Below are 60,990 nucleotides of genomic sequence, written 5' to 3'. Positions count from 1 at the left end.
TTCCATTCTAAATGGGAATGACATGTATTAATAATGTTTTTAATTAAAGATTCTGAACTTTAATTAAATTCATTATGAACATTACTTTTTGATTATTATCCTTAAACATTATCCTCTTGTATATAACACTTATATACAATGTTTAAGGTTACATAAATAATCATGGAATTTTTATTGATATTTATAAAATATTCATAAATATATGCACATAAAATAATGAATAAACTCTTTTATTAAATAAATAATAAATATCCTATTACATCTCATGCTTCTAAGACACTATTTCCAACAGATATATCATGATTTAAAATAATATGATGTGTATAATAAAATATGTGTTGGAGCACAATATAAAACAATAAATAAAATACGCTATTTTTATACTTTTTGTGTCAAATATACCATCACATTGGTATATATATATATTGAAAAGCGGAATAAGTAATTAAAAAAAAAAGTTGAAAATAAAATGCCAGTTTTCCTCTATTATAATTTGTTTCTAGGTACTGAATCCATCATTCATTTATGGTAGTTCATTTAGTTGATGTATTTGGATATATAACATGCTTTTGTCGTATGTTCTCAATAAAACGAGAAAAGCTTAATTCCGCATAATATCTACTGGATCTTTATCAAAAGTACTTCTGGATGCATTATTCTGAATGGAAAACGAGAATTTCAAGACAAATCCAATTTATTCGTATTTTATTCCTTACCTTGTTGGTCTATTCTTGTTTGTTTATTGATGTTCTTGTTGATTTGGTTGGTAACCGTTGGTTGGTATAAATTGTCTCCCATTTTTTCTATATGAAAAAAGAACAAAATAACCCATAATCCGAATAGGGAAACTAAAATATGGATAAAACAGTTTGGATAGAGAGGCTTAGTGTAAATCATACGTTTGAAAGATGTGAATCCTTGAAGAACGGACATTCTTGAAGTTCAAGCTTTGTAGTTACAATTTCTTTTTATGTCAATGGGGCTGCTTTGACACTTTAATCAAAAAATAGGAACCAATGCAATTGCCTTGCAATGCCAATGATTTCAAAAGAAGGGTTTTTTTTTTTTTTTTTTTTTTTTTTTTTTTTTTTTCAATGCCAATCATATCTCTTCCAATAAAAAAATAAATGTACAAAATTGCACATGCCACCCCACTAGTACAAGACTCATGGCGTTAGACTAGAGCCTAGCCACCTGTAAACTTGCATCTAATACGTTATGTTGTACATTGTTTGTACACTTTTTTTTTTTTTGGCTAATCGTACAATTTACATTGTGACTATATGTAGACACCGTCTTTATCCCCAATAGGTCCAAGCTAAATATGTTCCTTATTCTTCTTCATAAGGTAAAAACAAATGTCAAATGAAAACAAATAATTAGATAATAAACCTTGTTTGTGCAATGTCACGTTGTGAAAATATTGTGCCTGGGACACTAGTATATGGAAACAAACGTGCAATACATACACACATGCTAATGAGGCTCATATGTCAATATTATTCTCATTTTCAATGGACAAAAGCTCATTTTTGGGTCGCTCTCATTCATTGGTTATTTATGAAATCCACAATTCTTGTAATTACATTTTCTTTTTGTCAGGTTCTTTGATCTTAACATACATCCATTATGGTGGTGGTGTGGACCATAATATTCGTAATTAAATCCCTTCTTCCTATCAAATAGTTTTTTTTCTTCGTCTGAGAATCCAAACCAGTAACTCGCCAGAAAGATTATCCGTGGCCGAATAGAATGTGTTGTAGATACATATTATTAAAATTCGGCACGCAAACAAAATTATATTTAAATAACTTTGGAGAATATTTAACAACTTCCGTTGTCGTCCAGCGGTTAGGATATCTGGCTTTCACCCAGGAGACCCGGGTTCGATTCCCGGCAACGGAAAAAATAATTTTGTTCCTTTTTTTAAAAAAAAGTAAAATTGAATATTTAATCACTTCACCCACTAAACAATTGCCACATCAATAAAAAAAGATGGCAAAAAACTTGGCAAACACGTGGCGGATTAGCTTTAAAAAGGATGAGGCATTGTCAAATCAATCGGATCGCTCGCCGCATAATAGAAGCAGTGTCGACTAGTGTGACGAAAAAGCTAAAGCGGTGCACCACAATATATTTTTATACAACACGATTTTCTTCATCCTTTCACGTGTGATTCCCCTTTTCCCTTGTACACATCCACTACGTGTTTCCCCCCACTTGCTTATAGTTTTTACCTTTTTATGTCTATTTATCCTCCTTGAAAATCCCACAAAAACAAAAAGCGTTAGATTTTATTTCTATTACTCAACGTGTCTCTGATCTGTCTCAAGATACGTCCTTTTTTTAGTCGATCAAAATATCCAAGAAAATGAGAAAAAAGAAAAGCGTAGTTTCTAGTAACGCCGTCTGTGGGAATCGAACCCACGACCACGTGGTTAAAAGCCACGCGCTCTACCGGCTGAGCTAAGACGGCCTATTTAACTCTTTGGTTAAAAACATTTTTAATAAATTAATAAAGAGATCTGATGTACATTGTTATAGCCTCGTGCTACAGTCTACTTGAGTTCGGGAGTTTTTTTGAACCTTACACCTCTCTACTCTCTGGCCACCTCTAAAATAGAGACCAGGTCTTCCATGTTAAGCACCCCTGAAAATAATACAAACATTATCAGTGTTCAACACTAGTGTTAACAAAATGTGAGTTGTGACTCGGGAGACTTATCATCGACTAGAGACAAAACCACACTTTTTTGAGAATAGGCGGTCACTTAATTTAAAATTAGAATTTTCCTTTCATTTATATATATATATTATGGCTCGTTTAGTTCGTTGATTCGAGTTTTTAATACGATTTGAGATGTGACTTTACGTGAGAGATTTTTATTGTAGCAAAAAAATTAAATATGATTGTTTCTGAGAACTTTTTACTGTAAAAAAACTCGAATTCTAAACTATAATCGGTAAAATGAATGAGATTTAATTTATCCCTTTTAAAAATCTAAAATTATATATATATATATGTGATTTCTCAAAATCTAAAATTATATATCCGTCTATTCTCATTTAATTTTTTGGCTTTACCCCATTACAATGTGTTGAACACTACTAGAGTGTTCTTCAAAAAAAACCCTTCAATTACTCGAGCATTACATATATTTTTCTTATAGGCTATTATTCTCGAGTATATATATCCATGCATTTTTTCTCTCTATTTTGTTATTGACACACGGTTGAAGAAAATTCACGAGGGTGTGTGAGTAGTCTTTTGCTCAAAAGAAAACCAAGGGGAAAGATGTTTATAATGGGACAACCTCATAGCCCTCTAGCTAATACAGTCGACAGAAAGGAGAAGAAAACGTATCACCAATTTTGCTGCAGCCTCAGTTGTAGCATTTATGACTCGTTTAGTTTGCGCGTTTAAGTCAGTGATTTTGATTTTAAATTTAAATTTTGTGAGAAAACTTATTGACGGAAACTATTTTTATTTTAATTTTTTATGAGAGAAAAGTATTATAATAAAATTAGAATTATAAGTTTAAACGCGTAAAATAAATAAGGCGTTAAGATATTTTTATTCCATCAGCTCTTCAGTTATCTTAGAGTTTCTTAACAATTGTGCAGTTCTACATGACACATAAAAATATAGCACTTTAAAAATAAAAATTAAAGATGTTAAAATTAAAACTAAATACTGATTGTTGAAAAAAAAAAATGTAAGAATGTAATGAAATACTTTAAACTTGGTAAAACGTAAATTAATCATCTATATACAGATTTTCTATATGCTAACTTGATGGAAAATACAGACGGCTGAGACTAAATTAAGCTCAAAAGCAAAAATCTACTTCTCTTGAGCTCAATATGAACAGTGATGGAGTTGCTCACCACTGTCAGCCTTCGAAAAGTGAGCAATTACGGATTGTTTTTTCCGCAACAAAACTCAAAAAAAATTTAAACTCAAATTATAACTTTATTTAAATTTTATATTTTTTTATAAAATTTGAGTTTGAACTCGAGTTTGAGAGTAAACTCGAGTTCAAGTTTCATCTTCAACTCGAGTTTATAAACTCGAACTCAAGTTAATGAATAATATTTTTTCTATTTTTAAAAATATCATAACTTTGTCGTTTTAATTCTGATTGAGATGATTTTTTTTCTATGCATTCACAACGAAAAGACGAATAAAACCCCACCCATATACCCTATTAAAATTTTTCATCACCATTGAGTTTTTATTAAAATACTATCTAAGTACAAATTTAAGTTTTGACCTGCCAAACACAAACTTAAAAAGATTCTCAATTCAAATCATAACTCAAATGTGCACACATCCAAAAACAAACTCAAATTACAATTTTAACTCAAACTTAACTCAAAATTATCACTCAAATCATCATAATTCAAAAATATAAGATAACAATTCATAGGGCTTGTTCTTTTAAGTGAAAAACTCAAAAAAAGGCAACTCGAGTTACAACGTTATTCGAGTTCATATTCTTTTAAGTTTAAACTCGAGTTTAAACTCGAGTTCAAACTCGAGTTTAGAACTAAAACTCGAGTTCAAGTTTTCCCTTCAACTCGAGTTCAGAAACTTGAACTCAAATTAATGAACAATATTTTTTATATTCTTCAAAATGCTATAAATTTTTCGTTTTAATTCTGATTGAGATGATTTTTTTTCTATGCGTTGACAACGAAAAGACGAATAAAAGCCGACCCATATACCCTATTAAAATTTTTCATCAACATTGAGTTTTTATTAAAATACTATCTAAATACAAATTCAAGTTTTGACTCATTCAAACACAAATTCAAAAAGATTCTTATTTCAAACCATAACTCAAATGTACACAACCAAACACAAACTCAAGTTACAAGTTCAACTCAAATTATAACTCAAATTTAATTTAAAAATTATACTCAAGTTAAATTCTGAAAATATAAGATAACAATTCCTAGAATTTTGAAACAGTGAATCCAATGAAGGAGTCACATCAAAGTGTTCTTTCAACTTCTCATCACATCTTAAGCTCCTTCATTATTGGAAGTAGCGTACGATTTTTATCTTTAGATTTAGTTAATAGAAAAAATCACATCGAAATAAAAAATATAACGAAAAGATGATTAATAATATAAAATTAACAGTTAAAAAATAAAAATAATTCGTGTTTTTAAGCTCTACTAAAGAAATCAACCGCGTATTATAAAAAAAATGTTACCTGTACTGAATCTTGATGCCATAAAACCCACATTTTATTAGTACGTCATGTTTACCACCACAATTGCCTTCTATCATTGTTCTATATATTCTACTCTAATGGACAGATATGGGATATTTTATGATAAATCCAAAAACATTAGTTTGTAATAATGTTAAAGATTCACCAAATGGGGACAGATATAGAGCCCATAAATAGGCTACTAGACCAATTTCTAGATTACATAAAATTTCCCCAAACAAATAAAGTATTATGGCTGTTCTTTTACCTTTTTTGAGTTAGGTAATTTGAGTATAGATTTTGAGTTGAGTTTAAGTTATAATTTAAGTTAAAATTGTAACTTGAGTTTGTGTTTGGTTGTGTATATTTGAGTTATGGTTTGAGATAAGAATCTTTTTGAGTTTGTGTCTGAGTGAGTCAAAACTTGAATTTGTATTTAGATAGTATTTTAATAAAAACTCAATGCTGATGGAAAATTTTAATAGGGTATATGGGTGTGGTTTTATTCGTCTTTTCGTTGTCAACGCATAGAAAAAACAATCATCTCAATCATAATTAAAACGAAAAAGTTATAACATTTTTAAGAATAGAAAAAATATTGTTCATTAATTTGAGTTTGAGTTTCTGAACTCGAGTTGAAGGGGAAACTTGAACTCGAGTTTTAGTCCCAAACTCGAGTTCAAACTTAAAAGAACATGAACTTGAATAAAGTTGTAACTCAAGTTACTTTTTTTGAGTTTTTAACTCAAAAAAGTGGCTGACAAACAACCCCTTAAGGTTTGTTTGGTATGAGGATTTAAATCAGAGTGATTCTAATCATGATTCTAGAATCAGAATTATGATTCATGATTTTATGTTCAAATCATGATTCTGAAATCATGATTCTAAAATCATGATTCAGAATCAAGGGTTTGAATCACCTTGAATCAAGAGGGGTGGTTTTAGAATCATGAGTGATTCTGGTTTAAAACATCACATCAGATTTTGAATCATCCAAACTAAACATTGATTCAGAATTATGATTTGATTCTGAACTAGGATCCAGAATCATGATTCTGAATCCATCTACCAAACGAACTCTAAAAATATTCCACAAAAGGTCTTAACAATGAAAGTACACTATAAGAGCAACTCTAATAATGCTACATATTTCATGTTTGTAGTTAAAATAATTAATGATTTAGCTTTTTTTTTTCTTTTAGCTTTTCACTACTCTAGACGTTAGATAAATAGTTAACTATTTTAGAGAATAACTTCCATATTAATTAAATATAACTAACACGAAAAAACTAGTTATTTTATTTTTTATATTATTTTATTCTTAAAATTATAATAAATACAAAGATTCTTTTGTAATATCAATAAAATTATTAATATTTTAAATTCAATACGTATTAAAATAATCTATATATAAATTGAAATATGGAGTATGATTAGAGTGATTTATAAAAAATTACTAGCTAAAATAATTTTTTAATTATTTTAATTAGAATTTAATTAAAATTTATTTGACTAAAATTTAGAGATTTCCATTTGCATATGCTCGCTCAAAGGGACTAGTATTTTAGAGGGCCATTCCCAGTAGCCAACCAATAAAATCACTATTTAGCAAAATAAATAAATAAATAAATAAAAGCAGTAATGGAATATATATAACCAGCTCTGCCATACCTGAAAGGTTCTTTTGTTTTTTGCGATCCCACATTCTCTTTGTAACTTCATGAAATAGAAAAACATGTCACAGTCTGGTAAGAAAATCACAAGTTCAGTCTACAAGAGCCGAAAAAAAAAAACAAACTTTCACTTCAATTCCAGATGAGATATCACAAGGTTTTTTTTTTTTTTTTTTTTTTTTTTTTCCTGGCAGAATAAGATATCACAAGTTGGATAGTAACAACTCATGCACATTTAGTCCTGGCCATTTCAGACAGGCCAATGAAATCCTGAAGCCGTGGAGAAGGCTTTATGTATTCTAATTGAAAGAACTACAATTGTTGCACTTTTTGTTGCAACAAATACTGAAATAATTCCTGTTATATTAATTTACCAAATATATGTTATTTATTTAACCATATTAATCGGAAGCAGTAATAAACTGAACACACAGAATTTTTACTTGGTTCGATAAAACACTACATTCGTGAGGCCACACAATTATTGAACAATCCACTATAAGTTATTAAGATTACAGACACTAATTGAACTTAAACAACTAAAGATTCACTCTTTATAATTGTCATTGTTGTGTAGAATTTGTTGGATCTATTCGGTGAGCATCTCTCATTTTAAATGTCCTTATTGTCTGTAGATTGTCTTCTTCTGAAAACTAAAAATTCTTCTTCCGAAGAATGATGATTGATTGAACACTCTTACCCCACGTTATATGCGTGAATGCGCCCTCTTCATGACCGTCAAGTGTGAACATATCAAATTACATGTAAACCCCTGAGAGCCGTCAATTGCATCTGATTTCATGATTATATAGAGCAACATGAAATTCTAGCTCAAAGTTCGATAAGGATCTCAAAACTTGAATGTTGCAGAAACTGTTAGACAATTTGTTGCGATATTACCTGTTCTTTAATTTCAAATCCGATTTTTAGATAAACAAGTATATATCCTTCTCCATTATTATTATTATTATTATTATTATTTTGCTATTTTCTTCCAAAAACCTCCAGCCAAATATGTTCTATTGAAATCGCAGTTACTTGGATTAGGGTTATCTTTTCCAAATCTTTGTCAGCTTGTGCATAATCTCCAATGCTTATCCAGATGATAATTCGAGTTTATCTTTCTAATCAATTCGAATTGCTCTAAGATTCTCCTTTTGGAAAACACGATTGTCATGTTTTTGAACTCTCCATCATTATCTTTTTAACATTCGAACTTCATCTCTTTTGTATTTTAGATGTCGGAGTTATCTGAATGTAACTGAAGCGTTATCTACTCGCAAAACTCGCGTAACTTATTTGAAATTTTGCAGTTCTTCCAGATCTATTCGCAGTTTTGCAACTTCAGTTGCAACAAATGTTGCAACAACAACCTTAAAAACCGAACATAATCCTCATTGCGACACATGCCAATAACAATACGTACCTAACACTAATAAATTTATAAGTTATGTTTTTATAACTAATATAAATGCCAGAATTGCGAAACTTGGAAACCAAAAGATTAACTCAAAAGACGAAGATAAGATAAATGAAAAAGAGGAGGAAAAAGACGGTTTCATTCGGGAAAAAAAAACAATAATGAAGAAAGGCTCAGTTATGCAAAACTTCCAGGTATATGATAAAGGAAAAGTTTATTTAGTAAATAATAAGGTAAATAATTTGAGAAACCTAATTAAGTTAGACGGGATTTGAGGTGAAACTTGAACAAAATAATTAAAAAATTAAAATAGGTTATTGTTATTTAGCAAAATGCGTTCTTTCTAAAATCTGGTAACGATGGCATTCCACAGCAGTGATAGACACTGGATTTCCTTGAAGTGCTGTTTAGAATGAAACAATTTTCTCAGTGCAATATTACTTCGAAATATGTCGCGTCATATGTGAAAATTAAACTAATAGCACAACGTAATTTGTAAAGCAAACCTCTTTAGCATTTTTCTCAGTTGGATGAAGCGAAGAATAACTTCTATGCACGCCATCTTATAAAGCTTCCAAGCACATTATATTAAGCATCAAATTTTAACCCCGAAGATAATATATATATATATATATATATGCGTCTATGTATTACTACAAATTGCTCAACTCCCAAATTTTAGTTTAACGACAATGCATGCACAAATCAACAAATGTCGATGAAGAGTAAAAGAGAAAAAGGTGGCAGTCTAAAATCGACATTTTAGTAAGGATTAAATTGCATTGTTGCTCTTCAAACTATTTGTTTTTTCTTCATGGATTTCAAATTTTTAATTTTGATAATTTGTATCCTAAATTTTAAAATCGCTTACAGTTGAAATTGACAGTTCGAAACATAAAATTTGCACGTGTTACGGTTTTAAAGAATGATAATATTTTATCTTTCATGTATAGATCTCGTATTTTAAATCGTCTATTTAATGACGTTAATTAGCTATTACACTTCAATTGTAACTAATTTTAAAATTTACGGTGCGATTTGTCAAAATTGAAAGTCTTGGGTCTATCATGTAAAAAATGAATAACTTGGGGACATCAATGTAATTTACTCTTTTAGTAAGTAAAATATTAGTTGAGGTAAAATAAATAGCCAAAAAATCTCACCCTTCGACCTACTTGTTGGATTGATCTTACTTTTATAATGATATTTTCTCACCCTTGGAGCACAATTATAGTTGTGAGTGTCCAAAGATCACTTAACACAATTTTTATTTGTTAAGCAAAGGATAAAAAGGTCATTTCCAGGCCTAAATGTAGTTGGGATTATTTTTTGATGTAGGGAGGAGTATTTCATCATTTGGAAAAGATTTAATGGTCAAACTACTTTTTATGTTACGCTTGACTAGGGGTGTCTTTGTAATTTTATCTGAAAACTCGGGAGTATCATTTAAAATAATTCAGTCAAGAGAGTGTGCTAACGGACCATAAGTTCATTGCACCTTTAACTCTAGGCATTTATAGCATGTTTACATATGCGTAAACGAAATGGCCATGAATTGAAAATTGGTAGGATTGAGGGTGGGTAAGATTCAGAGTGAGAAATCAGAGTTAAAATAAACTGTTTACTTGGTGAGAGCATTAAGAATCGGAGTCAGTCTAAATTACATTCACGTGTTTACTTATCTCAGAATCATAATAAACTGATGTAAAAGTACTAATATACCCTTCAAGTAAATTTTGTAATTTTAATTTATAAAAGAAATTGTGTGCTCATTGATATTAATCATGATCAAAATATCTATTATAATTATATAGTAGTAGAATAATATATATACATTGTAAAATTATTTAAAATATCAAAATAAATGGTCAAAATTGAATAAAATAAAAAAAATAAAATCATTTTGGTACCATGTGTTATATCGAAATATGCTCTGGGTACGTTGTGTTTTTTTATAATATTAAAATAATATCTTGACTTTTTTAAAAACATTTTTTCCGTACCCTGAAGTTAATTTTTGAGACATGTAATGTCTAAACTACCATTCTTATCAGTTAAATAGAAATTAATTTTTTTAAATCTGAAAATATTTTAAAACATTAAAATATTTAAAAGAAAATAACTGAATAAAAAGTTCATGATTTTTTTCCTAGATCCATTAGTTTTTTATTAATTGAGTAAAAGGATAGTAAGGTCATTTTACATCTCAAATATCAACTTCAACGTGCCAAAAAGATTTTTTTAAAAACGTCAAGGTACTCAAAAAGACATGACACCAAGAGCATGTTTCACTATAACACAAGGTACCAAAATGATTTTATAAAAATTAAAAATAAAGTGTTAAAATTAAAAATTATTATTATTATTATTATTATACAAAATAAAGTACATATTTATTATATTAAAGTTGATGATAATTAGGATAATATTATTAAGCAAATAAAATAATAAATATAGGTTGTAATTATTTTTTTTTAAGTTTTATTTTTAATTTTATATTAATTTACTTAGGTTGTAATTATTATTTTTTTAAGTTTTATTTTTAATTTTATATTTATAAGTAAATTAGGAGTAAAATAGTAATTTAATATCACTATTAGGAATGAGAGTTTAAATTCAGAAAGGACTCAAGGGAGGCATATGATTGCCATCCTCTTGTGATCAATTTTAAATTGGAGTGTGGCTCACTAATTTCACTCTCATTTTAGGATAAAAAAAGCAAAAATGAGATAAAAAAAGCAAGTAAATATGAGATTGACTTCTAATCCCACTCTAATTTCTCAATCTTAGTAAGTAAGCATGTCAATAAAGTCTTCAATCACCAGCTGTTACACTCTTTAGTGACACTTGAGCTTCCATCCTTCGGCCGAGCACGGGCTCAGGAAGTTGTGGCCAAGTATGAGCTCGAGAGGTTGGCTTTGGTTGAGAATAGAGTCAGGTTGGACCTTACTCCAGCATGGTGTCACAGTCTGATCACGTGACCGTACGACACTTAGAACTTTCTCAATACTAAGTCAGCCTTACAAGACATTTAAGCAAATGGATAGGAAAAGAGCAAGAGTACAAAGAATGAAAGATTTGATGGAAGAAAACTCTACTGACTCAAAAAAAAGGACTACAAATGAGGAAATTGTCTTGGATGGATCCATGGGGTTTCCACCTATAGAAGTTAATCTTAAATGAGGACCCTTCCTCCTATATATAGGTCAAGAGGCCTCATAATGAATTATCTAGATCTTTATATAATTTTACAAGTCTAGAAACTTCTACAAACTACTAGTATGCTACATTCATCTAAAGGCTTCTAGAAAGTTTCAGTAATTTTCTGTATCTACTAAAGAGTTATAGAGACTTTCACAGAATTCTAAATGTTTCTAGATTCTTTTAGAGTCTTCCAATCTTGACATAATCTTTCAAAATACTAGGAAACCTTTTAAAAAAAACTTGGTTTCTCTAAGATGTTCTAGAATATTCTACTTAATTCCAACCCTTAAAGAATACTCTACAGAATCTTAAAGCCTTGAAATGAGCCACTTACGTTATAGTGGGGTAAAAATGTGTTGTCCGTGAAGAAATGACTATGATGAAGAAACCAAAAGGAAGTAAAGGCATGAAGTGCATGAGTGCAAGCAGTGAAAATTGAGGCGTCCGCCATGGAGATCAAGGACACGTTAGAATGTGAATCGCTATGATTACATATTAAAAATTAACGGAAATATGAAAGGGAGAAGGGGACACAGAGTAAAATGGTTGGATAATATAACTACATATACTAATTAAGAAAGAAGAGAAAATTCACTAGTGAAGAAGTAATATGAATGAGCTCAATATAAATATAAATTAAAGCAAATTACACGGTTGTCTCCTGTACTTTAAGCCGTGTTACAAAATTTTTAATGAATTTTAATTTGTAACATCTGTTTTCCTTAAATTTTAAAATTCTTGCGACTTTTCTCTTTTTTATTAAATTGTTAATAGAAAATGACATGCGGCGTTTGTTCGCAGCATGAGTTAGGGTATTAAATATGCAATTACAATGTTGCCCTTGAATAAGGTACTATTGGAATTAAGTTGTCGTTTTTTCCTTTTTGGAAGGAAAGTTGTCGTTTTTTTCGATTTCTCCTTCGCGTGACCTATGGAAGTTTGGTGGTTATCAATGGCGGCTCACTGAGTGTCATCGTTTCCGACCTTGTCTCCGGAGTTTGGAGATGGTGACAGTCGACTAACCTTCTATTCTTGTTCAACTTCTTACATGGTTTTTCTGATCTCATAGAAGAAGATTATAATTGTTGTTTAGGCGTGCTTGGATTTTGGGAATTATTTAGATTGCCCACCATATGTTCGTTAAAATGGCTTCTCAGATAATTTTTTTTCCACTGGCTTTTCCTCAAGCTTTAAACCCTCAAATGGAGCTCTCCAATGCAGTCTTGGTTAAAATATGTCAGAGGTTTAAAAAATAAAACGAGAATTTCGGTAAGAAAAAGAAATTTGATCAGAAGAAAAAGAGAGCTTAATTAAGGGAGAGAAATTTGTTTAGAAAATGGCTGAGAATGTCTAAAAGACTTTCTAATAATCGGTGTTAGTGTCCCGTTCATTTCGCTGGTTCGAGTTTATAATTTGAGTTTTACTACAGTAAAAAGCTCTCATAACAATCACATTTAACTTTTTTAATGCAGTAAAAAGTTCTCACATAAAATTACATCTCAACTTGAATTAAAAACTCGAATCAGTGAACTAAACGAAAGTGTGTTTAAATTCATTTTCAATTTCGTAATTTTAAGTTTTTGACTTTGTTTTGGTATATGTAACTGAGGTCAGTAGGAATTATAAGGGGAAAATATATATTGTTCAATCAATTATAAAAAGAATCTTTTAAAAAGAAAAACCAATTGATTAGTCAAAAAAAGGAAAAATCAATTATAAAAGGAATTGATAAAAAAAAGGGCACTCTTTAAAAAAAACCTAAATATTGTGTAAATTCACTACTCTTACTAAAATATCCTCAATTCCGTCAAAAATTTAACAAGAGAAAAGTTACAAAAGTTCTAAAATTCTGGAGAAATGGATGTTACAAATTAAAATTCAAAGAATATTTTGTAATACGGCTTAAAATTTAAGAGACAATCATGTAATTTTGCATGTAAATTACAATCAAGCATTATAGTAAGTTATCTAAATATTACAAATCTTTTAAAATTAAGAGATTACTTAACTTGAAAATAACTACAAATAAAATCAAATTTACTAATATAAAAGTAACAATATATATATATATAAGTATGTTAAATTAAATTAAAACCCAGAGGTATATAAGTAGCCTTTTCCACTGAAAAAGATAACCCTTTAAGCGCAAGTTGTGTACGTGTTTTACGAATTTGAATGATTAATTACTGTTATGTATAATTGTACGAAACATATATAAAATGTTTTTCTGATGTATAATCTAGAAAACACGAATCTCAGAATCTGAATGTTTATATATATAGTGGTAAGATCCGTGTTTTTCTAAAATGAAAAACACAAAGAATGAGAGAAACACGGCACAAAGAATGAGAGAAACACGGCAAAAAGTGAACAATAAAATGGTGTTAATTATCCGATTAGCAAAAATAGTAATAATTATCCTTAAGAGAATCGTGTCCTTTCTTTATTATGATTTTTTTTTTTATTTTCAAAAGGGTATAAACTAGGTATTATCTGCAAAGTAGTCATATAGTCCTCGCCCGGTTTTTATTCTTATTCTTTTTTTTTTTTTTTTCCTTTTTAAGATATGTTTATTCTTATTCTTTTTTTTTATAACTATTTTCCAGATGAAACTGTTGCAACATATCTACATGCAAAAGCAATTAACCAAAGTTTGTAAACAAAATAATATAATTAGAAGGAAAGATGTAACTGAAATCACTTTTAGACACTACACAAGCATCGGATACTATTTGAGTTGGTAAAATCTTTTAACAACAATAATTTAAATCTCTTCTTTCCCCGTGTCAGGAAAAGTCCTTCCCCCTTTCTCATAAACTGTCAATTAAAGAAAAATAAAAAAGTTAAGAGAATGTTCTTTATTAATATGTGTGTGTGATATATATATATATATATATATATATATATATATATATAATAACTGAGTTTTTGACCTAACATTAGAATGTCTTTTTCTTTCTAAGTAAGATTTGAGCCTAAAACCAAATAAAAGTATAACCCTTTTATTACATTGCAAAATAAGAAAGCAACTTTGTATATAATTATTTTCAGTAGAGAAGGCAAGTGCATGCACTTAACAAACCACGAATGCCTCAAAAGGGCCAGTCCTGTTGCTTGTTTCAATACTGGTATGGGTCAAATTGACGCAACGGAATGAAAAAGAACGAGATTTTATTGGCTTAATCTGGATGGAGAATTTTTGAATCCATCTAAAAGCAACCCCATAAGAAGAAAATTCTCAATTTGGAGAGAAAACACAAGTTTAATATTATTCATTTGTCAAAATATTCTAGTCTCTTAATACAATAGCTAAATGACTATTTATAGTCCACTCACAATTGAAGTTCTCTTCCGGACAACTGTCCACCCAGTCAAGTGCAAAAAACACAGTAGAATCACGCAATGCACGCTACTGGTGTGCTTCCTGCCCGCGAGAAAAAAAAGAAGAGTGACAAGGTTTAGTTCAGATTTGACTGTTTGCAGTATGGGAGCGGATTACCCAAAAAATTCTTGGGAACAATGAAAAAAAAAGATATCTCAGTAACGAAAATTATAGGAGGCTGTATTGGCAAGATCTAACGGTGAATAACTGTCCAAAAAAACCGCCTAAAAATAACAAAATATAAACTAACATAAACAATAAACTAATAATAAAATTAAGCTATAATAAAAAATTATAACAAACGATAATAAAATATAAAAAATGACTATTATTCACAAATCAAGACAAATATTCTTAGAAAAGAAAAAAAAAAAAAAAAAAAAAAGCACATAGAAGTTTGACGTGCACGCGTCAAGGTGTGTAATCTGGTTTTTAGGTAAAATACTTATTTTTAAACCACACGCGTCGGATTGATTACTTGCATTGATTACTTATTTCTTTCTCTTTCTTACCTCCTGTACCGATAAATTTATTGAATTTTCCTCTTCGCGTTTGCTCTCGTATTGTTCCGATTCACCTTCTTCATATGCCCTAGTTTTAGTTGTCCCGATCTCGTCATATTGTTGAATACCATTTTCGAGAATATTTGACAACCAGAAGTAATTCGTTGAAGGATGGAGAGGAAAGAGCAAAATGAAGGTACAAATAAAATCTTTAATTAACTGAATATTTACTTTTGATCATAGCATTTCCCAGTCTCTCTGATCTCTCTTGAGGAATTATAATTTTGTATGTTCATATCTTGCATTTCTCCTGTTGGTGATGTTGATGCTAAGTTATGCTAAGTTTCTTAGTACGTGACTGAAAAGACTTGTGGACTTATTTATGATGTATTTGAAGTCATATTTTGCATATCTCATAATTAATCATTCTGGTATATTCTTATGGTTTCTGGTAAGAATTTTAACATAGAGAAACTAATTCAAAGTTTAGAGTAGTGAGGTGAAGAGTTTTTAAAAAACTAGGGAAAATATGAGAACAAGTGTAAAGTTTGAATGCAAAATAGAACTAATTTTTAAGTTAGTATTTCAACTCAAAAAGGGAAAAATCCGATTGCAACAAAATCAGAAGGATATCAATTTATGGATTTCTCTAATGTCAAATTATAGTAATACATATCGTTATTTAATCAAATCTAATTTCGAAAGACAAATCTATTCTATTACAAAAAAAAAAAAAAAAAAAAAAATCGAATATTTAAATGTCGAAACATTTCGGAAGATTACTGTTGTGTGGGAAAATGTGGCGGACGCGTGGGCAAAGTATACCGCGACACGTGGCCTTGATTAATCCCCACCGAGCAAGGAACCCTCGACGCTTGCAGATTCCTCATATTCTGCTGCGAAGGCCCCAGGACGAAGTCCAAGTTAAGACGACGATCCTTTGTGGCGTCGACCAATTGCACCGTCGACGCTAAAGGATGAAGATCTCTCGACCGCAGAAAGGGCCATCAAAGAAGGCGGTTGGGCTAAGAAGTGCTGACGATGAGGGGAACGTCCTTTAGAGGACATAACGGGTTACGTGCAGAAGTGGAGGTGGTCTGCAAGCATTAATTGCGAGTTGTCAGACCGCTCCCACAGGGGACATGAAAGTATTACGGAGAAGCACAGAGCCGTAATAGAAGACTAATCAGCTGAGTGAACAGTGCTAATTAGTGGGCTACGTCTGGGCCTACCGAAGGAGAACACTTGAGTGCTTATAGCTGTGAGGGAAACCCCCTGGGTGAAGAAAGCCCAAATATAAAAGGGAAAAGACCCCCAGCAAGGAAGGGGTTGAAAAAAAAACTCTAAGCAGAGAACAATTATTGTAAATTGTAAGCCTACCCAAAAACAAAGAAATACAAGAATACAATGGATGTAGCTCTGAATTTCATAGAGTGAACCACTATAAATTCCCTTGTGTCATTTATATATAAGAAGTTTTAGTAGACACTCACGCACAGATAATACACCAATTCCTGATACGTTAAAATACACACACACGGCCGGTAATCTGAGGGGAAACCGAGAGGTAATCCGGTCAGTTTTTTATTGGTGAAATTTGACCGTCAACAATTACTATAATGCTTTCGAATAAATCTGAAATGTAGGAAAATGTTCTGAAATGACTTTTGTTCATTTTGCTTTACGGATGGAGAGTTTCTTTTATAAGAAACCGTTAAATCTAATTAAAGTTATATTAAATTAAAAAATTATGTAAAGTATATTATTTTTGATAACGATCAAAAATATAAATTTTTCTTAGTTCATTTTTTTAAAAAACTTATCAGAGAAACTCTATTAAGGATGTCCTTGAAGAAAAAAGAGAACTAAATACTTATTGCACGTGTAGGCAATCAACTTTTTTCTTGTTTGAAGAAAAAAGTTAATGAACATTTAATTTATGCGTTACATATTTGATTTCCTATTGGATGAAATTGTCTTAGAAAAAGTGCGCACAAATCCAAAGTCCAATTCATTGCAATTATCGCCCACAATGACAAAGCATCGCTCGTGCGTACGTGTGATCGAACTTTGTACCATAATGTTGGTCCATAAAAGAAAAGGTAATTAAGTAAAGCGAAAGGCTTTAGAAAGGGAAAGATAAAGCCCATATATCCAATATAATGCCTACTTTATAGCGAGTTTTTCTAGAACCATATGATACAATTACCAATTTGTATCAGAAAGTAGTCTAATTGAACCATGCGTTCCAAGTGATATTAAAATTTAATAGTCAATAATAAGATATTAAATTATTAGATTATATCAAAATCATATCAAAATAAAAATATAATAATTTAGGAAGATATGATAGAATTTTACGGTTCATAATTTTTACTTACTGATTGTATCATTTTTTTTTTATAAGTAAGAAGAGACATTTTCATACCTTTACATTAAGTTACTCCAATTTTCTAAGAAACATGCAAAATTACGTGTCCGTTTAGTTTGTTGATTCGAGTTGAGATGTGATTTTATGTAAGAGCTTTTTATTGTAGCAAAAAAGTTAGATGTGACTGTTTCTGAGAAATTTTTACTGTAGCAAAACTTGAATTCTAAACTCGAATCGGTGAAATTAACGGGGTCCGTACATGTGATTGATCTCTCTGTTTTGTTTTTTTTGTTTTTTTTAAGGAAATGTTGGTACCGGTTTGAGTCTTTAAATACTTTATAAGGCAATACAAATAATGCAGAAACGTCAAATAAAAGAACACGAGAGAAATGGTGTCGCGGTTCGGTAACAACCTACTCCGTGGGGCCACGCCCAGATGATGAACAATCCACTAAGAACTCCTTTACAATTCAATTGGACTTAATCTACCCAAGACTCCCTCTCTAAGAAGACACCTATGAACTTGCAATTTTCCAATGGACTTGAACAGCGAGATCCCCTCACTTTTTTAACATTGCAATCCCTCCAACTAAGTTTTTCTCCCGAAAAACACTTAAATCATCTCTCTGAATACAAGTGCTCACTCATGTCTCACAACCCCGAAAACTAATCACCCTAGTCTCTAAAAAACTCAAGCGACACTTTGAATAAATAAACAAAGTGTGAATAGCTTGACACCTTCTCAATTAATTTGCTGAACCAAATCTGTTGCAGATCCTTGTTGCAACAATAACTGCAACATAGCTCTCAGAATCAGCTTTCCCAAAATCAGTAAGAGAATCAATCTTTTTAAATCATGAAATCTTTCCGAAATTGATATACGAATCTGGACAAATTCCTAGGAGACAGAGGAAGATAATCCAGCTACGAAAACTCAATAAAATATCAATCAATTCACCAATTATCAATTTACCCTCTTTGGATCAATAGTTGACTTTTAAAAATAGAAACTATATTTAGTTTCCTGATCTTGCAAAACTTTTCATTTTTCACAAATCTTCTAGGATACTTCATTCATTTTATTAATCTTCAATCTTCTAGGATACTTCCTTCTAAAAACCGATTTCTATCAAGAAAAGAACATTTCATATTTGAAGCAATCAAACAATTAAAAATACATCCGATCTTCTTTATAAACGCCAGTTATCAAAAATACTTATTTTTAAATTTGTACGTCCTAACAGAAAACATGTGGTTGGTTTTTGGACTAGCAAAAATCGAGATGATATGATATTTCATGTGTTAAAGTGATTTTCTTATGGTGTTTCACTTGTTTTTGCTAATTTTTATTTCTCAAGTATGGAAAAAGGAAAAGTTAAAATTGTTTTGTTACTTTGGCTTAAGGGCCAAATAGTAAATATAGTATCCAGAAAAACGCTGTCGTTATCCAGCAGTCTTGCTAAATCGGGTAGAAGATTCCACCAAATATTCCCTCTCACCTTCTTTAACAATAATGTGTTTTCTGGTCTAATACTGCTTCTACAGTTGACAAATCAAGGCCGTACGATGCCAAAGCCGCTCAATTGTACTGACAATGAACGGCTAAGATCCATGTACTATGTACTCCTCAGATAAACCCAGCGTTTCCTTTCCATCAGGAACTTATCTTCGTTCCCAAGGTTAGCAATGAGTTGACCAAAATACCCCCAATCCCATAAGTTTATCTCGATTCCCTTGCGGTACCTGCTCTCTCACTTTAGGCCAGCTTCAAAATCTTCGATGGTGATTAAATCTAGATAATATTTAGGTATAATTTATGACTTGTTGATGGGACGGTCCACACCAAATCATTGCTCTTGACTCAGACAGTCGGACACTCCCAAGTTCCAAGTAACGTGACCTGCACCAAAAATTATTCAAAACGAGAGCATCAGAGAGTCTGAGAACTAATTGGCTATGGTAAAAGAGACAAAAAAATATAAAATATAAAAAAAGGAAAAGTAAAAAGCACAACAAGTTGGCCCCCTCAGTTAACGCCGCCTACAAAGCAAAGCCATTTCTGCTTAATACGGCGTCGTTTTTGGTATGCTGAATCCTGACGAAAGCGACGGCTTTTTCTGTCTTTTGCGTCTTGTAGCTAGTAAATATCCTTTTGGAAACTTCATTTTTTTTGTTCCTAAAAAAAAAAAAATAAAAAATAAAAAAAGTCATCCCTCACTTCTTCTTCTTCTTCTTCTTCTTCAGTTTGATCCTCATATATTATTTACTCCATCGCCGATCACAGAAAATCTCTCGCTTTCTCTCTCATAGAGAATTTAGCTAGAAAGAGAAAGCGGTTGACGAGCTCTGAACCGAGTCCACGGCTGGAAGCTTCCGAGTTCGCCGAGTCGCGACCGGATCTACTTGGTTGGTTGAGGATTCGGAGGCTCAATCGCTGCCGTGTTTCGCTTTTTCTGTTTGGGATTCGGATCTCTATGAACCGTCTAATGTGAGGGAGTTTGGTTAGGGAACAATCATCGGAGATTGTTGAAGATGAATCGGGCAGCGATGACGGTGGGGCCGGGCATGGACATGCCGATCATGCATGACAGTGACCGATACGACTTAGTCCGAGATATCGGCTCGGGCAATTTCGGCGTCGCCAGGCTGATGAGAGACAAGCAGACCAAGGAGCTCGTCGCCGTCAAGTACATAGAGCGAGGCGACAAGGTTAGTTTCGCCGAGTAATTTATCTTTATTATTATTATTATTATTATTATTCGTTTTTGGTTACTTCTACAATTCTATTTATGGAAATTGGCTAATTAGATTTAGTCGTGTTAGTTATAGTTATTTTGGTGGTTTGATTAAATTTTACTGGTTTCTAGATTTAGTATTGTGTATTATTGTGGATGTTGTTAATTAATTAAGTCTTCTTGCCGGTAATGTAATGCATAAAAATGAACGTTTCGTGGGAAAATAAAATTTGGATTAAGAGGAAACCCAGAAAAGGAAAAATATTGCTGACTATGTTAATTTCTCTCCGCCTTTTTTAGGTTTGTTTTTTTTTTTTTTTTTTTTTTTTTTTCATGACTAGTTAAAATAACACAAGATTGAATTGGGTTTTCATCTGGCTGGAAGGATATGCGGAGATATTTAATTCTGTAATTAGATTGATTTAATGTGGTACGTTTCTTGAAATTTAAAGCTGTCCTTGTTTAAACTTGCGTTGAGATAAATATGTTAACATTGGGGCTTTGGCTTAAAAATCTGTCTATCTCTAATTGGGGTCGTTTGATGAGGTGAAGGGCCATCGTTGAGGTGGGTTTTGGATTTGAGTTATGGCTGAGTATTTTTTTTTAAATTTTTTTTAGCTCGAGATATGAGCCTATTTTTCATCATGGTGTTATGTTGTGCAGATTGATGAGAATGTTCAAAGAGAAATCATTAATCATAGGTCTTTGAGGCACCCGAACATTGTCAGATTCAAGGAGGTCCAGTTCATTTTTTGGCATTTTGAGTTTGCATGTTCCACCTCTGGCCCCTTCCCCCGTTATGGTTTAATTCACGACTACTCTCACTAAATTTGTAGGTCATTTTGACACCAACTCATTTAGCTATTGTAATGGAATATGCGTCTGGAGGAGAACTTTTTGAGCGAATATGCCACGCAGGACGCTTCAGTGAAGATGAGGTTTTTACTTGGATATACCTCCTTGTTTCTTCATTTTCTTCCTTCTTTTTCTTTTCTTTTTTTTGGCATGTGGTATATTGTCGTTTCTTTCTCTACAGGCTCGTTTCTTTTTTCAGCAGCTTATTTCCGGAGTCAGCTATTGCCATGCAATGGTATTTGATTTTTCTTTTCCTTCGTTTTCTTTTGGCATTTCTTTGAGATTTCAAATTTTTATTGTCCTTGGGTGCTAATTGATTGTGTTATGATGTTGATATTTCTTTGTAAAGCAAGTATGTCATCGCGACTTAAAGTTGGAAAATACTTTGTTGGATGGAAGTCCAGCTCCTCAGTTGAAGATATGCGACTTTGGCTACTCTAAGGTACCAATGATCATGTATTTTGTGCTCATTTGGTGTACATAGTGTGCTTGTATGATTGGTGTGAAGATTTTGGAGTTGAAGAAATAAATTTATATTTGTAGTGGTTAGCACAACTCGCTTCACCTACTGGTGAATTCCCATTGGCATCATTATAGGTTCTTGTCTATTATTTGTTTATGTGACACTGATTTTCTCTGAGATCTATATAGACTATCAAGTATTAGGTGGCAGTATATAGTTGTATATATGGTAAAAAATTTAGGTCGTAACATCTTTCATACCTGATTGTGGCAATTGCCAGTCCTCGGTGCTGCATTCACAACCAAAATCCACAGTGGGAACTCCTGCATACATTGCTCCAGAAGTATTATTGAGGCAAGAGTATGATGGCAAGGTAACTTCACTTCACTTGTGGCTCTAAATAAAACATTTCAACTAAAGTAATAAAACGTTGTATGTGATGCTATCTGAGCTGAGTTGCATTTTGTTGTTGTTGTGGTGTGTGTGGTGGTGGGGGGGTATTGGTGTATGCTCTTGTTAAAAGCGTTGAGGAAGGCTGGAATGGGTTTTGTGTGACCATTATATTTACCAGTCCTGATTCGTTTTGGACCTCTTTTTGTCTTCTTCATCCAATTAATTCGAAATTTTGTAGACTCCATGTGTACTTTTATTTTTATTTTTAAATAGACTCCATGTGTACTTGCATACGAATAAATGTTAATTTAGAAACCCTGGAGGTTTGGCTGTTATAGGCATTTACGTTGGTGATGTCTAGGTTCAATTTTCTGAGGAAGGGAAGCCAAAGAAGAGCCCTACTATAGTTTTTTGGATTATCTGGTGATGTCATAAAACTCGCTGTTTTAAGAGAGGTTTTTCAATTTCAGATTGCAGATGTATGGTCTTGTGGGGTGACCTTATATGTGTTGCTGGTTGGAGCTTATCCTTTTGAGGATCCTGACGAGCCAAAGGATTTCCGGAAAACTATACAAGTATGTGATTTTTTTTTTATTTGCTATCATATCTCTTTATATACATTTGCTTGACTTAAGATATTCTATTTATTCATCCATGCAGAGAATTCTGAGTGTCCAGTATTCAATCCCGGACGTAGTACAAATATCTCAGGAATGTCGTGAGCTGATATCAAGAATTTTTGTGGCAGATCCTGCTACGGTCAGTAACTCTTACTCCCTGAATTTCCTCTTTTCTTTTGTTGAAATACTTGAGAACGGGCTTTTATGCTTTTATAATTTCACTGTTATTGGAAGTTGGGTTGTAGTTATCTTGCTAAGTTCATGCTTGCCAAAACAAACTTTGTTGTTGAGTTCTGCAGATTCCGTGAAAACTGGACTAAAGTATAAAATGTATCTTTGATTAATACACTTCCTTTTCATCCCTTATTTTTCTTTGTTTCTCTCCACAAAACATCTTCAAGCAGTTTGCCAGCGCATTTTGGACTAATAACACTTGTTGCTTGGACAATATTTTTGTGACACAGATGGAAGTAAATGTTTTTTTTCCCTTGGTTCTTTTGCAGAATTCCAACAGTGTCATTATTGGATTTTTGTGATTCGTTTCTATATGACTCAGTGTTTATGGATGTAATATACATGCGCAGAGAATAACCATTCCCGAGATAAGGACCCACTCATGGTTTCTGAAGAATCTACCTGCGGATCTAATGGATGAGCGGACGATGGGAAACCAGTTTGAAGAGCCCGACCAACCTATGCAGAGCATCGATGTAATCATGCAGATAATTGCCGAGGCCACGATTCCAGCAGCAGGGACCCTAGGCCTTAACCAGTATATGGCAGACAATCCGGACATGGACGACATGGACGACTTGGATTCAGACTCTGAGCTAGACATCGACAGCAGTGGGGAGATAGTCTATGCCATTTAATTGTGGGATGCAGCTTGGAATTTGAAGTGGCATCTTCCGACTAAGGCATGGTGCTTTTGAGCTGTGAGAGGCCTGAAGAAGTAGCGACGAGAATGTATGATAGTCTTTGATGATAGGTTAACGTAGATATAACATGTGAAACTGGGATTATCAAATGCTCCTTGGAGTCGGTAATGTTAATAGCAACATGCAGTTTCATACCTATATTTGTGGACGCATTTGAAGTTTATTGCGAGAGGGGTGGTAATTGGAGTGAACAAGACACATGATAATCCAACCCTACCTCCCTTTCCATTGAACCAATGTTTTATTTATTGCTTTCCAATTGGTTCTGCACTTTTTCCCATCTTTTGTTGTTTGAGTTTTTGTATATGTTAGACCCCTAATTCCGAAGGTCTATGAGAGGAAACGTGGGCGTGCTAGCAGAGCACCTCCCACTACCACCACGACAGCCACTACTACCGTAGCAGAGGATGTGGTCCCAAAGCTATAAGGAATGTCATACCGTTACTTCTAGGATGTGGGGGAGAGTGCCACGTGTCAAGGGAGGGTTCTATGTAAGGGGAGTGCGAGAGACAGTGGGGTAGCAAAGAAGAATCATTGTATGGGAGGCGGCTGGTTCCTCGGATTATCAGCTAGGGTTGGCGTTCAGTATTGATATTCCCCTGTTATCTGACAGTATACTTTGTAACAACAGTTGTCTCACAGTTTTCATATAGAATTTGGTAGTTCAGTGTTCTTGTATCGACTTGTTTCCCTTTAGCGTAAATTGGCTTTGTTTGCCGAATCACTCTCATCTTAACCACATCTTTGATGAAAATCAAGCTGCAAAACTCGAGTGTCCTTTTCATATTGTTCTCCATAACCGCAGATGACCTTTTGAATGTCATTTGAAATTTCACACGATACAATTTTTAACGAGAAATTTACTAGGGTTACTATCTAACAAAGTAAAATTAGTAAAATGACTTTTTTCTGAAATTTACTAGGGTGACTATCTAACAAAGTAAAATTAGTAAAATGATTTTTTTTCATTTTTTATGACATGGTCGTTCTTTATTAAAAATGGTCATTTATGGTCGTACCTTAATCATTTTGCAATAAAACGAGGATGAACAAAGAGGAAGGAGAAGCAACTAATTTGAGTTGCAACAATAAATCCAATGTTCATTAACAAGTCATTCAACGCAACAAAAAAAAAAATGTCACTGTGAAACCTGAGAATTCTGTTTATTTTATGAAATAGGATTTCCAGAAATCTCTTCCCCCACGGATGTATACATATATATCAACGGAACCCCATTTAACAGACAACAGTCGCAAGAATGTCGTATCTAAAGCCAATTCAAGTTGACATCTTCCTTGGCCAACCTTAATTTTATCTTGGCTTCACAGGGCAAATAGAATTCCCACAATTCTTTCAGCTCCTCATCACACACCACATCCCCCAACTGCTCTATGTCCAAAACTGATGGAGGTAGGTCCCGCAATCTCGAGCAGTCTTTCATGTTGAGCTTCTTTAAACTGCGCAAATTGCCCATGTCCTCGGGTAAGTTCCTGATGCTGAAGCAGTCCGATATGTCAAGTAAGTTTAAATTAGAAAGATTGCAGATGGATTCTGGTAGCTTTTCCAAATCAATGCAGGACCTAAGCCTTAATACTTCAAGATTATCCATTTCTCCAATTTCCTCTGGCAGTGTAGAGAGCTTATGACAATGTGTGATGCTGAGCTTCCTAAGCACATCCTTGACCATATTGCAGAACCCAGCTGGTAGTTCCACAAAGTCGGTGCAATAGTCGATGTTCAACTCCTCTAGACTTGGAAATGGTTCCGATTTCTGGATAGAACCAAATGCTTGACCAACTTTACACATGAACAAAGACAACTTCTGTAGATTCTCCAACTTTATTGAAGTTTCGCCCAGGGAAGGAATCACAACGCGCTCAAATCTGATCCTCTTCAGATTGGTTAAGGAATCAAGCAGTTCGAAGTTGCTTAATTTAGTCGGGAAAAAGCCATAGTTTGTGATAATTAAAACCTTTAGTTTGCTCATGGTCTTCAAGAAATCAGGTAAGACATAATTCTCCGTCTGAAAATTCAGAATTAGAACCTCAGCTTCAGGCAGCTTCATGTTGCACCATTTTGATGAGAATTTTCCATCTACAAAAATGAAGGCAAGGAATTGTTTATGTCTAATCAAGTGTACTTGTATTACTCTAAAAAAAAAAAAAAGAGGAGAGAGACCAACCTGTTGTGATAGACACAAGGCGGGCGTCGAAAGTTAGCTCATTTCGTTGATTCCACCAACTGGGAAGCTTCTTTTCATCTAATTCTAAAATCAGCCTTTTCCTCTGTGTTTCAGGATCCTGCCTGCTCTGGTGGATAGCGAGCTCTCTAAGCATATCATGCTGAGTGGCAAAGTGTTCACTGTAGTAGTCATCCTCTTCATAAACGTCTCTTCTGAAAATAGAATAAATAAATCACTTACGACAAACTTTTCAGACATGAAATATGTATTGCAATTTGTGTAATAGACTAAGCCTTTGATAAAAGCAGTTTTTCCACCTTGTGTTTTGTGTATCAAAGTAGCTCAAATGTAAACTAGATAAAGGGAGGATAAAGTAAACGAAGAAAAAAAACCTTAGCAGCGTTTCGTATAAACTAATAAGAAATCTACTTTATAGAACTTAACTGTCCACATATCATGAACAACAATTATTTTGTCCTTTGAAATTCAAAGTAGCTAATTGTTATCTTAAGGTAAATTAAAGTATTAAAAAAAAAGTATTATGAATACAATATGCAGTGAGTACATGCAAATAAATAAGCCTAAAAATAAATCATGGAGAAGAAAATTATATAATAAGGGCCATTATACCTTGTGACCACGACATTTGCCATGTTCGATCTGCTGAGGTCGAAAAGGTAAGCAGTAGCATCGTCCTCTTCTAGTTCGTGCAATTCTGTCCAGATATCATTGAGGGCAGTGACAGGGATTCTTCTGTCTTCAGGAAATGAACCAAGATCCAAGAAACACTCCTTGAGATTAGCATCTTCTTCGCCCAAGACATCTAAGCTGCTTTTCAGGCAAAGAAGCAGGTCATTTTTGTCCATGTAATCAAGAACAGAAGAATCCCACTTAGACCATTTTTTCAGTTCTCTTCGCCAGATCTCTCGAGGACGCCCGCATAGAGTCAGGCCAATCAATTTAAGGGCAAGGGGGACTCTCTTACAGTGCTGCACTACCTGTAGCCCAAGAGCAGTCAACAAAACAAAGAAAATCAGTAACTTGTAGTCTCATACCATACATTCGATTCCAGAATCATGTTTAATTAAATCATATTGATGGTACTTGAAACTAAAGAAACTACACAATACTATTTCAATAGTCATGTTGACGTTTCAAAAGGCCAAATAAGCATAGATGTTAAACAACAAACCTCATTCACAAGATCCTCTGGAATCTTAGAGCTCCCATCTTCCAACTTTGCATGGTTACGGAAAAGTTTCACAGCATCTTCGTGACTCAACGTCTCCAATTTATATACGGGTCCAAATGCTTGAAATTCATACCTTGATGTCACCAAAATCTTGTATTCTGGTATTTGGAAACGAAACATCATATCTTGAAATTCAGGCCAAACATCATCCAGGACCAACAATATAGGGCTTGGTCCGATTTCCTTCAGCAATTGCTCCAAACAATTGAGCGTATCTTCTTTGTCTCGGAAGACAGGCGCCGTGCGACCATTGTGTTGGTATAGATTCTGTATAATAAGGTTCAGGTCCACCGTTTTTGAAACTTTTACATACATGATGTTTCTTTTGAATTTCTCTATTCATATGCAAAACAAAAAAAATTGTCAGTAGAAAATTATTATAAACAAAGAAGCAGAGAGAGACATTAATTCCTATAACTGTTCAGATATTCAAGTTATATGAGGACGAACATATAGAAAAAGGTTTTATGAAAACGTTGTTATTTTCTAATGGTCTTATTTTCCTGTTCGCATACCTTGTTTTGCAACATGTTAGTTTAAAAGTTCTAAAAACTTAGAATGTTAGAAACTGGAGTGACATTAATATCTATTTTGCAATAAATAGTACCTTCGATTTCGCTATCTTTGCAGAGCTTTTGCACTAATGTGGTCTTCCCACATCCCGGAGGAGCAGTCAGCACAAGCACCGAGCTATCCTCCCCAAGGAGCTCCGCCTTCAACTCCTCAAGAGTCACATCCAACCCGACGGTAAACTCTGGGGCTTCAGGAACTTCACAGCAGCGCGTACTCGAGATCTGACTTTGTTCCAATTTTTTACTGGTGTATAATCTTATAACCATTTCCTGGAGCTCCCTCATCAACTTCAGAAGCTCCTTCAAATCCCGGGATTGGTAGGCCTGCAGTAACTTCAACCATTGATCAAGAGATTCATCCAACTCCTGAAGCTTATCAGCGTACCGCGACTTCTTGAAAATGTTCTTGCTCTTACTAACTTTGGGGTACTCATCAACAAGCTCCAAGGCCTTAGAAATCAAGGTATCGAAATCCGTCGTCTCTTTTTGTTGCTGATCCAATTCCCTGCTCAACTCTTTTATCTCCTTAACCAATGGCTGCAAACTTTCCAGCTTTGCCATGATGTTTTGAAACGTTTCTCGCCACGAAACAGCGTTCTTTATTATATGTTTCAACTTATCAACCAGCTCTTGTAATGCCAATCCAATAACACCCCCTGCGACTAAATCCATACTTTTTGCTCCGCAGATGTGCCCAGATCACAAGACCATAATTCCTAAGGACAATAAAACAAACAACTACTTTGAACAAATGAAAAATACTACAATGATTAACAAAGAAAACAAACCCAGATCATATCTCTGCTTTGTGCAAAAGAAGATTTGATTTCAGAATTCAGCTCTGATCACACACACACACACACACACACACACACATATATATATATATATCAAACAAAAGAAGATTTAAATACTCTCTATAATTTTGACTTTTTTCTTTTGACGCGTATGTCAAGCCTCAACTTCTTTCCCCTGCCTCATGTGAACAGCTAATTGTGTGTGTGTGTGTATATATATATCAAACAAAGAATATAATATATTTTTGTCGGCATTGAAGTTTCCTAGTATTAGCGCCGCTGAAATGGTAAAGTTTGGAATTTTCACGGCAAAAAAGGAGGAAAGAAAAGAAAAGAAAAACCATGGCAGTTGCTTCAAATTGAGGCAAAGAATTGATGCATTATTAACTTATCCGTACAATAAATATGGTTACGGCAGTTAGAAAGTAAGATGACTTAAAAAAAAAAAAAATCTCAAGCTAAAAAAGAAAAAGAATGCGCCTTTTGTTTTTTTTTTCTTCCAAAATTCCAAGGAACTGAAATTAATAATAAATTAGTTTTTCTCTTAAAAAAAAAAAAACGACAGAATACCATTTTGGGTTCAGTCACCGGAGTGGCAGAGTCGGTATCGCCGGCGAAGATGGATGGAGTGAAAAGAGGAAAATAGCTCTGAAGTGGCCTCCATCACACGACTGAGTAAGAAAGCCAAAAATCCGTCACCATTGTTTATTTTTGGGAATTTGTACCGTTATAAATGATCCTATACTTAAGATGCTTTCTCTACGAGAACCCTAAAACATTTGATTATTTTTTTAACAATTACATATAGAAGAGTAGTCTTATATGGCGCGTTAAAATTTTAATATGAATTTTTATAAATTTAACTATTAAAAAGTTAATTTAACAATTGAAACAGAATGTTTTTAGAATTTTTTTAAAGGATTTCACCATAAAAACTCCCTGCTTTTTTATAAGGTGCTCGTGTATACATATTGGACATATTTACTTGTATCAAAGGAAAATGGAAAATGAGGAATGATTCCTTTTCACATTTAATAATGTGTTTATTTATAAAATTAATAACGGACATTTAGTGACCCCCACATAATATATAGAATGAGAAAAAAGAATGCCAATTCTTGTACCCCTTTAGTATTGATTTCTTACCAAAGAAAATGAATTGATTTCTTATCAAAGAGAATGAATTAATTCCTTATCAAAGAGAATGAATGCTAACTTCACTTATCAAATTGTGTAAAATGACATTTTAGTGATTATACTCATAACATTATTATTCCTAATTTTGGTAAATATAAGAAAGGAAATGAAATTGTTTCTCATTACACCATTTAATAGTTAAGTATACACTTAAAAGAAAATAAATGACCTTGAATCCTATTACTTTACTTTTCTTTCCAATCTCATTACGTTTCTCATAACATTCATTTACGGTTTGATAAACGCACCTATTAGTGTTATTTTAATGGTTATTTTAATATTTATACAAGTTTAGCCATAAGATATCGATTGTATAGTAAATTAAAAAATTTAATAGTAATTAATAAGATAGGATTCTTATAAGTCTACGTAATTAAATTTTTATATTTGATGGATAACCACCGTAAAAATATAACCATTGAAAAATTATCCCTATATATAGATAAAGTTTTAAATTCGACACCCTAATCAGTTGGGAAATGTAATTTTTTATATGTACGTGTAACATTATCCGTTTGTACATGTAACTTTTATATATATATATATATATATGTGTAGTATTCAATATTATATGTGTTAGACTAAATTGTTTGAATACTACATTTCAGCAAACCATGTGTCACAGACCTGAATGAACGATGTCGCACTAGCCTATGAAAAAAGTTTCATTTTCCGGACTGGTGCAGGTGTTGGATTTAAGACAATTACGCGTGTGTCCATAAATATATAATAAGTTTCAAAATGCACTGTTTTCAACCAAAACGAGCGTTACCTTTGGTTGAAACTTAGAAACGCTCATTTTGGTTGCCTCCTCCTTTCTTTTTTTTTGTTTTTGTTTTTTTTTTTTTGTTTTAATACTTTTGATGTTGCTCTCTTTTGAGTCTTTTCTTTTTCCTTTTATTTTTCCCTTAAAATTTTATAATTTTCATCCTTGCCCTTATTTTAACTTATTTCTTTCATTTACTCAAATTAATTTTTTCCTTTTTGTTGATATTATCCTACTTATATATTTTTACCCGATGGTGCCTTAAAATTTATTTACTTCTTCATTTTAATCCTTTTTGGCCCTTTTTTATTTTTATCCTAAAATTTTATTTTTCTTTCATTTTGGTTCCTTTGGCCTAAAACTTTTTATTTCTTCATTTCAGTCATTTTTATTCTTCTTTCGTTTTGATCCATTTTGCCTTGAAATTTATTTATTTCTTCATTTTAATCTTTTTTGTTAGATTTTATTTATTTATGTACTAAAACTTTATTTTTTTTTTCATTTTGCTTTCTTTTACCCTAAAACTTATCTAATTCTTCATTTTTTTGAGAATAAATCTAATTCTTCATTTTAGTCTTTTTTTTATCTTTTTTTATTTTATCCATAAATTTTATTTTTTTTGTTCTTTTTACCGTAAAACTTAATTATTTCTTCGTTTTAGTCATTTTTGAGCCCCCCCCCCTCTTATTTCTGCAGTGAAACTTTATGTTCATTTCATTTTAATCTATTTTGCCTTAAACCTTATTTATTTATTCATTTTAGCCCTTTCCTGCCCGTTTTTTTTAAATTTTTGTCCTCAAAATTTTATTTTATTTTTGTTTTGGTTTCTTTTATCCGAAAACTTATTTATTTCTTCATTTTGGTCTTTTTTTTTTACCCCTTTTCTTTTACCTTGAAACTTCATTTTTTCCCATTTTGGTCCATTTTGTCCTGAACTTATTTATTTCTTCATTTTATTACTTTTTTGTCCCTTTTTTTTAGCTTGTTACCCAAATTTTTTTTTTCTCATTTTGATTCCTTTTTGAAATTTTATGTTTAGATCTTATGTGCTATAATAACACAGTAATTAAAATTTAACATACAGATTACTCTCCATGTGCATAACATGTGGACTTAATTAGTATATATATAAAAGTTCAAAAAGAATTAAATTCATTACAACCTAAAAGAAAACGTAAGATTCCATTTAAAAAATGCATAAACTTTTTGTTCAAAAGCATAAAATTTCAACAAAAAGAAGAAATTGAATTTTATGTCATTTAAATGTTTAAAATAGTTTTCAGAATCATTTTTTTTCAAGCAGAAAATACTTTTTAGAAATGAATTTGGTCTAAGGGCGTCCTTATTTCTCTTTTTGTTATACAACTAGTCAAAACTGTGAGCGTACACGTGTAAAATTATGTAGGTAAGAATGAAAAACATATTTATTAATGTCTCATTTGGAAAAATTAAAAAGAAAAAAAAAGTGTAATAAGATAAAAAGGATAAAAATGAAAAAAAGGGAAACATAATAAAAATGAGAGGGAAAAAGAATGAAATTAAAACAAAAAATTACTTACGAAATGTTTTATTAGGAGAACGTGATTTCAAAAAAAAAAATAGACAAAGATATATACGAGAATAAATTATTTAAACAAAGAATTAAAGAGAAGTACATTTATGAGGGTTAATTTAGAGAAAAAAAAAGAAAATTTGTGTAATAGAAAGTAAAAAGGGTGGGAAAGTTAAAAAAAAATATAAAGGAAAAAAAGAAAGAAGAAAAAAAAGAGAGAAATGGAGAGAAAAACACGTTGGAAAAAAAAGGTTGAACGAAACGTTTTGGGGCAAACAAAAAAAACCAATTCGCACTTATAAATAAAAAATATAAATATAAATAAACTAGTGAAGACGGGCACGTGCCAGGTGCGTCGTTTGTATTCATATTGCAAATATTGGCGTTACTCGTTAGAATCGAATTATAGATTATTCCGTGTCTGGTTGAATTTTTCTTAAAAAAATAAACAAAGAATGATAGTTTAAAATTATGTAATTACTTTGAATAGGATGAATAATATTTTAGAATATACACGTCAAAATAGCTTTTTTCTTTTAATTTATCCTTGACTTCTTCATTCATATTTTCTTTTCTATGTTATTTCTCTATTAAAACTTTTAAGTCTATGCCTATTAGAGAACATTTAAAAAAAATTAAATAACATGTTCCCACTGTTCTAGACCACCAGGAAAACTCTATTATATTCTCCTACTGTTTTTTTTTTTTTTTTTTATATAATTTTCTTATATTTGTTCTAAAAACATATTCTAGAACACCAGGAAAACTCTATATCGTTTAATCTAAAAGAAAATGTCATTTATGTACACAAATTTATGATAAACCCAAAATGCTAAGTAAAGTACAACAAAGTCCTACACGAAAATACATATACTTAATACAATTTAGTTTTGGAAAGCTTTTCTTTAATTCGGGTCCACTCCAGAAAGGGGGGAAAAAAATTTCTTCCAAATTGACATTAGATTTTCCACTTACCCTTTAATTAGCTATTGCCAAAGTGCAATTCCACAGCATTTTCCCAGAAAGGTCCTTTGAGTCGTTGGGTTGACTAATTACCCAATAAAGATAACGCAGCATTAGTTTCATCTTCTACAGGTTAGCGTAAATAATTAGTATATACTAAAGCATGTAAGCTTAACTTTATTAATTAAAAACTATAGAGATTCATGACTTTTTTATCTTAAGAAATTTAATTTAATTTTTTAATTCATTTCTTTTTTTCTTTTTTTTTTCTGAATTTTGTGTCTTGTTTGGAATGTGCACAATAGTTTATTTTAGGTTGATTACTTTTTTTTTAAAATTTCTTGTGGAACAATATTAGAAGGTATTTTATTAGAAATGTTAGAAATTTAACAATTTTATTCTTATTTGTATCCCTTTGGAATTAAATTCTATATCCATCACCAAACGCAGGCCAATGTTGTACCTTTTAAATAGTAACTGTGGCAAAGTTTAGTGCAGAAAATTTAGAAATATACGTGATAGTCGATAGAACAAAAAAACTACAATGCCTTTACCAAAAAGCTACACACGTTATCTCACAGGGTGTGTTCATTTGGGTTGTGCATGCATTATAGCAAAAAAAAAAAAATAAATTAAATTAAATTTATATGAAAAAAAATATTATAATAATATAATTTAAATCATAACGTAAGTCATGAATTAAATAACTAATGTTATTTACCGTTCTGAAAAATGAATTTTGGTTTTAAGCATGTTAAAACTTTTAAAAGAAATCCAATTTGCAGCAGCCCACCGTGAAAAGAAAGGATTTTTTTCCTCTCTTAATCACCCTATATATATATAGTAAAACCTCTAGGATTAAGAAAAAAAATATTATTTTAAAGAGATTATTTATTTATCAATAAATGAATAATTTATTAATTTACGAAAAGTTTTATGTTTTAATTATTTTTATACATGTACCTTTTCTTTTACTAATATTCGTGCATGAGCTATAAATACTAAAGATAATGGTATATAGTCAAAAATTAATATGTGTACATAGAGGATTACAAAAGTTATCATATATATTATAAAAAAATTAATTGTTGTTATGTACATGCATATAAGCCCAAAATTGATACATATTGCACGTACATTTAGCATGAAGGTTAACAAGTACTTGGGCATATGATAAATGTATTTTTCAAATTTAATACGCATGCTGATCATGATCTAGATGACAGTCGTATTTTACCAAATGTTTTTCTAAAATAGGCGTTTCAAACAATAGTAACCTTAAATAATTACATGCTACAACATGAAAAAAATAAATCAGATGTAGTGCATAGTTTGTAAAAAATTAAAGACGAGGTTAAGTTCAATTTAGGTACAAAGAAGAAACAAATGACTTTAGATGCATATTTTGTATAAAAAAAAAAGAAGTTGAATTGAGAAAATAAAAGTTGTGAAGAAAAAAACTCTTTAATATTATGAATTATATATGGTTTTTTTTTTCAATTATTAATTTATATTTTCATTGGGCCCTAAAGGATTTGAAAAAAAAAATTATTATCTTATGTATTTAGCGAAATTATTAATTTAGTACACTGGCCTAAATCGGGATAAAAAGTTTTTATTATTTAAGCAGGTTATTAATTTATCAATCATTCATTTATCGATGTTCAATTGTTCCAGCTTCACACCTAATTAATACTATCTAAAGAGAAGAAAGTAATCTTTTAGAGAATAATATGTTCATATCATCATCTAATAGTAAGAAAAAGCTAGTTGAGCTTAATTATTAAATAAGTGACACTGTCTAAGGATGAAATTGTAGTATGCTTTGTGAGAATTACCTAATCCAAAATAGAAACAATAAAAGAGAGGATGATGCAATTGTAATTATTAATTGAACAAACGAATAAAGAGGGTTTATATAGCCCTACGAGCAAAAGGATAAAAATCTACCTTAAATTACCAATATCCTAATCCTAATATAAATCTGAGTAACTGCAACATGCTTCACATTATGTAACAATGGAAAGAGTGAAAAACTTTGGCTCCTTTCTTTAACATATCATAGTTTTATGTTGAACCATTTTTTATTTATTGCTTTCGCACTTTTTACTGTCTTTGTTGTTGTTTTTGTTCTGGTGGTCAACAAAATGTGTTTGTATACCTTGTAACAAACAGACAACAGTTGTTTCCCAGTTTTCATACAAAATTTGGTAGTCCTGTTTCTTCCTTTCTTGTATTAATTTTCTGATGTACTTCTCCTTTTACGTAAGTTGGCTTCGTTGTTGGTTCTCATCTTTAACTACAGCGTTTATGAAAGTCCTATATTGCAATACTTTAATACCCTTTTCAAATTGCTTTTCCATGACCATAAAATGAAATTTGGAATTTCACAAGATTAATGATTTCTAACTAAAGCAACAGGGAGAAACAATCAACTAGACTTGCAACTACAAAGACCAAAGTACATCACAAATCATTCAACCAGCAAAATATTTCAAGGGCGCAAGATTGAAGCTCTAAAGCCATCTCAAGTGATAATCTTCCTTCGCCAACCTTAGATTTATCTTCTTATCATCCTCGAAAGGATGTATTTCCCACAGTTCTTTAATATCCTCATCACACACCACCTCTTTTAATTCTTCCAAGTCCAGAACAGTTGGAGGTAGCTCCCGAAACCTCGAGCAGTCTGTCATGTTGAGCTTTGTTAAACCACGCATCTCACCGATGTGTTCAGGCAAGTATTGAATGCTTAAGCAGTTGGATATGTCAATAAAGGTCAGCCTATAGAGCTTGCATAGGGAGTCAGGTAAATTTTCCAAACGAATGCTGGACCTTAGCCTCAATAGTTCTAGATTGATCAGGTTTCCGATTTCGTCAGGTAGTTTAGACAACTTATGACAATGTGTGATGCTGAGCTTCTTGAGCTTCTCATTGACTATGTCACAGAACCCAGCTGGGAAATACGCAAAATCAGTGCAATAGTCAATGTTAATCTCCTCTAGACTTCGAAACACTTCTGATATCTTGATAGAACCAAAAGCATGAGCAACTTTACACATGAACAAAGATAGCTTCTGCAGATTCTCCAATTTTATGGAAGTTTCGGTTAGGGAAGGAATTACAACGCACTCGAATCTGACCCTCTTCAGATTGGTTAAGGAACTAAGCAGCTCGAAATTGCTTAATTTAGCGGGGAAGAAACCATGGTTTGTGATTATCAGAACCTTAAGTTTGCTCATGCTCTTCAAGAAATCAGGCAAGGCATAATTCTCCGCCTGAAAATTCAGAATTAGAACCTCGGCTTCAGGCAGTTTCATGTTGCACCATTTTGATGAGAAGTTTCTATCTGCAAAAATGAAGGTGAAGAATGTTCAAGTATAACAGGTACTTGACTGACTCACTATATGTGTGTGTTTATAACACACACACACACACACACATATATAGATAGAGAGAGAGAGAGAGAGAGGGAGAGACCAACCAGTAGTGATAGCCACTAAGTGGGCATTGAAAGTTGGCTCATTTGGTTCATTCCACCAATTGGGAAGCTTGTTTCCATTTAATTCCAGAATTAACCTTTTTCTCTGTTCTTCTGGTTCCTGCCTGCTCTGATGAATAGCAAGTTCTCTAAGCATATCATGCTGAGTAACAAAGTGTTCACTGTAATAGCCGTCTTTTTCATATGCGTCTCTTCTGTTTAAGAGCAGAAACCAACTGCTTAGAATACAAGTCTTTAAATATGAAATAATGAAATTACAAATTTCAATTACTGCTAAATGGATTAAGGATCTCATAGAAACATTTCCAAAACTCAAAATGTTTTCTTCACAATAAATAATAAAAAAAACGATGCTTAGTAATAAAATATGCCATTTTGATAAATTCCTCTTTTTGTGACAAATAACCACCCAAACCAACTACCAAGATTCTCATTGCTAGAGCGGACAACGATTATTTTGGCATTATGAGCAGCTATTAAAATAGAGCTTATAACATATAAAGATGATTAATTTAAATGTAGGACATATGCAGTCACTGAAACCTCTATATCCAATTGGAGCTAGTATATGAGTTACAATTAGCATAAAAGAAAAATCCTGTCATAAAACTACTAATAGGAGCTAAACCATCATACCTTGTGATCACAACATTCGCCATATTCCAGTGGTGGAGTTCGAAAAGGTTAGCAGCGGCGTGCGATTCTTTTAGTCCATGCAGTTCTGTCCACATGTCAATGAGGGCGGTAGCTGGAATTCTTTTGTCTTCAGGAAATGAAGCAAGATCCATGAAGCATTCCTTAAGTTTAACATCTTTTTCACCCAGAAAATCCAAGCTGCTTTTTAGGCAAGCGAGCAGCTTGTCCTCAAAACTGAGAACGGAAGAATTTTCTGACCATTCTTCCACTTTTCTTTCCCAGATCTCTTGAGCCCTCCCCCGCAGCAATGTCCCAACCAATTCGAGCGCAAGGGGAACTTTCTTGCAGTGCTGGACTACCTGCAATCCAAGACCCCAAAAAGTATATTACCAAAATCAGCTCTGATGGTATCTCAAGTGAAAGAACAGTTGCATAAGCAAGCTCAGAAGCATAATTTTCAAGGCATGATAGGCAAAATAATAAGCATGCGTACATGTTAGAGCATCTCCAATGCAGTACAAATTGATATGCCAATCAGGGACGAAGGCACTTGGAGACTGCGGGGCATAAGCCTCCCCTCAACTTTTTTTATTCTTTTAATCTATATATGTTTTGTTTCAAATTACATTAGAATCCTCATAAAAAATTTGAAAACTTGATTTAGCCTCCCCTCAATTTTTTTCCCCAACAAATCCTATATATCTACTGCATCAAATTACATACCAATCCCCATAAAAACTTGATTTCATTTTCTAAAAAATCATTGAAAAACATCATTTTTATACAAAAGACCAAGTAGACCTCATTACATTCTTTAAAAAAAAAAAAAAAAAAATCCTAAAACTCAATACTCTCCAAAATCAAATTAGCCCAACTATTTAAAAATTTTTACATAGTTATTAGCCCCCGATGAAAATTGCTAGCTTCGTCACTGATGCCAATGCCAAAGTTTGACATTTGAGTGATCTCTAATGCTATGCTATTTTCTATGCTAAATTCGGAGAACGCTATACTTTGTGGCAAATTTATCATAAAGTATAGCAAATACCAAATTTGACATTTAATTACTATTGGTTGATATATTAACCTTTTCATTTAAGCATTACAACATTGTTCTTTAAAATTATTCTAATATTAAGAGTTTACTTTTACAAGAATTTCTTTAGCACCTACATTGGAGATGGTCTTATAGAGATTTTGGGGACTAATGAGAACACACCTTTTTCACAACATCATCTTGAATGTTAGAGCTCTCATCTGCCAAGATTGCATAGTGGCACAAAAGAGTTGTTGCATTCTCATCACTTAGTGTCTTCAATTTATATGTTGGTCTAAATCCTGGAAATTCAGATCGCGATGTCACCAAAATCTTGTAATCTGGTATCGGGAAAATGAACTTATTAATGAGGGACTCTGATCCAGACCAAACATCATCTAGAACTAACAACATAGAGATGTGTCCTATTTCCTTCAGCAATCTTTCCAACTGGATCGCTGCATCTTCTTCGTCTCGAAGAGGAGGCCCCTCTCGACCATTGTGTTCATAAAGAAGTTGTACGATGAGTTTCAGGTCGGCCATTTTTGAAACTTTTACAAACATGATGTTGTTGAATTTCTCTGCCCATATAACAACACAAGGAATTAGCTATCAGTGAAAGATCATCAAACCCCTCTACAATGGTGGAAAGAATAACATACCAAAATAACAAACATATGCAACGACAAACAAAAGAGCAGAACAAGACATTCCTACTTGATAGAATAATGGAAAAGATCCTAAGTTTTTAATTCCAACTGATATAGTTGTCATTCTTTTATTAGTAAGTGCTCAAAAAATGATCGCACAAATTAATATTAGAAAATGGCATCTACTGTTGAAAAGATAACAACACACCATTCCATAAGTTGGTATAAAAAAAATTTAAATCCCTAGCAGTACTCATGTTGACATCTTCAAGTTATGCACTGAAATTGGTACCTTTGATTTCATCATCCCAGCAGAGCTTCTTGACTAATGTGGTCTTCCCACATCCAGGGGGAGCAGTCACAACAAGCACTGAGCTATCCTCCCTAAGAAGCTCCATCTTCAACTCCTCTAAAGGCGCGTCCAATCCGACGGTAAACTCCGGCGGTTCGGGAACCTCACAGAAACCTTTCGCATTCCAACTCTCTTGCAATTTCGGCTCTTGAGATCTCATACTATCGGCGTGCATATGCCTCACCAATTTCAGAGTCTCCATCTGAACAGTACCCAATTGAGCTTGTAGTATCTCCAATAAGTCTTTGAGAGATTCGTCCAATTCAAGAAGCTTGGTTGTGTAGCCAGGCCATTTGTGAACGTTCCACCACTTGCTAACACTCAAGCACTTGCTAACGAGCTTCTTGCCCTCCTCCAACTCTTCGACGAAATCTTTTGTCCTAAATTGTGACAAATCCAATACCATTTCCTGTGCTTGAATCTGCTTTATAGGATTCTCCAAACCTTCTAGCTTTCTCTTGATTCTATTCAGTTTGTCTTTGAACTTGACAGCCTTCTGTATTATAATCTTGACCTCACCGAACAACGTTTCGAATGCTGCCCCAAGAACTGCTCCTTCAACCAGCGACGGTATCATGGTTCTAACCCAGAAAATACTAATCAGGAAAAACCAAAAACTAGAAAACACATATACAAAAAAAAAAAAAAAAAAAAAAAAAAAAAAAAAAAAAAAGGCAAAACCCAGATCAAATATGTCTCCCGAAAACAAAAATACTGAGTAAACTATACCTTACCCTTATTGAATTAAGTTTTTTTTTTTAAAAAAAAAAAATTATGAACACTCATCCTAGAAGTTAAGCTTGGAAAGAGATGGTACTATAGCTTAGAATTGAAGCAAGAACTGGGCAGTGGAATTTCAGAGCAAAAATTAAAATAATAATGATAAAAGAAAACTTAACTGTGGAATAAATGGTCGCAACGATCGTTATGAACTGACTATTACAAGTCAGTTGTTTAGTTTGTAGAATTCACCGTCGTCGTGTGGAACTCTCAATGATACGGTTGTTGGGGAAAGCTCACAGGATTTCAATGTGGAGGGGAGATTTATATTGGCTGCTATTGGCAAATTACATTTCCACACCACTTTCCCAGCAAGTTCTTCGAACTTGCAGAGTTGACTTGTCTGTTACGTACACAGTCCACTGTGTTAGTCAAGAAAGCTCAAGAAAAAAACAAAAAAAACAAAAAAAACAAAAAACAAAAACAAAAACAAAAGAAAAACACGGAAAAAAATGTTATCGTCACATTACACTTACTATTTTACGATATATTATTATTTAAATAAAAATAAATAGAATAGAATTCACGTGTCTAAATATAGAAAATAACAGAATGAGTACAAAAAAATAAGGCTAATATTTGTTAAAAAGAAAGAGAGAGAATTTATAAGTTAATTTTAAATTTAACGTCTAAAAAGTGATTATTTCACTTTACTTTTTACTATTTAAATTGGCAAAATAGACTTTAAAATGGATAAAATGAGATAATATATGTTCTTTGTTACATTTTATAGATTGATTACATAAATGTCCAATAATGCAAGGATGACAAAAAAAAAATGTCAGCAAGTGCTGATATTTGCACATAAGTGATAAGTCTATTCAATAACCTGTAATGACATTTTCTAACCTTTCTTAACCATCCATTAAATTATTAATATAAAGTCATAACTACCTACTTAAAAAAATACATTCAGAATAATATGAATAACTTTTTTTTATCAAAATATAAAATTACAACAATATAATGGATAAAATGGATAAATTGACAATGTTGTCAAATTAAAAGCATAGTTTAACATAGAGTTTGAAAGCTTTTTTTGTTGTTGTGTAAATTACATAAAATTCAAAAATATTACATTTATGTCACTAGTGGAAAAAAAAAAAAAAAAGAGCAAATGATTCATTAAAAAAAAAAAGGCAAATAATAGACGTAGGCCGTTATGTTCCCACGCTTCCAGGATCTACCAACTGCCATTGTTTACAAGTATGAAATTCCTGAATCTCAAGGCAATTTCTTCTTATAATTTAGCAGCTTTGGTATTTCCAAAGAGGAATCTCTCGTTTTTTTCAGAGACCCAATTAAGCAAACCTCTTATTGAGAAGAGTTTCTTCAAATCTAATTCCAAAGATGGCCTCATAAGCCGATTGTGCATTGACAAGAGATACAAAGAAGCCGTGGACATTCTCTGCGACCAAAAGCGTTTAAAAGAGGCCGTTCAATTGCTCAACCGTATAGAACGACCTTCTGCTTTAATATACTCTACTATTTTATGCCATTGCCTTCATGAACGAGCTCTTGAAGAAGGAAAACTGGTCCATGCTCACACCAAAGCCTCCGGGTTAGTTCCCGGGTTGTTTATATCTAATCGTTTTATCGATTTGTATGCCAAATGTGGGTGTCTTGGGGATGCCCGGAAGGTGTTTGATGAAATGCCTGACAAGGATTTGTGTTCTTGGAATACCATGATTTCCGGGTATGCTAAAGTCGGGAAGCTTGATGAAGCCCGGAGATTGTTCGATGAAATGCCCGATAGAGATCATTATTCTTGGTCGGCGATGATATCGGGGTATGTTCGCCAAGACTGGGCCAAAGAGGGTTTAGAGTTGTATAGGATGATGCAAAGATGTGAGAAGTCGAGGTGTGATAAGTTTACCGTGTCTAGTGTTCTTGCTGCTGCAGCAGCTATACCGAGTTTGCGTGTGGGGAAAGAGATTCATGGTTACGTAATGAGAACAGGGTTGGACTCGGATGAGGTGGTTTTGAGTGCCTTGTTGGATATGTATGGGAAATGTGGGAATATAGATGAAGCTAGGCGTGTTTTTGATAAGATGGTGGAGCGAGATGTTGTTACGTGGACTGCCATGATTGACAGATGCTTTAGAAGTGGGAGGAGTAAAGATGGATTTTCTTTGTTCATGGAGTTGATGAGTTCGGGAACTAGGCCTAATGGGTTTACGTTTTCTGGGGTTTTAAATGCATGCGCTGATCATGCGGCTGGGGATCTAGGTAAGCAAGTCCACGGATACATGACTAGGATAGGGTTTGATCCACTTTCGTTTGCAGCAAGTGCCCTTGTGCACATGTATGCTAAATGTGGGAACATTGAGAACGCAAAAAGAGTGTTTAAAGGGATGCCTAAGCCTGATTTAGTATCGTGGACTTCTCTAATTGTCGGATATGCTCAACACGGTCAACCGAATGAGGCGCTTCAGATGTTCGAATCGCTACACAAATCAGGCATAAAGCCTGATCATGTTACTTTTGTAGGTGTTCTTTCTGCTTGTACTCATGCGGGATTAGTTGACAAGGGACTTGAATATTTTCACTCAATAAAGACAAAACATGGGCTAGGATATACTGCAGACCATTATGCCTGTATAGTTGATATATTGGCCCGAGCTGGCCGGTTCAAAGAAGCTGAAGAAATCATCAACGGAATGCCCATAAGACCGGATAAATTCTTGTGGGCTTCCCTTCTTGGTGGTTGTAGAATTTATGGAAACCTCGAGCTCGCGAAACGAGCTGCTGAGGCACTGTTTGAGATAGAGCCCGAAAATCCTGCAACATATGTTACTCTAGGTAACATTTATGCTGCTGCTGGCATGTGGGGTGAAGTGGCCAAGGTCAGAAAGACCATGGACAAGAGAAAGGTGGCAAAGAAACCCGGTTTGAGTTGGATTGAGATCAAGAGAGAAAAACATGCATTTACAATAGGGGACATGTCTCATCCAAGATTCAATGAAATCGATATGTTTTTGCAAAAGCTTTCAAAGAGGATGAGGGAAGAAGGGTACATCCCAAACACGAACTTCGTGTTACATGACGTCGAAGAAGAGCAGAAAGAACAAAACCTAGCTTATCACAGTGAGAAGCTTGCAGTTGCATTTGGAATTATATCTACTCCACCAGGAACACCAATTAAGGTTTTCAAGAATCTAAGAACCTGCGTGGACTGCCATACCGCCATCAAGTTTATCTCTAAAATTGTCGATAGAAAGATAATTGTGAGGGATTCGAATCGGTTTCATTGTTTTGAGAATGGCAGCTGTTCTTGCAGGGACTATTGGCGATTTAACTTTCTCAGAGGACAATCAACCATTTCAGAAATGTTTGGTTATTTGAGTATTTCAGCATCAACATCAAAATTTGAGTCTTTCACGGTTGATCATGTAAAAAGAGAGGAAAAGGTATTATTCAGACTTGAACAATACTAACATTCTGTATTATAATTATATATATATATATATATCTGTATACATAATTCTTCCATTCTTTGACCATTCAGCGCTGATAAAAGCGTTGTTTCAACTGGTTGCATTCCATTTATTTCAAATAATTTTTCAAGTACATATTAGATAACGGATTTTCATGTCATCTTGTTAACAATTGACATGGCCAGTACATCATGGACGAACCACATTCCACGAAAACATAGGGATTGTGTCCTGTAACGTATACAACAATTCAAAAAACTGAAATACAAGAAAAAAGACAAACAATAACATGAAGTATTACCACCTGACCTTTTTTATTGGATTAATTGCAAAGAGAATCACATGGTTTATTGCTTTTAATCTATTTTCTATCCCCCTTAATTAGTTGGAACCGAAGCGAACCTGCTTGTTAGCTTCTGATAGCCCCACTTGTTTATTCTGAAAAACGAAATTAAACAAACAAAGATCCAACTTTGCGTGGAAATAACAGATCTCTTCACTCTCGAAACCACCCGCAAAACCCTAGTTCGGCTACCTCCGAAAGTCCTCTTCTCACTCTTCCTCTCTCCCATCGTCATTGAGACTGATCTCCTCAGCTCCTCCACTTGCTTTGAAATCTGCAACACCGCGATCCTCTGATCCAACTGAAGATCAATTTCAATCAGCTGACGAAGCATCAAATCCAATCGCTTGATCTTCTTCGAGTACATGTACTTCTTCCACAAGTTCCACCAAGCAATCTCCGAGCATTCTCTCACGATCCGCTCAGCTTTCAAAACCAGTTCTCGGATCTCTTCGTCGGAAGAATTCTCAAGCCTCTGATTCAACGAAATGATCTCGTCGATCTTCGGTTTTAAGCGATTGACCGTGCACTTGAGGTTGTAGAGAGCAGAGTCGGACATACATAGGCCATGTTCCGCATGGTCCACGGCTTGCAAGAGCTTATTGTATGCGACTTGCAGCGCAAACTCGAGGATAACCAGTTCCGCCATCAAACTTGTTTATGAAGCCGTTTTTTTTTTGGGTGGGAGAGATTTTCTTATTCATGAATGTATGCATTTAAGCATCAAATAATGTCCAAAATGTTTATAGAGGGCGCATTGAGAACTGAGAAGGGCAGGTTTGGTTTCGTGGAAGTTGCTTTGAACTGTCGTAGTAATTAATGAAAGTGTTGATTCTGGAACGTTTGTTTCTTATATTCGTATATGATTATGAATAATAATTCATGATTTTTTATAGTATTTTCTCTCATAAAAAATACACATAAAATGAGAATACTTCAGAATCATGATTCTGAATATATAAACCAAACGTTCTCTTCTCGGTGACTTGCTTCCAATTAAATTTTGATACATTGTAATTTATTTAAATATTTTTAATATTTTATTCTTATTTATATAATAAACCTGATAAATAATTAGTAAAGTGATAGCCATTGAGATAAAAAAAAAAGCTATCGAGATAAAAAAAAATAGAGAGAATAAATCTGGACTCAAGATGAAATTAGTGAAAGAATAGATATTTAACTTTTTATTACAGTAAAAAATTCTCACATAAAATCACATATTAATTCAAATTAAAAATTTAAATTGACGAATTAAATAGACACAAAATTTAAATTGACGAATTAAACAGACAATAAGACTTTAACTCGGTCTAGGCGATGAAATTCTGATTTCTTTCCGTGTTGAAATTTTGGAATGTTCCATGATTATTAGACCGAGTAAAATAGTATCATCAGCCAACAATAGTTTAGCTAGAAGTGGCACAAAATCAAATCAATCAAAAGATCTTATCACTTTGACCCTCCACGAGAAGAATAAGCAACAATGTGTAAAATAAAAAGTTCACGAGATTTTACATATAAGTTTATTACGACGAATCGACAATCTAATTAATTTCACTTATAAAAATAATTTACAAATTTCATCCTTAAATTTTATAAGATAATAACATTAAACTCTATTATTATTGACAATTTAAATTTTATAAGATAATAAAGATTTCATCAAACTTCACATATAAAAATGAAAAAAAGACTTTATTATTGATACTCTAATTCTTTTTAAATAATCCAATCCATAAATTAGTAAGCAACATTCAAAATTACGTACAAATTTTATTCTTCTTAATATTTGGAATTAATTACCACTCTTTGAAAATTCGCGGATTAGGTTGCCAATAAGAAATGTTTATAAGAAGGAAGGATGAAATTGTTTATTGTTGAACTATTAAATTCAGTGGCACAACTGCTAATAATACTGATTCTTAAAAATTGAAGATAAAAACTGCGGCATGCAAAAATAAGGGAATTGAACCCGACGTGAATCGAACACGCAACCTTCTGATCTGGAGTCAGACGCGCTACCATTGCGCCACGAGTCCGCCTTTAGGCAAATTTGCTTTTAAACTTTTATTTAAACTAAATATTGTATTTATGCTTAGCTTTCAAGAAATTTGCCCTTCACTTGTCTTACTAATTAACCTACATACGACAGCAAATTACTCGTCTAAAACACATGTAAGACGGATTTTATATTATAGAAATGTACTTAATTAAAACTCCTGATAATGAAATATTAATCAAGAGCACATATATTATATTTGTACACAAATTAGACTTCTACCCAAAATAAGCAAAGCAACTATTTAAACTTTCTCTCCTTTTCTTCTATGGTGGTAGTGGTAGTGGTAGTGGTCCCCACCTTGGTCTTCACTTTCTTCATCACCTTCTCGTCAAAACTGTCATAGTACCTTTTCAACTGTTTCTTTACCCTCTCATTACACCTCTTTATCTTATCTTCATATTTCACGTATACGGGAGGAATTGTCATGCCCATAATAATTCCTAAGAAAAACATATTTATAAACTTGAATTATAATTCAAACTAGCCGAAAAAAAAACTTGTATCTTAGTTATGTTTATTTTTACCTGTATAAAGAAGAGTCAAGAGGTCAAAGTAATTTGCCACTTGGGAAAATAACCATAATCCACCAACAGTTAAAGCAAAGGAAAACAAATCTCTTTGGGCTCCCACTCGGAACATCCACCTTATTCCTTCTTCTGTCCATGTACGCAACGCCATAGCCAGTTTTATAGTCGACTCTTCTGTAATCTCTAGTCCCAACAAGTTTGGTGGCTCTCTAAAAGCATTTAAAACCAAGAAAAAAAATTTTCTTTAATTTCTCACACCCAAATCTTGTTTTCCAATGAACAAAATTAAGTACTCACTTGCCAAGAAGCCTAACTAGGTTTCCCCAGAGGAAGAGTGAAACGACAATGAACATAGCCAGCCAAGAAACGACAGTGAGGAAGTTGAATTGGTAGACTTCTAGCAGCACACATGTTGCTGTTGATACGACAAGAACAAGTAGGCTTTGTTTCTTCTTCCTCCACAGGAAAATATCTCTCATGATATCTGCACCAAATCAAGCACTGTAGCTAGTTAGAAATAATTAAGCTTATTATAAGTAAAATTTGTGTGTTTATTGAATTGGTAACATTTATGTAAAATAATTACCTAATGTGGGTAGTGGAGATTGAGATGTACTAGACATGTTTTTTTGAGGATTATTGAAATGAAGCTTAAGATGGAGATTTTGATTTTGTGTGGTTTTTTTTTTTTTTTTTTTTTTTTTCCTTATTTCTAGATTTAAAAATATTGTTGAATTTAAGTTGTTCTCGGTGAGCCTGAGGTATTGATGTAATGCTGTGGATGGGGCTTACACGTGTTAAAGAAATAGGGAGACGTGGAAACCATGCAGCCTTCGTGGCACTCAAAGCTGGCTAGTTTAGACTTGTGACTTGTCTAGTGACCGAATATATAATGCCAAGGAGGCTTCTTACAGTGTTAGGCCCAAGTAGGATGTGGATACCAAATAATAACAAGTCCAGCCCAAAGAAACTTTGCTTGATTATAAGTCCATGGCATCAGTATCCATGCAAATCATCAGGAAAAGTCCATTGGCATCCTTTATTAAGGCACCTAATTTTTAAAAATTAATTCCCTTTTTACAATTAAAATCTCTTATAATTCTATAAATATTCTTATGTAGACTCTTACTTTTCTACTTTTAAAAAACAGTTTCTTAAAAGGGTTTATTTTCTCTCTATTTTTAAGTGAGATAAACTTGAACGTGACAAGATATCTTTTTTGAACTTGAATTTTTTTTTCTATTTTTATTTAAACTTGAAAAAGATCAAATATCTTTTTCGAACTTGAACGATTATTTTTTTTTCTTTCCTTTACTTTTTTGCTATTTTTATTTAAATATCAAATTATTTGATTGCTCTTTCAAAAAAAAAAAAAAAAAAAACTTGATTACGTTCACTTGACTAAGCTATTCTGTTTTCTCCATCATTCTCATCATAAAAAGTATTAAAGAAAGAAGGATGTGCGTAGAGTTTATCATTTTCTTAATTAAAAAAATCAAAAAAAGCTCCTAATAGAATAATTTTTAAAGAAATTAAACGACAAAGAGAATTTAAATTGCTGCATTTAAAAAATTTAAATCATTGTTCAATAATAAATCTAACAAATTAAATCGAATAACACAACCACAAATTTGAACATCAAACCAAATATCATTTCCTCGCTTGGACTCCACCTTATCAAGAGCATTTTTAGGAACAAATTCTCTCAGTTCTTAAAAAAGTATAGGTTGGAAATTATGTTGAACAGTTGTCAAGCTTTTCTCAAAGGATGCTTTTATTTATCTGTTGTTGTAGCTCTAATAAATTATGAATCGTAGACCATGATATCTCAAAATCTACTTGTGCTGAGCGCAAATGCTTCTTTAACATATGGTTTAAGAACCAAGTCATTTAAACGAGAAATAAAATAGGGAGAAAGAGGGAAATAGGTAAAAATTTGAGATGAATTAAAATTAATAGGCCAATTGTTTACATAAGTTAATAAATAGGCCAAATTATTATTTTTGTCCATAACTTGTCTGGTTATGAACCATAACTTGACAAGTTATTATCTATAAATCACGGTTTTTGTTCATAACTTGTCTGACTATGAACCATAACTTGACAAGTTATGACCTATTAATTTCTATAACTAAAAATTGGCCTATATACTTTCTTAAGCTTTTCATATTCGCATATTTTCTACTATTTATGAATAAAATATTCAAATGGAGATTTTTTTTTAAACAAGTTCAAATTGAAAGATTTAGCACAAAAATAGGAAAGTAAATCTTTTTAAGAAACCGTTTTTTAAAAGTGGTAAAATATGGGGTATACATAAGGGTATTTATGGAACAATAGGGGATTGCAAATTTAAAAAGAAAGTAATTTTAAGTTTTAAATATGTTGAGGTGCTTGATAAAAACTTTGGGTATTAATAAACTTTCTCAAATTATTATTATATTGTTTTTAGAAATAATTTTGAAACTTCTTGGTTAGTATATAACTTAAATTTAATAATGTTGTCGATTGGTTCATTTTATGATTATTGAGATTCCAAATACCCTTTTTTATATGGGTGATTATGAATTTGTATAATTGATTTTAAAGGTGGTTAACAAAAGACATAATTGGCAATACGGTTTATTTTACAAATTTATGTGCAAATATCACAATCTCTGGATATTTTTACTCATCCTATGTGTTGAGGTCAGATTTCATGTTCTCCCAAGAATTGCTACCTAAGATGAGGTGAATTGGGTTTTTAAAACTTTTCGAGAATCAAACAATAATTGTTGGAAAGTTTACTCTAAACACAAACAAATGAAACTAGATGAACAAAGCACATATGAATAAGTGATCAAGTAAGAAAATGATACTAACAAAATCAAGAACAATGACAAAATATAAAAGCACACTATAAGGTAAAATCACAAGCTACACAATATATCAAACAAATAATATGTAACGGAGATAAGGTTAGAGAGTGCAAACATTATTTATAGTGGTTCGTCTAAAAGCCTACATCCACTGTTATGGAGCAAATCTCAATCTGGCCTCTTCCACTATCTCGATTGACTTTCGGCCCGACCACACCAAGTACAAACCGGTGAATTTATTTCTCAAGGTTCACCACACCCATTATCATTGCCAAGCTTTAACTAATGATGTTGGCCTATCATATCTCACTAAATTTATAAAGGGATTGGCAACCTAAAACTTTGGTAGAATAATGGAATTCTAAAGTTTGATCACTCAAGAGAATATCCCTCAACTTTTTTTTTTTTTATTACAAGTAAGGTACTAGGAGATGTTTTTCACACCAAAGGAAGAATAATCTCATGTTTGGCTCAAAATGTGTTTTAAAAGCATAATATGAAGAAAATTAATGGAATTTGAGTTCAACAATATTTAGATACTATTTTGGTGCTCTTAGAAATGTTCAACAACGATTTTGGACAAGAAAAGACCCCTTAAGTATCAAAAACTTCGAAATAGAGTTGTTTGGCATCGTGTCTAACAGTTGGTTTCAACTAGTCGTTGGGCACGTTTGGTTAAACCCGTCCGATTAACCAAACGGTTACTGTACAGCTACTAAATGTGGCTTTCAGGAGGGCTTAAAAATTTTTATTTTAAAGCAATTTTCAGATACAAGCCTCCTATTAACCTTATAAAACATCGTATAATTTTTCATAATTTTTAAAATTCATTTGGATTTAAAATTGTCGCTCGAAAGGATTTTCAGAAACAAGTTTTAGTGAAAAACTTTGAGCCAAAGTAATGAGACAATTTTTGCTAAATGCTCAAACATCAAATACAATACTAAAATAGTAGAAATAAAAAAAACTATGTGAGCAAGTCTTGTAAATTATTTCGTCAAGTTCTAAAATCCATCTTCAAGCTTATTTTTTCTTAGTTCCGAGCTTTGAATTTGAGAGCACTATTTGAAATTTTCCAATCTTTCTTGAGTTATTTATAATCCTGGACACTTTAAGCATAAAACAAACTCAAGACAAATATTAGTAATAATCAATTAATTTATTTGTTCTCATTAAAATCATCGTTAATTAATTTAATGAAACTTTAAAGCCAACATTTCATACTTCATCCATCAGCATACACGTGTCAACACATGTATTTGAGAATGAAGATAAATTACGAAATCAGCAAGTTCAAGGCCAAGCGAGCTCGCAGCTTCACAACTTACCAAACTAGAGAGGACGTGGGGGAACCACGTTCGGTGGAATCATCATGAGAAGTCTCCTATCTATGGGAAAAGCTTAGGGCCAAAAAAAGGATTCAAACTCTCACTTTTAGACAAAGGCTTTAATTTTTCTTGCTTACATTTTATGTTGAGAGAGCATGTAATAAAGAGTTTGAGAGTGCAATCCTAGAAATTCAATGAAAAGCTCAGCAATCATAGTGGACTTAGCTTAGATTAGGTCGAACCACTCTAAATTCTTATGTTTTCTCTTTATTTTGATTTGTTTGTGTTGTTATTGATCGCTTTCAATTAGATCTCAATATAAAGATCTAATTCTTCTAATGTCGGCTGATTCTTATAGTTAATAATATGTCATTCTTCACCTTAAATCAATGTGAAGATTAGGGATCTGCAAAATGAATTCCGACACTTTATAAAAGAGAACTTGAACTTTGAGCATATCAATAAATGGGTAAAATAATTTCACCTTTTTCTTTTTATATTGAGATTTCTGGGTAATGTCTAAGTTTATTTTATTTTGTCCACCTCAATATTAGGTTTTTTCTCTTTTGATTAGGACTGCAAGTCTGGGCCGGTTCAAATCCTTCATCAGTGATTGTGAATGAATGATTTTTCTCAATCTTTTCGACATTGGTATCGTCAGAAAGATTGATAAATAAAACCATCTGATTTGATTCGTTTTCAATAGTCATGAAATGATCATCTTAGAGTGATTCTTTTATCGACGGATGCTCCTATTACACTCGTAGTCCCATAGCCTATAATGTTTGGCTCGGGCCCGATCCGTAAAAGACTCAGCCCGAATTGGACCAAGACTTTAGGCTTAAACATCTATTTAAGTCGATCTAGTCAGTACATCGTTTTAAAATTATTTTTCTTTAAAAATTATCTTAAAAAACTTCGGATCAGTTCGTCCCAACCTCGGCCCATCTAGCTTTCAGGCTGGGCTCGGCGCCCCTCCCTTTCCTCGGGCCACCAAGAATACTCGTTTTTTTTTTTATTGTATGTTCATAGAAAATGGAGCTCTTTTTATTTATTTATTTAAAGAATGGAATATTTATTTATTTATTTATTTATTTGCTGGGAAAGGAGCATTTAAGTTTGTATTTTGCATAATCTTCGTTATCCTACGAAAGTCCCACGTGTCGAATTCCATGGTAAACTCTTTGCTTTTGTAGCAGAAAGTGTTGTGAACAAGCTTTTGATTTTATGATATGTGTCTTCTATCAATGATGCTAAGATTTGGGTAGCCAAGAAGGCACCTAAATGGCTCTCCTCATTATTACTTCTTCATAGAATCATAATGTTCCCAACAGTACCTCAAAACCCTATTTACAAATCCACCGCCATGATGGAACACCATCATATATTAATGGACCTCACTTCTTGCCTCAACCGCGTTAATTTCTCAATTTAACGCTTCTTATAATAATCTTATTTTTCCCCTTTTATCCCTTGGAGAAGAGAAAGGTACATAACTTCACACTCGCCATATGATATATATATATATATATATATATATATATGATATGTCATAAATATTTTTACCTTAGGAAGGAACGGTTCAAATATAAAGTATTATATGATTTAGTGGTTGCGTGCATAGTTCGTTTAAATCTAAATTGAAACCCGATTATATTTAAAAGTATAAAGTTTAAATCCCTTGAAAAAAAATAAAAGAAATAATAAATGCATTATATTTCTATCAGCGGTGAACATTTCTACAGCATAATGCTAGCTGTAGGAAGTTTACAGCAGTCACACACATACAAGAGACACTTGTTGTATTAATATCATTCATGGAAGTTGTGTGAGAAGCTTAAGCAACTTGTATTACTCCGACCATCTATAAATATTATTTTGTAGCCATCTGAACAATCCGTGTGTGGTGTATTGTTTTCTGTCTCATTTTTTTTTTTATTTTTTTTTAAAATTATTGTTTTCTTTCTGCATTCTCTGCTAGGAATTTTGGTATTCCTATAAATTGTGCAGCTTTTCTCAAATATTAATATTGTGATGTTGGGAGACTAACAAAATAAAGAATACACTAGTCCCGTTATTATGCCGCAATAGTAGTATAATCCAATGTGCAATTTGGTATACGATACGTATTACTTAAACACAGTCCAATCCACCCATTTTATAATCACAAAGGTCTTTGGGATTCCTCCAATTGTATGGCTCCTCTTCGATCCAGTGCCACAACTTGTACTTAAAAACCTTATTTCCTATGTAGGGGTTGAGTTAATCATTTGACCAACTTATCTTTAATCTTATTGTTCATATTATTTATGAGGACGTTATAGTAGGTTATAGAAAAGAACTCTTCTAGTAGGACAAAATTTTATACTCTCAAACACGTCCAAATCATATCAAATTAAAGAAAAATACAGTTTACGGGAATTCAATAGAACTTAATAAAAGTCTAACAATTTAAACTGATACTCTACCAATAATGTATTATTTAGTATTTTTATAGTACAATTCTCTCATCATTTATTTGATATTTTTATGGTAAGTTTTTCTAAAAATAAATTATTACAAACAAACATACTTTTTTAATTTAATATAACTTTGATCAAATTTAACGATTATAAATACACACTATCAATAAGAGGTTACAGTAGCACCTTTATTTATTATTTTTTTTCTTTCCTTGTAGGAAATCTTTATAGTGAAGCATGCTATTACTCTATCGGTGGGAACAAAAAGTTTTAAAATGTTAGATTAGTTTTTTAACATTTAGATACGTGCAAGTACCTATTAAAAATTTACAGTGCACCACATAAAACTGCACTTATTGCATATATAGCTATTAAGAAATTGATCCAATAATAAAATATAATTTCCATTGATGGAACTAAGGATGGCAATTCGTGTTAGTGGGTCGTGTTCGTGTCAACCTGTTTATTAATCGTGTCAGAAAACATCAACCCAACACGACCTGTTTATTAAACATGTCAAAAATGTCAACCCAAACACGACCCATTTATTAATCGTGTTAATCGTGTCAACCCATATAACCAGTTTAAATTAATATATTTAATAAGTAACTAATATAATAATGACTTAATTAAAACAGTTAATACATGTTTAACATGTTTATTGGTCAATTTATTTTTTCCTTTTAAAAAAATGAATTTTACCTACGAATATTTAAATTTACATTATTTGTATTTAATATGTCATATAAACTTTTATGTTATATCACATATTATTAGATTGTAGAAGACACATATAGTTAATCGTATCAATACGTGTCATTATGTGTTAGTAGGTCAACCATAACTTAACCCATTTATTAATCGCGTCAACTCGATTATGAACCAAACCTATTTATAATAAAGCCAAATCCGTTAATTTCGTGTAAATTTTAAGTCGCGTCGTCGTGTCGCTATCTGAATTGCTAACGTAGATGGAACTAAATAAAGCAAAATAACATGTTTTACCGTAACAACTCCCACACCAGAGAGTGGAGAACTAAAGAAGTCTAGTGGGATGTGAATTGATAGCTGTGAAGCACATGGGTATTGCTATATATATTGCAGTCGTACTCTCATGTCATCTGTAATGGAAAGTTGATATCTTGGGTAGGTATGGCGCCCTTCGATCAAGTACTTCACTGCTTTGTCTTTTGCATTTGATTCGTACACATTCCACCGGCTTTAGCTCTATTATCTCCTCGTTTGGTTGTGTTTTTTTTTTTTTGTGTGTATATTCTTTTTGGCTACAGAAAGTCAATTCTTTGTTTGAGGTTTGAACAGCAAGTAGTGGAAATGCGCATGGTATCTTAAGCATATCATTAGCTGTAATCAATATTCTTATGCGTCCAAGACAAGTCCTATAATAATCACAAAGATTATGGGCGACAATAGGGTGACATACATACTTTATATACATATATCATATCCATATACTGCATATATATATATGTATCATTTATATGTAATTTCATATTTGGTCTGCCTAGGTAAATTTATGTGGTGAAGACAAAGTGTTTAATTTTTCTTATGCATGTGCAAACTACTACCAATAAAAATGATAAAAAGTAGTTTACTCGTTTTAGTTTCCAAATCATTACGTAAGATTTCTTTTGGAAATGAGTTATGTTTCTAAACCAACATGCACATGGACGGTATTAATTAGGAAAGAAGACCCCAACTTTTTAATGGAAAGAGAAACAAACGAAAAAAAAGGCTAGTTTGAGATAAAGAAGAGCAACAATCACAGGCGAAACTAGTGGGAGTTTTGGTCAAAAATATGCCCCAAATTGTTACTTTTTTTTTTTTTTTTCTCCCTTTTCATCCTTGAATGATGAGAGTTAAATTCCTTTCCTTTCTTTCTAAGCAACCATACACAATCATCAAAACGCGTTTTCAGATTACAAAAGCAAATAAGCAATAATTGTTGGTTAAATAACTAGTTCTACCACACCCAGTTCCCTCACTTGCCCAGAGAATCTGGCCCCCAACTCCCAACCAAAAAGAAATAAAGAAAAGGCAAAATTTCTAAGATTGGAAAGAAAAAAAAATCCTCAACCCGGGGTTTCTCACAATGACGGGTTCATTATTGTGAGAAAATCCCGGTAATGTTCGTTTAATTTATTAATTTAAATTTTTAATTTGAGTTAAAATATAATTTTATATGAAAATTTTTTACTGTAATAAAAAAATTAAATATAACTGTTTTTAAAATTTTTTTACTATAACAAAATACAAATTTTTTACTGAAACAAAAATAAATTTTAAACTCAAATTAATAAAATAAACACAACCATAATTTTAAACCGTCCGGTTGCACTGCACCAGACTCAAATAAAATAAAGAAAAAGATTACAATTTAACACAACTTACGGAGACACGGTTTCTTGAAAAGAAAAATAATAATAATAAAAGAGAACACGCGGAACAACATTATCCAGGGAAGCTCTTTTTTCTCTTCCCGCGCAATACTTATTTAAGGCACTCACAAACTCTGGCTCCTCAACTTTATTATCTGGAAAAAGGATTTCCCTTTAGTACCCTTGATATCTCTGGTAGCTTTCCACATCTCAGATTCGAGCTACATTTTAATGTCTTGTTCTCAGGTTCTGAATATATAACAATATCTTTCTGGGGTTGTCTTGTCTCTGCTCATTTTGCAGGTTACAACTTTTAACAATGGATAAGAAAGATAACAAAGTTTTGGGACATTTGATATGTGGGATTCTTGCCGTTTTCAGTGTTTGTGACGTAAAAGCAGATGACCCATATCGGTACTACACTTGGACCGTCACATACGGGACTATTTCTCCACTTGGTGTTCCTCAACAGGTTTGTTTGATACTTATTGATTTGCTCTTTTTTTCTTTTTTTTCTTTCTTTTTTTTTTTTGTGGTCTTAGATCTGAAGTATTAGAATAGTAGTTTTTAGGATTTCTGAAGATTTTTTGTGTCGTTTTTTTTGCCAGGTAATTCTTATCAATGGTCAGTTTCCTGGGCCGAGTCTTGAAGTTGTGACGAATAACAATATCATCCTTAACCTCATTAACAAGCTCGACCAACCTTTTCTCTTAACCTGGTGAGTTTCTTTCACTTCTCTCTTGATTTATTTCTTTCCCCATTGTAGATCTGTGCAAGAACTTGTTCTTTTCCTCTGTTTCTTTCATGGCTTGTAGTTGTAATTTCCACTTGTTTAATGAAAATGTCAAACATTGTTTTCATTGTTGTGTTTATTTTATAAGCTGATTTGGCAAATGTGACTAAACTACTGAACTCTTCCTAAAACTAATTTTCGCTTTTAAGTGTTTCAGAAGTGTCTATTCCATTCTAAACTTCAACTTTTTTGCTTCTTTTATTTTTCGGCTTAATCTGACTTTTAGTTCCTGAATTATAGACCAAATCTTATTTTTAGTTCTTAACATTTAAAATGCCTCGGAACATGTCCCTAATCTATCAAGTTGTCCTAAATTAGTCATTCTGTCATTGTTGAAATCTCGACAAAGAAAGGCATATACCAACCATTTGCAATTTAGTAGGAATTAATTTTGTAATGTTGGAACATTATTATTAAGAAGGAAGTTGTATCTTTTTCTATAAAGATTATGGACGTAAAAGACTAATTTGGGACAACTTGATAGATTTGGCACTCGTTCTATGACGTTTAAGAGTTAAGAACTAAAACGAGATATGGCTGATAGTCCAAAGGCTGAAATTTGGGATTAACACTCTAAAGTGTAGAGACCTCTTGGTTAAGAATCACGTGGTTGATGTTCTGAATTTTGATTGAGGCATTCGTAAGAATGAAGTGGATACCTTTTGTTTTGGTTATGGTCATAGGAATGGGATTAAGCAGAGGAAGAACTCGTGGCAAGATGGAGTTTCAGGAACCAATTGCCCCATCCCACCAAACTCAAACTACACCTACAAGTTCCAAGCCAAAGATCAAATTGGTACCTTCACATATTTCCCATCAACTCTATTCCACAAAGCTGCTGGAGGGTTTGGAGCCTTCAACATCTATCAGAGACCGCGAATTCCAATCCCTTATTCGTGGCCAGATGGAGATTTTACTTTGCTTATTGGTGATTGGTACAAGACCAGCCACAAGGTAAGCATTTCACTTATCTAGCTATACTCGGAGAATTCTGTGGTAGGGTAGGAAAATAATGTACAAAATAAGATATAATTTTGAATCGTCAGATTATATTAGAATAATATCAAATTAAGAAAGAGATGACAAATTAATGGAACTGATGGAAAACCATGTCCTAAAAATTCTCATTTTTTTAGTTCTATTTTTACTGCTAAAAGTGTGTCAGTGTCTGATAATCACTACTATATTTGCAGGCATTACAAGGGTCTTTGGACTCAGGAAAATCTCTTCCTTTTCCTGATGGAATCCTCATAAATGGCCAGGTTACAACCACTTTCACTGGTGATCAAGGTAATCCTTGAGAAGAAACACTGGTTTTTTCTGTTTGTCTTTTTCAAAAGAAAAATAAGAATGTTTTAAAACCATTGGTTTTATATGTTATGTTGATGCAGGCAAGACATACAAGTTTAGGGTCTCAAACGTGGGCTTTTCAACCTCATTCAACTTTAGGATTCAGAACCACACAATGAAGTTAGTCGAGGTTGAAGGATCGCACACTATTCAGAACGTATACGACTCTCTGGATGTCCATGTTGGGCAATCTGTAGCCGTCTTGGTTACCTTAAATCAGGCTCCAAAAGACTACTACATTGTTGCCTCCACAAGATTTAGCAGGAGTGTTCTTACAGCCGAGGCGATTCTGCATTACTCAAACTCTCACACCCCGGCTTCTGGTCCCTTGCCTGCTCCTCCTAAATACGGATTACACTGGTCTATGTTGCAAGCCAGAACCTTCAGGTCCACACACACATACATATAAATAAATAAACAAATAAGTAAACATCAATAGGAGCATTGCAGTGTTTGAGCTTTTATGGTGTGTTTAATGCGATTCTTAATGAAATAAAGTTGGAAAGGGCAAGACTTAGCAAGGGAAAAGGAAATGTAAGAATGTAATGAAGCATTTGGAATTAAGCTCATTTCGTTTCTGGTGTTTACTACATTAAGGTATAGGAATTAAGATAACTCAAATACAAAAATGTACTTAAAATTAGTAATTAAGCAATAGGAGATCAAGTTTCCAGTGTTATTTTCAGAAATTAATAAGGGATAAAAATAACTTAATACTGTTTTCCAATTCTAGAATCAAAGGGAAGGGCTCTAAAGATTATTCCGCAAAGTTTAGGCTTACAAGAGTTTCATTCCTACTTTTGTTAGTGAACAAATTAACAAGTAGAAAGGATGGAAACGTCCTTCTAGGTTCCTATAAGTAAAACATGAGATTATACATTATGACCTACACATGAGCTTATTGAAATTGTGGTTCTTGAACAGGTGGAATTTGACAGCAAATGCAGCCAGGCCAAACCCTCAGGGATCATACCATTATGGAAAGGTACCAATAACAAAGAGAATCGTATTGGCCAGCTCGCCTGCTTGGATAAACGGAAAGCAGCGTTACGCAGTTAACCGGGTGTCCTACATCAACCCCGACACCCCTCTAAAGCTTGCAGATCACTTCAACATCCCTGGAGTCTTCAGTGAGAGTACCATCCAAATACAGCCCTCTGATGGTCCTGCATTTGTTGCTACTTCTGTCATTCTCACCTCGCTCCACGACTTCATCGAGATCGTCTTCCAAAACACCGAGAATACCATGCAGTCTTGGCATCTTGATGGTTATGATTTCTGGGTTGTTGGGTAAGTACTAAATTCACCAAATGCAATACTTGTGTGTTTTCACTTGTTGTATGAGAATTGTTAGTGTTTATTTATTTGATTCTTATTGTTTCTACAAATGCAGTTATGGATCTGGACAATGGACAGAAGCCAAGAGAAGGACCTACAATCTAGTGGATGCTCTTACAAGACACACTGCTCAGGTATTTTTTATTTTATTTTATTTTTTTGTAGTTCCGACTATTGATAGTACAAGGCGTTGGTATGCGAAAAAGTCTGACATCGGCAATAGATGGGGTGGTTTATGGGCTTATGAGGATTAGACTACATCTTATTTACATCAAAATGAGATGATATGAGATTTGAGGTTGATGAGATCTAATGGTTAAAAACTACGTAGAATGTCAGAATTGCTCTGTACCCGAGCAAAGATTTCTCTTTTTAAGCGCATGTTTTATCTTTTTTTTTTTTGGTGCTAATTTTTATTTGCATTTTTGAAGGTGTATCCAAAATCTTGGACAGCAATATTAGTGTCACTAGACAACCAAGGGATGTGGAACTTGAGATCTGCTCTATGGGAAAGGCAATACTTGGGACAACAAGTGTATCTGAAGGTGTGGAACCCAGTCCACAGCCTTGCCAATGAATATGACATTCCTTCCAATGTTCTGCTCTGTGGCAAAGCTATAGGAAGACACCCTTAATTTGGAGGGTTGTTTAATTACTTGAGTTATGTTTTTCAAAGTCATGAGAGTTTGACTGGGAGGAGTGAACTGAAGTGAGGAGAGAAAAAAAAATGACAAAATGGAAAAAAAAAAAAGAAAGAAAAAAGATTCATCATAGAAGTTTGGCTTCTTTATCTGTATACCAGATAAAATGTTTAGATTATATTTAACAATTCCTTATGTTCTTTTTATATGATTCGTGTATAAAATCAGCTTAATATTTGTGCATGCTTATTGCTTAACTGAACTATATATTTTCAGCAAAAAAAAAAAAAATTGAAATATATATAGCCAATGTGGCATTGATGTTATAAATGGAGACATAGGAACTTAGAATAGAGAGATTTAAACATATCCCAACTACATTACTACCTATTAAACAACTCAAATTATCCTGATCTTTAACTTAATAATAATAAAAAAAAAAAAAACAAAAACAAAATTGAAAAGGTTCAGAATCTAGCCACGAGGTCTAACAAAAACAACAACATTATAGAGAAAGGCAAATGAAAAAAAAAAAAGGGACATAAGCACACCGATTTCATTATACAATCACTACAAATAAAATTGACATTTAACGTCTCTAACTAGACGACAATTTTATAAAAAATCGTTGTTTAGTGTGCTGCCCTAAAACGCTGGCCAACTAGCAAAATATTAGACGACAATTTTACATAAAACCGTCGTTTAATGTGGGCGCAGAAACCAAAAAATGAAATATAAGCGCGAATTTGTCTTCATTTCGAGAGAAACATAACTCAAAACCCTTTGCCGATCTCTCTCTCTCTTCATGTGAACCATATCACTGCCACCCACTGTCCAAAAGTCTCTCTCTCTCTCCGTCTCTCTCGACGCCGCCATTGCCATTCTCTCTCTCTATCTCTCGCTCGGTCTCTCACTCCATCTCTCTTCGTCGTACGCTCCAAGCACCCCGGTGTTCACCCAACCAAGAAGCTTCATCGCCAGCCGCCTCCGCCGCTCCAAGCCGACCCGGTGTTCGCCAAAAACTGAGAAGCTGCGTCACCAACCACCTCCGCCATCGCCAAACAGGCTGCCACTAGCAGCCTCCGCCGTCGCCAAACCGCCACCTCAGTTTTGTTTTTGGTCAATTTAAGTTATAATATTTTTTAGATTTGAAATTTAAAATAATGCCCACAATAGATTAGACGACGGTTATTTTCAATTAGGTTAGATTATTAGACGATGTTTTCTTAAATATTATATGATTGTTAGGATTAGAACAAATTAATTGTGTTTCTAATATTATTTGAATATTTTAATGTAAATGTGAATATTTGTGGTAAATGTGAATATTTGTTGTATATGATTTTAGAAGTTTTAAGTTAGTTAGGTTAGGATTAAGAATGAAACTAAAGAATTACGGAATTCTAAAATTAAATACTCGAAAATAATTAATTGAGAA

At 32.8% G+C, this 60,990-nt stretch overlaps 7 protein-coding genes and 3 non-coding genes across 11 annotated transcripts; 4 read left to right on the top strand and 6 right to left on the bottom strand.

Moving 5' to 3' along the window:
• Positions 1-1,833: 1,833 nt before the first annotated feature.
• On the top strand, positions 1,834-1,905 carry TRNAE-UUC. The gene has a single exon. It is a non-coding gene; the product is annotated as a tRNA-Glu (tRNA).
• Positions 1,906-2,403: 498 nt separating this feature from the next.
• Positions 2,404-2,476, bottom strand: TRNAK-UUU. The gene has a single exon. It is a non-coding gene; the product is annotated as a tRNA-Lys (tRNA).
• A 17,497-nt stretch (positions 2,477-19,973) lies between these two features.
• LOC21396411 (serine/threonine-protein kinase SAPK10) lies at positions 19,974-24,450 on the top strand. Its single transcript, XM_024174439.1, has 9 exons — positions 19,974-20,484; positions 21,174-21,248; positions 21,347-21,448; positions 21,547-21,600; positions 21,715-21,807; positions 22,109-22,201; positions 22,692-22,796; positions 22,882-22,980; positions 23,426-24,450. The coding sequence occupies exons 1-9, from the start codon at positions 20,308-20,310 to the stop codon at positions 23,711-23,713; spliced, it is 1,086 nt and encodes a 361-aa protein (XP_024030207.1). The 5' UTR covers positions 19,974-20,307; the 3' UTR covers positions 23,714-24,450.
• A 471-nt stretch (positions 24,451-24,921) lies between these two features.
• LOC21396409 (probable disease resistance protein At5g66900) lies at positions 24,922-29,296 on the bottom strand. The gene is made up of 6 exons (XM_010111589.2): positions 29,154-29,296; positions 27,822-28,502; positions 27,155-27,549; positions 26,593-26,960; positions 25,963-26,174; positions 24,922-25,874 (listed from the first exon to the last, which is right to left on the bottom strand). Exons 2-6 carry the CDS (start codon positions 28,456-28,458, stop codon positions 25,048-25,050), a joined length of 2,439 nt encoding a protein of 812 aa, XP_010109891.1. The 5' UTR covers positions 28,459-28,502; positions 29,154-29,296; the 3' UTR covers positions 24,922-25,047.
• Positions 29,297-35,383: 6,087 nt separating this feature from the next.
• Positions 35,384-40,365, bottom strand: LOC21396408 (probable disease resistance protein At5g66900). Of its 2 annotated transcripts, XM_024174438.1 has the most exons (6): positions 40,134-40,365; positions 39,175-39,815; positions 38,416-38,813; positions 37,197-37,555; positions 36,543-36,754; positions 35,384-36,407 (listed from the first exon to the last, which is right to left on the bottom strand). In XM_024174438.1, the coding sequence occupies exons 2-6, from the start codon at positions 39,809-39,811 to the stop codon at positions 35,578-35,580; spliced, it is 2,436 nt and encodes an 811-aa protein (XP_024030206.1). In that variant the 5' UTR covers positions 39,812-39,815; positions 40,134-40,365; the 3' UTR covers positions 35,384-35,577. The 2 variants fall into 2 exon arrangements, with proteins under 2 accessions (XP_024030206.1, XP_010109890.1); XM_010111588.2 differs by lacking the exon at positions 40,134-40,365 and having other exon boundaries at positions 39,175-39,872.
• Positions 40,366-41,127: 762 nt separating this feature from the next.
• On the top strand, positions 41,128-43,451 carry LOC21396407 (pentatricopeptide repeat-containing protein At4g37170). The gene has a single exon (XM_010111587.2). The coding sequence runs from the start codon at positions 41,223-41,225 to the stop codon at positions 43,449-43,451; it is 2,229 nt and encodes a 742-aa protein (XP_010109889.1). The 5' UTR covers positions 41,128-41,222.
• Positions 43,452-43,539: 88 nt separating this feature from the next.
• On the bottom strand, positions 43,540-44,519 carry LOC21396406 (RPW8-like protein 1). Its single transcript, XM_010111586.2, has one exon. It carries the CDS (start codon positions 44,441-44,443, stop codon positions 43,829-43,831), a length of 615 nt encoding a protein of 204 aa, XP_010109888.1. The 5' UTR covers positions 44,444-44,519; the 3' UTR covers positions 43,540-43,828.
• A 1,245-nt stretch (positions 44,520-45,764) lies between these two features.
• On the bottom strand, positions 45,765-45,836 carry TRNAW-CCA. Its single transcript has one exon. It is a non-coding gene; the product is annotated as a tRNA-Trp (tRNA).
• A 260-nt stretch (positions 45,837-46,096) lies between these two features.
• On the bottom strand, positions 46,097-47,009 carry LOC21396405 (reticulon-like protein B13). The gene is made up of 4 exons (XM_010111585.1): positions 46,973-47,009; positions 46,684-46,870; positions 46,384-46,595; positions 46,097-46,299 (listed from the first exon to the last, which is right to left on the bottom strand). The coding sequence occupies exons 1-4, from the start codon at positions 47,007-47,009 to the stop codon at positions 46,097-46,099; spliced, it is 639 nt and encodes a 212-aa protein (XP_010109887.1).
• Positions 47,010-55,562: 8,553 nt separating this feature from the next.
• Positions 55,563-59,795, top strand: LOC21396404 (L-ascorbate oxidase homolog). Its single transcript, XM_010111584.2, has 9 exons — positions 55,563-55,625; positions 55,734-55,902; positions 56,039-56,148; positions 56,907-57,177; positions 57,417-57,513; positions 57,615-57,960; positions 58,498-58,863; positions 58,967-59,045; positions 59,343-59,795. Exons 2-9 carry the CDS (start codon positions 55,750-55,752, stop codon positions 59,544-59,546), a joined length of 1,626 nt encoding a protein of 541 aa, XP_010109886.1. The 5' UTR covers positions 55,563-55,625; positions 55,734-55,749; the 3' UTR covers positions 59,547-59,795.
• The last annotated feature ends 1,195 nt before the right edge of the window (positions 59,796-60,990 follow it).

This window comes from Morus notabilis, unplaced genomic scaffold (genome assembly GCF_000414095.1).
Source record: "Morus notabilis unplaced genomic scaffold, ASM41409v2 Scaffold720, whole genome shotgun sequence".
Classification (NCBI taxonomy): domain Eukaryota; kingdom Viridiplantae; phylum Streptophyta; class Magnoliopsida; order Rosales; family Moraceae; genus Morus; species Morus notabilis.
The sequence above is the reverse complement of the archived record's forward strand: the minus strand, read 5'-3'. Positions and strand labels throughout refer to the sequence as shown.

What these genes read in the sequence shown, in the direction of transcription:
- LOC21396411 (XM_024174439.1), top strand. Translation starts at nt 20,308, where the DNA reads ATGAATCGGGCAGCGATGACGGTGGGGCCGGGCATGGACATGCCGATC. An exon ending in ACATTGTCAGATTCAAGGAG is followed by an intron (nt 21,249 to 21,346) that starts GTCCAGTTCATT and finishes CTAAATTTGTAG; the next exon opens with GTCATTTTGACACCAACTCA. An exon ending in ATTTCCGGAAAACTATACAA is followed by an intron (nt 22,797 to 22,881) that starts GTATGTGATTTT and finishes TCATCCATGCAG; the next exon opens with AGAATTCTGAGTGTCCAGTA.
- LOC21396409 (XM_010111589.2), bottom strand. Translation starts at nt 28,458, where the DNA reads ATGGATTTAGTCGCAGGGGGTGTTATTGGATTGGCATTACAAGAGCTG. An exon ending in GCAAATGTCGTGGTCACAAG is followed by an intron (nt 26,175 to 26,592) that starts GTATAATGGCCC and finishes TTCTATTTTCAG; the next exon opens with AAGAGACGTTTATGAAGAGG. An exon ending in CCTTGTGTCTATCACAACAG is followed by an intron (nt 25,875 to 25,962) that starts GTTGGTCTCTCT and finishes TCATTTTTGTAG; the next exon opens with ATGGAAAATTCTCATCAAAA.
- LOC21396408 (XM_024174438.1), bottom strand. Translation starts at nt 39,811, where the DNA reads ATGATACCGTCGCTGGTTGAAGGAGCAGTTCTTGGGGCAGCATTCGAA. An exon ending in AAGATGATGTTGTGAAAAAG is followed by an intron (nt 37,556 to 38,415) that starts GTGTGTTCTCAT and finishes CTTGGATTGCAG; the next exon opens with GTAGTCCAGCACTGCAAGAA. An exon ending in CTTAGTGGCTATCACTACTG is followed by an intron (nt 36,408 to 36,542) that starts GTTGGTCTCTCC and finishes TCATTTTTGCAG; the next exon opens with ATAGAAACTTCTCATCAAAA.
- LOC21396407 (XM_010111587.2), top strand. Translation starts at nt 41,223, where the DNA reads ATGAAATTCCTGAATCTCAAGGCAATTTCTTCTTATAATTTAGCAGCT.
- LOC21396406 (XM_010111586.2), bottom strand. Translation starts at nt 44,443, where the DNA reads ATGGCGGAACTGGTTATCCTCGAGTTTGCGCTGCAAGTCGCATACAAT.
- LOC21396405 (XM_010111585.1), bottom strand. Translation starts at nt 47,009, where the DNA reads ATGTCTAGTACATCTCAATCTCCACTACCCACATTAG. An exon ending in CTAGTTAGGCTTCTTGGCAA is followed by an intron (nt 46,596 to 46,683) that starts GTGAGTACTTAA and finishes AAATGCTTTTAG; the next exon opens with AGAGCCACCAAACTTGTTGG. An exon ending in CTTGACTCTTCTTTATACAG is followed by an intron (nt 46,300 to 46,383) that starts GTAAAAATAAAC and finishes TGTTTTTCTTAG; the next exon opens with GAATTATTATGGGCATGACA.
- LOC21396404 (XM_010111584.2), top strand. Translation starts at nt 55,750, where the DNA reads ATGGATAAGAAAGATAACAAAGTTTTGGGACATTTGATATGTGGGATT. An exon ending in CAACCTTTTCTCTTAACCTG is followed by an intron (nt 56,149 to 56,906) that starts GTGAGTTTCTTT and finishes TTATGGTCATAG; the next exon opens with GAATGGGATTAAGCAGAGGA. An exon ending in GGTACAAGACCAGCCACAAG is followed by an intron (nt 57,178 to 57,416) that starts GTAAGCATTTCA and finishes CTATATTTGCAG; the next exon opens with GCATTACAAGGGTCTTTGGA.